At 31.9% G+C, this 72,089-nt stretch overlaps 5 protein-coding genes, 2 long non-coding RNA genes and 1 pseudogene across 9 annotated transcripts; 1 reads left to right on the forward strand and 7 right to left on the reverse strand.

Moving 5' to 3' along the window:
• Window positions 1–8,929: 8,929 nt before the first annotated feature.
• Window positions 8,930–10,040, reverse strand: LOC146949742 (uncharacterized; annotated as a pseudogene). The gene is made up of 2 exons (XR_015025435.1): window positions 9,738–10,040; window positions 8,930–9,569 (listed from the first exon to the last, which is right to left on the reverse strand). The product of XR_015025435.1 is annotated as an uncharacterized LOC146949742 (transcript).
• Window positions 10,041–11,908: 1,868 nt separating this feature from the next.
• LOC146949743 (uncharacterized) lies at window positions 11,909–12,992 on the reverse strand. The gene is made up of 2 exons (XR_015027372.1): window positions 12,677–12,992; window positions 11,909–12,513 (listed from the first exon to the last, which is right to left on the reverse strand). It is a non-coding gene; the product is annotated as an uncharacterized LOC146949743 (long non-coding RNA).
• Window positions 12,993–13,460: 468 nt separating this feature from the next.
• LOC146949744 (uncharacterized) lies at window positions 13,461–16,898 on the forward strand. The gene is made up of 6 exons (XR_015027373.1): window positions 13,461–13,904; window positions 14,044–14,085; window positions 14,426–14,500; window positions 14,749–14,845; window positions 15,650–15,749; window positions 16,414–16,898. It is a non-coding gene; the product is annotated as an uncharacterized LOC146949744 (long non-coding RNA).
• A 2,041-nt stretch (window positions 16,899–18,939) lies between these two features.
• Window positions 18,940–28,263, reverse strand: LOC146949745 (Nucleotidyltransferase family protein). The gene is made up of 13 exons (XM_085745674.1): window positions 27,873–28,263; window positions 27,669–27,781; window positions 27,333–27,389; window positions 26,939–27,034; window positions 26,774–26,844; window positions 25,630–25,672; window positions 24,920–25,000; window positions 24,774–24,833; window positions 24,578–24,628; window positions 24,246–24,343; window positions 24,111–24,159; window positions 20,125–20,169; window positions 18,940–19,706 (listed from the first exon to the last, which is right to left on the reverse strand). The coding sequence occupies exons 1-13, from the start codon at window positions 28,222–28,224 to the stop codon at window positions 19,284–19,286; spliced, it is 1,539 nt and encodes a 512-aa protein (XP_085601800.1). The 5' UTR covers window positions 28,225–28,263; the 3' UTR covers window positions 18,940–19,283.
• Window positions 28,264–37,499: 9,236 nt separating this feature from the next.
• LOC146949746 (uncharacterized) lies at window positions 37,500–40,618 on the reverse strand. The gene has a single exon (XM_085745675.1). The coding sequence runs from the start codon at window positions 40,421–40,423 to the stop codon at window positions 37,658–37,660; it is 2,766 nt and encodes a 921-aa protein (XP_085601801.1). The 5' UTR covers window positions 40,424–40,618; the 3' UTR covers window positions 37,500–37,657.
• A 1,765-nt stretch (window positions 40,619–42,383) lies between these two features.
• On the reverse strand, window positions 42,384–45,382 carry LOC146949747 (uncharacterized). The gene has a single exon (XM_085745676.1). The coding sequence runs from the start codon at window positions 45,338–45,340 to the stop codon at window positions 42,584–42,586; it is 2,757 nt and encodes a 918-aa protein (XP_085601802.1). The 5' UTR covers window positions 45,341–45,382; the 3' UTR covers window positions 42,384–42,583.
• Window positions 45,383–49,376: 3,994 nt separating this feature from the next.
• Window positions 49,377–53,084, reverse strand: LOC146949748 (putative ubiquitin-conjugating enzyme E2 38). The gene is made up of 6 exons (XM_085745679.1): window positions 52,901–53,084; window positions 51,157–51,462; window positions 50,992–51,055; window positions 50,553–50,692; window positions 50,149–50,457; window positions 49,377–49,897 (listed from the first exon to the last, which is right to left on the reverse strand). Exons 1-6 carry the CDS (start codon window positions 52,973–52,975, stop codon window positions 49,622–49,624), a joined length of 1,170 nt encoding a protein of 389 aa, XP_085601805.1. The 5' UTR covers window positions 52,976–53,084; the 3' UTR covers window positions 49,377–49,621.
• A 1,567-nt stretch (window positions 53,085–54,651) lies between these two features.
• On the reverse strand, window positions 54,652–59,140 carry LOC146949749 (putative ubiquitin-conjugating enzyme E2 26). 2 transcript variants are annotated; one of them, XM_085745678.1, is made up of 7 exons: window positions 58,740–59,140; window positions 57,562–57,705; window positions 56,801–57,472; window positions 56,639–56,702; window positions 56,172–56,311; window positions 55,764–56,075; window positions 54,652–55,529 (listed from the first exon to the last, which is right to left on the reverse strand). In XM_085745678.1, the coding sequence occupies exons 1-7, from the start codon at window positions 58,812–58,814 to the stop codon at window positions 54,906–54,908; spliced, it is 2,031 nt and encodes a 676-aa protein (XP_085601804.1). In that variant the 5' UTR covers window positions 58,815–59,140; the 3' UTR covers window positions 54,652–54,905. The 2 variants fall into 2 exon arrangements, with proteins under 2 accessions (XP_085601804.1, XP_085601803.1); XM_085745677.1 differs by having other exon boundaries at window positions 58,737–59,046.
• Window positions 59,141–72,089: the final 12,949 nt, after the last annotated feature.

Consider the following 72,089-nt stretch of genomic DNA (forward strand, 5'->3'; position numbering starts at 1 on the left):
TTCAGATTCTCGAAGAGATTACTTAATCAAATAAAAAATTTGAAACATGTTGTTAATATTCTTAGTGAATATTTTATAAAAGAGTGGTATAAAAATGATAGTATTTGTCAATTTGAAAATAAATCTAAGAACTCATGAAGAGTTTTTGAACAACTAATACAAAATATTGATCTTAATCGTCTCAGAGATGATTGTTTGATTGAGGGGGAGATATAAATATATTTTCCACTCTTTTACCCTTCACCATGGTTTTGTCCCACTGGGTTTTTCTGGTATAAGGTTTTTAACGAGTTCGGGTATGCTCCATTTAGGCTAAGCTCCATTTACTCCATTTAGGGTTTAGGGTTTAGAAATTAGACTAGATTTATGATCAAAACTTTTGTTATTCTCATTCCTTGCTATGAAAATGAAAATAAAAATATAGACATTATTGGGTAAGTGGGTTTATTGGGTATGGTTTTACCCAAAACCCATTATTTTTTATGGGTTTTTCATTTTCTAAAACCATATCCACCCAATCACCCAACCCAACCCACCTTTTTGGGTTTTTTTTGGGTGGGTTTGACGGGTTTTTTGGATTTACCCAACCCATGTACACCCCTACTTGGGGAATTGGAAGAGTTTTAGAGGGAAAATTTGAATTTGAATTTATGTCATTAATATGCTTAGCAATCGTGTAACCCTCAAATGACTTGTGATTATGTGGCGCCAAATTGGTTTAGGGTTAGGTATGCAAATTAGGTTTTGTATTGTACTCAAGGAATAGAAATAACGGATTAGGGAAAAAATCAAGACATTTACTAGAATAAGAGTTTTAATATTTGCCGTTGATTTTGATCAAGTGGTTGATAAAAGATCCTCTCATAATAAAAAGTCCTCTTATTTGATATGTCATATATATATATATATATATATATATATATATATATATATATATATATATGGCTCACTAGATATTTTTATAAATCCCTCTAAGGACTTAATTTTATTGAGGCATAGAATTCAGATTCTCGAAGAGATTACTTAATCAAATAACATGTTGTTAATATTCTTGGTGAATATTTTATAAAAGAGTGGTATAAAAATGATAGTATTTGTCAATTTGAAAATAAATCTGAGAACTCATGAAGAGTTTTTGAACAACTGATACAAAATATTGATCTTAATCATCTCAGAGATGATTGTTTGATTGAGGGGGAGATATAAATATATTTTGCACTCTTTTTCCCTTCACCATGGTTTTGTCCCACTGGGTTTTTCTGGTAAGGTTTTTAACGAGTTCGGGTATGCTCCATTTAGGCTAAGCTCCATTTACTCCATTTAGGGTTTGGGTGCAAGACTGCGTGTGGCAAAAAAATATCTAACGGTTGAGAGTTTAAATTAAAAAACAAATATTTGTTTAATAAAAATACATAATAATAACAAACAAAATCATGTTCCCCTCTTCTCTCATATCACAACAACCTTTTATTGTTTTTTAATTTAAAATCTCAACCTTTTAATGTAATTTAATATTTCTGGTAATGGATTTGGAATGATAATATGAAATGAAGATGAAGATTAAGATTTGAATTTTATTTTTAATTTTTTTCTGATTTTTTTATTTTTTTAAATTTAATTTTTAATTTATTTAATTTAAAAATGATTTTATGGTTTTTTTAAATTTTTTTAATTTAATAATTACACACGTGGCGTGCCACGTAGACATTGACCAGTCAAAATTGGCAAAAAGGATCAAAGTTGCAAAGGGGCTAAATCTTAGCGGGCCAAAGTTGTAGTTAGGGGCTAAATCTTAGGGGGCCAAAGTTGTAGTTTTTGTACTTAGGGGGTCAAAATTGCAAGTTTTTGAAAGTTAAGGGGGGAAAAGTGTACTTTAGCCTTTAGTTTAGTCAAAATAATAAGATTACTTGTAATACAAGTAATGTAGTGGTAGAGTTTAATAGAACGTATTGTTGGAATATTTTATTATTTATTATATTCCAATAATATTATGTGGGCAAATATCGTAACAATAATTATATTAGCTATTTATCATTTGTGGGCCTTAGTTGATTAGTGATCAAATTAAGTAATAAGGCTATTAGATTTCTAATTGGATAATTAAATAAATATTTAATTAGTTGATATGGACTCAATGAGTGGATGTCCGGATGACCCATTAACGGAATAATGGGAAACCCTAATGGCCATCCAATATAAAAGAGGCTATGGTCCCCAATATACCGGACATGGCGAACTCTCTCTTCTCCCCATCTGAAGAGAACTTGAGGCATAAAGGTACCGGTTGAGGAAGAACCAAATCAGCCGCCGCTAACCTTGCTGTTTGTTTTAGATCACCTCCTTTCTTTATCATTGCTGTTGAGAAGGTTATCATGAAAGCTTTATCCAGGTATTCCTAATACCCTAATTCTTAATATCATTGATAAATCAAACATGTCGTAGATCCGATCATATTCATGTTCAATGATTAATTTGCTTCCGCTATACTTTTATTTTGTATTGAACATGTTTTATGAATTAAGACCTAAATTTCCAACAAGTGGTATCAGAGCGGTCTTCATGTTTGATTTGTTAAGATCGGTTGGGTTTATGTTTATTTTTGCAAGTACGTGAACCCTAAAATATAAATTTGGCCGTGGTTTCGTTTCTGTTTGATTCCGTGCCCATAATGGTTGAGTTTCGATTAATTTTCCTTTTAAATTGAAATTGAAAATCAAATCCTTTACATAGTTGGGAAATATATGCTCTAGTTTTCAATTTCAATTTTGCTGACGGGTACATATGTTGTATTATTTGTCACGAAAGGTTGCGAATTTAATTAGATTATTGTTTTATTTTTGGTTTCAAAATATTTTATAATAATCTTATAAACAGAAGTGAAACGATTGTTGCGGTTATTTTGTTTTCCGTTTGGTACAAACGATTTTTTGTTTTATCCGGCAACAAAGATCAGTTTTGTTAAGGCACTGGTCACTTGTATCAGACTATGCTATCGAGTCTAAGAATTAAGTTTAGCATGATTAATATATTATCTATGTGATTTTCTTCATCGGAAGTTTCATGTACATTGACAGTGGACTTTTGTCATCCTTTTAGAATTTCTAAACTATTCTTACTTCTCTTCTGTTTTTTGAAGGGTAAACAATTCTTACCTGTTTCTTACTTAATTTGTTCTTATTTGCTGGCCATAGGTTTTTTTTTATTGGTAAAGTTGGTCATAAGTTCTAGAACCGATTTAGAAATAAGGACAGTCAATTGACTGGATTGTTTTTTAAATCAAACAAATTTGGATATATATGGTTTCATATTCTTTTCAATCAAATATGTGAATTTGAAACATACTTCATATAATCATATTCCCTTTATTCGGTTTGGAAAAACATACAAAGTCTATTGGATTCATGTCAAATTTATATTTTGGAATTCTTTAAACAAATCTTTCTGTTTGACTTATTTATAAAGTTTTTGTGTTGTTATATCTATTCGGTCTTTGATATATCAAATACAAATATATTGTTAATAAATAAGTGTTTGAATTTGATTTGTTTTAAAAATTTGTTTTGAGATAATTTTTTTTTTTAAATACCATTATCATATCTTCCAGCTTAATTTCTCTTTGAAATTAGTTTTGATTCACATAAATTCAGTACTTAAAAGTTTATTTTGAGATATTAGGCAATTTTTTGATATATATTTGGTTCTCATATATTATTTATAAAATTTATTGTCTCTTTTGAATAGTGTTTAACAACACATCTCAAAATATTATGAAGAAATTGTATTACATGATTTAAAGATCTGATTCTTCTAACTTTGGAAAATATGGAGTCTAGAGCTGTTTGTTTATTTTTTAAGCATATAAAGATTTGTTTTCTTTATGTTGGAAATAATTGGTTCTAGAATTATTTGTTCCTTTATTTAAAGAATCATTAAGTGTATATGTGAATCAATTATGACATGAATATTTTTGGCATATAAGATTCAATTTTCTTTTGACTTAAAATTGAATATTTGGTTTATAGCATGATTGTGATGTTTGAGTTTATTGTTATTAAGTTTTCTACAATAATATTTTTGATCATGCAAAGTTTCGATTTTTATTTGGATTGAAATTGAATATTTGGTTATAGCATGATTATCATATTTGAGTTTATTGTTATTAAGTTTTCTACAATAATACTTTGTCTTTATCATGCATTTTAAATATATTTCATGCTATGTTTGTCGTTGCTTTTATGCGATATATGTAAATGTATTGTCATACACACGTTGGTGTGATTTGTGACTTGCATCTTCTTTCAAATTCGTGAGTTTGTCTTCACACTTAAGTATTGTCATACACACATTGGTGTGATTTGTGACTTTCATCTTCTTTCAAATTCGTGAATTTGTCTTCACACTTAAGGGTTGTCGAGTGACTTTATGGTTACTTGGCAACATAATGGACTAATTCAGCCTACATTATGTCTGTAGTGCCTTGTAAATTTAAGACCAATCCCATTTAATTTACTGTGAAATGTCTAGTAATTGCGGTTGTTTTGGTTGAAACAACATGTTGCCAAAGTAACCTCTGTTGCGTAGATTTGATTCAACTGAACTTACAAAAGGCGTAGTATGAAATTATCCATGTGAGTTGTCGTCGGCCCCAAGGAAGGCACAACTTGACCGGATAGTTACATACATATGATAGTAAAAGTGTGGTGATTATAAAGTAATTTTCCATGTGAATAACAGGATACCTGAAGGTGACTATTATTTGACAGGATTTATCACCCCGTTTAATATATATTAAAATTGTCTAGTAAAATTAGTTGAGTCAATTGAAACAATAATGTTGCCCAAGTAACCTCTGTTGTGTAAATTGATTTCAATTAAGCTTACAAAAGATGTAGTGTGTAATTATTCATGCGAGTTGTTGTCGGCCCCAAGGAAGGCACAACTTGGCCGGATAATTACATACCTGTGATGGTAAATATGTGGTGATTATAACGTAATTATCCATGTGGATAATAGGATGCCCAAAGGTGACTATTATTTGACAGGACTTATCACCAATGTTTGATCATTACATTGAGAGTACCGCTTGCAGTTAATTCTTAGCAATCCAAAGATTGTGTTTTAATGGTGCGCTTGGTATCTTGTTAAGGTCCTTTATTTACAAATAAAGAAGCACGTTTCTTTAATATTTTGCTGACATGTGTGATGATGTTGTGTTAGTGTAAACTTATTTAAATATTTAAGAGTTTACATTCACATAAATTATGATAAACATATGACAATTATAAGAATTTATTCTTTGTCAAAGTAAATTGTCATTGTTTGATCAATATTGTAAAATACCGCTAGCAATTGATATTATCGTTTAAAGACTTGATATTGATGGTGCACTAGGTATTTTGGTGAGTACTTTAACTACTCTTGTTCTCTTTAAACTAATATAGTTTATGTATCTGCTAATTTGAGTTAAATTCTAATATAGGATTTAAAGAATAACATTGATATTATTCTTGGATCTAGACCTTAGATAAGGATGGTAAAACTCACATTCTCTCACAAATTCAGTACTCAATGTGAGAATCAAGTTTGACAAGTGAGTATACACCAAATTCTATAGGTCACATGTGATCATAAAGCTAAAATATCATATGTATTAGAGAAATTTTCTTTGCTTAAAGTGCTTTTAAAGCAATATAAAGAAAGACAAGCTCTCATTGGAGAGTGAGTATTTCATTAAGATTATTAGGCAAAGAAAATGTTAGGAGCACATTATGTAAACATTTAATCTTGCTAAGACGCTAAAAATTAGACTATCATATGACTTGTTCGAAAATTCAGTAATTTCAACTATCATATGACTTGTTCGAGAATTCAGTATTTAGTATTCTCATTGCACAATTAAGTTTATAACTGTTACAGTTAGAAATGATCAATTCATAAAGTGTGCAAATAAGGAAAGGCTGAAGCAAGAGAAAATAAAATAGTGCTCATTCGAAAAATACCTCAAAAAAAAGATAAGGGCAAATAAAGAAAAGTAGTCTTGACTGACTTATGTCTGATGATGTTGAAAAATATATCAATTTAGAATGGACAAAGTCGATAAAGATTGCTTTATTTATTTTTTGAACTATTTTTAGATTGTCATTAATGGATTATTTTTTGTATTTAAAAGACTATTTGGTGAATCATTGCTTGGATTTATTTTTTTTTGTTTTAATTTCTCTCTTTGAATGAATCAAGATATTTTAAGTTTTTTATTTTATGATGATTCAATGTGTCTTTTAAGTTCAATTATTAGAGTCAATTCAGTTATGACTTGTTTAAGATTTTAAATACTATAAGTTTTCGTCCCGCAAATTAAGAAAATTTTGAGACATAAATTGTTAAGGTTTCTTGAGGATATTGAGTTTGGGGGAGAGATATGGTTTTAGAACAAAATTGAATGAGGAAGAATTAGTTCTAAACTAATTCATATAGTTACTATTATAGTATTTTTGGATCCCCATGAGGACATTATTGTTCTTCCTCTCAATCAAGTTAAGAAATTAATTCATACAGTTCAAACTCAACACCCTCAAGAACTAGGGCTTCTAGTGTCATAAAGAATTGACTTGAAAGAGAAATTATATTTAGTGTAATTGAAAGACTCTATTAGGACAGTCATGACACTAGTTTGCTTGTTATAGTTTTGATGCTACATAAGATGGATGTCAATACATTGTTTCTCAATGGTGACATTAATGATACAATATGGTTCAACTTAAGAAAACTTTTGTGTCAATAGATACAAAATGTTTTGCAAAGTCATGAAATCCACTTATGAAATCCACTTATGAGTTAAGAAATTTGTCTCTTTATAGTTACTACATATTCTCATAAAGCAATTATCTCATTTGGTTTTGAGATAATATTATGGAGAATTGTGGATTTAGCAAATTCAGTGGGAGTAAGTCTATATTCATAGTTTAATATGTCAATTTTATTTTATTTAGTTAACAATGATATATGTTTGTTATGTGAAACCAAGGAAATCTCTAACAAAAGTTAGTGATGAAAGATCCTGGGGACACCTCTTTTGTATTAGGCATTTCAATACTTAGAGATTCTTCTCAAGGTATTATTCGGATATCACAAAAGAGTTATATCAATAAAGTTGAAAATAAAATGACATAATTTTTGGACGACTTTTCAGTCTCAAATATTGCCCATTAGGAAATTTATGAATTCAGAAATTTAAGTATTTTCCTACACTTTGCCTATAGGATTTTTATGTATGATTTTATTATACACATTTGGAAATAACGTATATAATAAGATTGTTTGGCAGATACTTGAGCAATTCAAAGTTTGAATTGTTGAAAAGGCAACCATAAGGATTATTAAAGAGAACAGGAGAGTTATTACTCACATTAGAAATCTGACAATTTGGAGATCATTAACGTGTCAGACTCTTGCTTTTGGATGTTTGTATATAATACACATCCAACTAAGGAAATTACTGTAAGTATTTATGTCACTTGGTTGTATATTGTTAAAGGTATTGAAAGACCACTCAAGTTATATAGTGACATAATTCAGTTGTATTTGATAACAAAGTTTATAAGGTTCATTACCTTTGTTGTTGAATGATAGAACATGCATGTAGAGACAAACTTTATGCTAGCTATACCACTAATCAAAGACATGACACCTAAGGTATTTTCATATGGTTGTTGTCATTAAGGATGTCTTCGATTAGTGGGAGTCTCCTTTATTTTATGTTCTATACTTTTGTTTTGGTATTGATACAGACTTTATGCTATGATTTTCTGCAGAAGTAAAGTTCATGAGGTTATGTTTATTATAACCATTACTGTATCATTTTGTGCAAATATTAAATTTGCAAACTTCAGTTTGATCTCACTAAAGTTTTCAGTTGGATCAGTTGGAAATAGGCATGATTTAGAGATCACGTTACATGAAATTTCCATGCCACTCATCCATATCAATCTATGTCATCAAGTGCATTGATATGGTGGTCGTCGGGGTTCCGTTACGTTATATGTCAGTGACGACAGCCGCGGTGGTCCCATTATTAATGTATGAGGTGGACCAGATTGTAAGGTTGAAATCTAAAGATAAATAGCATTCGGATGCGCGCCTAAAGAATTCTGATATAATTATTAAGATATGTAGCCCAAGTGGGAGATTGTTGGAATATTTTATTATTTATTATATTCCAATAATATTATGTGGGCAAATATCGTAACAATAATTATATTAGCTATTTATCATTTGTGGGCCTTAGTTGATTAGTGATCAAATTAAGTAATAAGGCTATTAGATTTCTAATTGGATAATTAAATAAATATTTAATTAGTTGATATGGACTCAATGAGTGGATGTCCGGATGGCCCATTAACGGAATAATGGGAAACCCTAATGGCCATCCAATATAAAAGAGGCTATGGTCCCCAATATACCGGACATGGCGAACTCTCTCTTCTCCCCATCTGAAGAGAACTTGAGGCATAAAGGTACCGGTTGAGGAAGAACCAAATCAGCCGCCGCTAACCTTGCTGTTTGTTTTAGATCACCTCCTTTCTTTATCGTTGCTGTTGAGAAGGTTATCATGAAAGCTTTATCCAGGTATTCCTAATACCCTAATTCTTAATATCCTTGATAAATCAAACATGTCGTAGATCCGATCATGATCATGTTCAATATTTTATTTGCTTCCGCTATTGATTCATAATTGATGAACATGTTTTATGTTTTATGAGATCTGTTTTTTATTAAGACCTAAATTTCCAACACGTATAACTCAAAAGCATATCAATTATATATGGTCTTCAATGAACTAGATACTTCAAAAAATTGTGGATCATGTAACCAAACTTATAGTACCAAAGTGAATTGTATATCAAATAAGAGGAATGCTACATGAAATCGCTTTAACAATCGTTCGCAAACACTCACTCAAATAACATTACATTATTATGTTACAATTACAAGTTACAACAACAAATAAACTCAAATACACAAATAACATTACACTGTTATGTTTATATATCATAAAGTCATAATTTCACTTGCAATGAAAAATAAAGAAAAACAAAGTTTCAACAAGTACCAAGTACATACATATATGATACAAATACTAAATCTTTTTGTAAGTACTCATGCTTAATAGGTCACTATAATGATCTAAAAACCACAATATTATAGTTTGATGAGATGTATAAATAGCATTTATAAGCCTTGTTTGTTTGCCATCTCATATTAATGGTTGAATATGTTCGATAAATGTTGTCTTCGGTACATCACCAACAAGTCTATCTCTCTGCATACTATACTTGAAGAAAATGACAGTTGGAAGCTCTTGAATCACATATCTAGTAGTAATATATGGATTCTCATCAATATTGAGTTTGTAAAAATCGACCTTACCCGCATATTCATTTGCCAGCTCAACCATTATGGAATGTATGTTTTTGCAGTTTTGGCCACACCATGAGGCATAGAATTCCACCAACACAAGATTCTTAGACTAACGACAAGGGAAGGAAAAGTGTCATCAGTAACAGGAGCCACTGCAATATCCAATAATAACATCAAAGTTTTATTAACTTAATAATTAGCACAAACTCATTTTTTAACATATCTAAAACAAAATATCGTGGTACTTGTCACTTCGTCTTGCAAACAAAAAAAAAAACACAAAATCTCAACAAATATTGGGTTTATAATTAAAACCAAACCTCCATCGGAAGCATCTCGAGTGGTGGCACTGAGGAGGTAACTTGGTATGGATTCGAGTTGTGCGGTGGCCATGGATGACGAAAGAGTGTGAAAAAGTATTAAAACGATGAAGGAAGACATTGCTATTGTGATGGTGGCCATGGAATGAACAATTATGACCGTGTGAGAGAGAGATAATTGAAGAAGATTTATCTTTCAATCTTTCAAAATTGTTATTTTATAGACCCAAAGGTGGTACATTTAAAAAAGAAGGGAAGTGCTACATTTCTTGGTGGTGACTAATTTTTAAATCTTTTCAATGTTCATACACCTACTGCTATTGCTGAGTATTATACTATACTACATCTGTTCCACGAGTTACCTATTTTATTTGTCAACAAATTATTTGTTTTATAAAATTAATGCTACTTACTTATCACTTCCAGTTTAATATATTTCCTTTTTATTAATTTATGATAATTTTTTTTTGAAAGATATTTAATTTATGATAATGACAACGTACATTTTTTTATAACAAAATGAAGAATATTTCTCTAAGAAAATAAAGAGTATCCATACTTATATACATACTTATGTGGCAAAGATCTGAGTTGTCTAACAAAGTTTACCAACATGACTTGTATCAAAACCGGAATCAACATTCTCCAAAAATCTGTCAAGTTATCTTTCGCATTTTTCGTTGATGAAAACAATCTCTATTTATTTATACACTTTTCAAAAATAAATGGATTAATTATGTGACACAGAGGGTGTATTATTTTTTATGAATAAATCCAACTATACAAAATGTGGGATTCAATTCTCCTCAACAAAAACAATGTGGCAGTCAGATTGTCAACGCAAACACGTTTACAAGTATGCTTGCATCAAAGTATTCAACGGTTGATTGGTTGATTAATTAAACGGGTAAGATTTTAGCAAAAAATAATGCACATGGTTCATCTAATACTAAAATAATGCACATGGTTCTCATCAAATATAGTTTTTAGAGTCATTTAAGTCAATTGTTTAGTTTATTTCTTTTAATTTGGTGTTGATTTTGGATTTATTTTTAATAAATTGTTCTTGAATTCAATAAGGTTTTTATTCTCTCGCTTTCTTCATTAACTAAGCATTTTGCATAATTCATTTTTCTTTCTTTGGTTTAGTGCGGTGCTGAAATCTCATGAAATCGCAACATGAAACATGTGCATTATTTGATCATCTCTCAAGTTGTAGATATGCAAATAGAGTCAAAGCAAAGCCAAATGAAAGCTAACATCCATGTCTAAAAATTTCATGAAGACAATTAAACCTAATTTGAAACATAAATGGGTGCAAAAGACATATTTTGGAGCTCTAGGCGCAGGGATGCCATTTAGAAACACAAGGTCGCCAGAAGTGGGCACTTTGCGCCCCAGTAGCAGCGCAACACTGCAATGTTTTTTGAATCTAACATTTTACAGCAGCACTAAGCATCCCATATGGGTCGGAGCACCCTGTGTTGGGCTGATGCATTATAAATATGTTTTATCATATTGGAAGCATCTTTTGATCATATTTGAGTTTAGAAACTCGTGCCCTATCAAATAAACATATATAGAGAAGGTTGTTCCTAACATCATTGAAGGAGATTTCTTAAGAATCGTTTATGATTGTTCTTGTAATTCTTCTTTAATCTCTTTCTCTTGTTTATTTGTTATGAGTAACTAAACCCTCGTTGTTGGGGATGAATAGAACTATATGAATACTCTCCTTATTTGATTTGATCTTCCATTATTGATGAAGTTTATTGAATTATTTTTCTTATCTCCATGCTTAATGTTTTTATTGATTGATTACCTTTAAACTTACTTATTTACAGTTCATATTCTGAAACGGAAGTTGAATTTATGAATGCTTTGAGATAAGAAATTATTGTCTTTGTAGTCGAGGAATAGATGCAAACTCTTGAAACCGATTGGGATTTTTTGTTCATTCATGCTTAATTCTGATCTTAAACTCATTAAAGAATTAGGGGTTAGTTTAGAATTAAAGTTTCTATCTTTAAGAAATTAGGATAAGAACATTATAAAAAAAATTCAGAAATAGTTCAATAAAGGTATTCAATAGTCGTGTTCAAATTATAACTCAAGATAGTCATCTAGTGAAACTCATTAGTGACTCAAATATATTACATTAAATATATAGATTAAGAAAAACACATACCCAGTGAATTTATATCTCTATCACCAATAATTACAAGTTACAAATAAAAATAAAGAAAAACATAGTTTCGACAAGTACCGATTACACATACTTAATCTTTTTCCATGTACTCATGCTTAGTAGGTGACTATAATTATCTAAAAACCACAATATGCAAATCATCTCACAAATGATTATAATTTTTTTTTATTGAAAAGCCACAAACCATTATTCAAGAAAGCAAAACATCCAAACTTGACATAATTGGTTTGATGAAGTCTTGTTTGTTTGCCATCTCATAGGTATCGTTCAATACGGTTGGCAAACTTTGCCTTGGATGCAAGACCAACAATTATATCTACTTGTTCTCCATTCTTGAAGAAAATGACAGTTGGAATACTTCGAATCCCATATCTAGCAGGAATATTTTGATTGTCATCAATATTGAGTTTGTAAAACTCGACCTTACCCTCGTAATCATTTGCCAGCTCAACCATTGCGGAATGAACAATTTGCAGGGGACGCACCATTGAGCATCGAATTCCACCAACACAAGATTCTTAGAATTAAGGACAAAAGAACCAAAAGTTTCATCAGTAACAGGAGCCACTGCAATATTCAATAATAACATCAAAGTTTTATTAACTTCGCACTAACTCATTTTTTTAACAAATCTAAAACAAAATATAGTGGTACTTGTTACTTCGTCTACAAACAAAAAAAAAACACAAATTCTCAACGGAAAATATTGGGTTTATAATTAAAGGCAAACCTCCATTGGAAGCATGTAGAGTGGCGGCTTTGGGGGGTCGGATAAGCTTGAGGTAACTTGGTAAGGATTCGAGTTGCGTTGTGGCCATGGATGACGAAAGAGTGTGAAAAAGTATTAAAATGATGAAGGAAGACATTGCTATTGCGATGGTGGCCATGGAATGAGCAAGTATGACCGTGTGAGAGAGAGACAATTGAAGGAGAGTTCTTGTTTTCAATCTTTCATCATTGTTATTTTATAGACCCAAAAGTGATACACCATCATTTAAGAATAAAAAGATGGTCCATGTTTGATTGAGTATGTATCTCTCATTATATTAAATAAGTACGTTAACTATATTACCAACTTTTTTAATGAGTAAAAAAAAAATACAATATATATGTTCCGGGGGAACCTCAGAAAAACAATGCTGGAGAATGGATTACTAACATTTATCCTTTATATATTCCCTCCTAAAAAAAATTATTATATATATCTTAATCTTAATAATATACAAACATGAAGCAACAAATAGCAACTTTTTTTACACCAATCCAATGTGGCACATACTCAATCCAATGTGTCACAAGCTTAAGCCATCTACAAGTCTTTATCACATTTTATAAAGCTCATTTTATCATCAAAAATAGTAAGTAGGAGCTGAAAATGATGTAATCCACATTTTTTAACAATTAAAAAAGCATCAAAATTCATTTTAGACCATAAAATTTTGAAAGTGTTTATTTCCCTCCAACAAACATCATTTTCAGGTGTATTAATAAGAAAAAAACAAATGTTGAATTTGAAATCAGGCCCAATGCACCCAACCCAACAATAAAGTATACTTTATCAGATTTTTTTGCAGACATTAAATGCAAAAAACACAAAAGCATTGCTTTTCCCCTCTTCTGCGCGTGAACAACGTTCATTATCAGACAAACACCATTAACACAAATTCTGCACATCTCAATTCAAATTCAAATTCGAAATTTGAATTCTCCCCTTAAAATTTTCGCTCTCTCTCTCTTGGATTTCATTCTCTCATTTCCGTCTTCTCTCCTCTTTTCTTTCATTTTTTCTCAACTACAATTTCACCAAATACAATTCTCAATTCTAAATCAACCGATTCCAATTTCACCAAATAGAAATCATTTTTTCGATTCAGAGGTAAGAAATCCAAAGAGGGAATGAAATCGCAGTTATCGGTTGAAGATCGATTTTACGAAAAAGCACGCGAACGGCGCGAGAGGTAAGAATTTTAATTTTTTTTCCCTTTGAATTCATGATTTGTGTTCATGTTCAAGATATTAAAATCCTCTCTTACTCTATCTCTCTCTCTCTCTCTCTCTCTCTCTCTCTCTCTCTCTCTCTCTCTGTTGTTGTTACAGTATGGAAACTACGAAAGCTTCTTCAGTTTGGATATTTTCAAGGTACCGTTTATACTCGATAATAATTCAATTTTTTATTTCGGATTTATATTTTAGAATATTGGGTTTGTTGATTGAAGTTGGTCTAATTCTGAAAATGGTGTTGAATTTATTTTAGTTCTGTATTTGATTTGATTTATTTATGGTGAAATTTAGCACTCACCAAGTGTTTGAGAAAATGTCACAGTAAAAAGAATGTTAGTTTTGATATTGATTTTGTTTTGGATTTGTGTTGTTGATATTCTTTTGTTCATTTTTGTGATTTTTTTGCCATATATTTGAAGAATTCCTTTAAATCTTTGACTCACCGTTTTTTTATCTTTCTTTCCATCTAAATTTTCAGATTTCTATTTCATCCACATTTTGATGTAATCGGTTTGTAGACTGAGAAGAAGATGGTTTGGTTTAAGGACTAAAGGTAATGGATTTTCCGATTCAATTTTTTTTTTTTTATGAATTTGTGTTGTGAAAGGTTTTAACTTTTTGGTTTGTGTGTTTTCATTTGTGCTTTTTAATTTGAAGGTGTTGTGTCAGATTCAGCATCTCAACCTCACTATTGTTGAACAATTAAACTTATTGTTCTTTCCATGTTCATTATTTATAGTTTTGTATTCGGTTGCCATGAGATTGAGTTTTAATTGTTATCATACAATGATCTATTTGCAGATACTACATTGGATGATGTATATGGTCAACTCAGGAAGAAATAATGAAGGATCTCATCATTTATAATTGGGTTAACCAAAAATTAGTGCACAATAAGGTAAACTAAAAATTACTACAATAAAATTAGTTTACTGCTCTATTGAATAATGCAATGATATCTGTGCAGTAATGAAAATTTAGAGTCTTTGTATTTGGTGATAGACTATGTTTTTATTTGAGTGCAATGATATAATGTTTGGACTATTTTATTGTTTTCAATCATTGGAAGATACATATCAATGACATATTATCAATTAGAACCAATTATTGAAATTAGTATTTATTTTTAAATTGTTCACTCAAATGTAATTTTGAAGTTTTGGAGTTTAAATTGAATCAACTTGATAATTAATTCAATATAGTTGTTCATTATCTTTATTGGGGTTTTATTCTAAAGATATCACCATGAAATAAAGTTTACTAGCAACTCTATTTGTAGTGTATATCTGTCATAGGCATAGTAGTCTAATACGACCTTTTGTTTTGTTCATTACGAACTCGGAAGAATGAGAGCTGTAATTTATATTTGGGTAACTTTCATACTATTTGGGTAACTACATGAAGGTTTCATACTATTTGGGTAACTTTCATGAGTTTTCATTGTTATATTTGTGTTTTTTAGATGTATGTGCATGATTTGTTTTCTCTGTGTATGCCTCTTGCAAAAAGGTATCAATTTAGTTAAATGTTATATCATACAATTTGAATGATATTTATTATTTTGTTAAATGTTATATCCTGCCTCTTTCACATTTGCTTATTTGTTTTTTTATTTAGATTTTGATTGCAGGATAGTAACTGTCATGTAGATTTTTACTGCTTTCTTTTAATTTATTTGAATATTTTGTTTCTTTTGTACAAGGATTTTCTCAATGGGTAAATGGAAAGCAAATGGAGGGTGACTGAACTATTAAGAACAGTTAAATACTAGCCTTGGAATTCAGAAGGCCCCTCTTTGTATGGTAAATCTTTAGATCTTATGTATTTTGTTCTTCTTTATTGAAAAGAATAAGTTTTAAAAAGCTTGGAATTCACTGAACTTCACTATAATTATGAATGGGGTGACATATATGGCCGAAAATATAAATTAATGTCTCAATATTTGAGGAAATAAAGGAATTCCAAGTGGTCTCCTTTTTTCATTGTGGTCTCCTTTTTTCATAAGGCTTATGATGTTCTGAATTTTCTTTCATGAGTAAGGTGTAGTCCATGAAGCAATGTGAAGAAATCTAATATGAGATCCTTTTATGAAATTATTACTTCATTGCATCAGCACCACCTGTTAGGTCACATTTCATTTATTTTATAAAGTGAAATTTACTTTAATTTGAGCCAGTGCATAATAGAAAATTCTAAAAAAGTTTAATGTGTAAAATAGTCTAAATGTTTGCTAGCTTATTTTGGGTTCTACTTTACTTATCTCTCTTGATGAAATAAATTGCTGTCATATTTTGTGTATATGAATAAGTCTCACTCCCTTCCTTAGTCTTTTTGAAGAATAAATTTCCCTATCTGATTATAGATTGAATAATTGTCAACTTTTGTTTTTTTTTGAAAGAAACTTTTTGTTCTTTTTTGTTTATCCTACTTTGATTCATCAACCATATTATAAAAACATTCATCCAGGTCTGTGTTTTCAAATTATAGCTATAAAGTTGGACAACTTATGGGGTCTCCTAAGAGGAGGCATGTTCCTTCATATGATTCTTCAAGGTCTTCATCTTTTATGGAATAATTACTAGGATGGAAATCTATCACAATCACCACATCTTCAGCAGAGTCCATGTCAAACAACTTAAGTAGTTTTTGGACTTATATTTTGAGGCCTAATTTTTTTTTTTTATTAGTGATGTAATAGTTGTGATGTAACCGATGTTACTTAATTTTTGCTTTGTGTCTTTTAGTATAGTTTACCTTTATTAAAAAGGAAAGAGACAAGAGAATAGATAGGAATGAAATTATCAATTGATATGAAATATGAATCAATGCAAAAAAAAAAATCATGAACTACAAAAATACTAGGACGTAAATTATTGTCATTGTCTTCCATTTAAGAACTGTTGCAACAGGGAAATTAATAGATTTGGAGATACAGTCTTCTATGAGATTTATTTTGGTTTTTTATTTTCTACTTTGCTTTTTTATTTTCTACGTTGCTCTATAGCTTAATATTGTTTATCCATTCTTTATGATAATTTCTAAATCCGCCCCTAAATCACGGGAGGCTAACAATAATTGTGCTTTCGATTCTTATTTAAATTATTTAAATAGAAATCACGTTCTTGATATATACTGGATACACTATAGAGCAATTTAATATTATTTAAATTAAAAATAGACAATTGAGCCAATGTTATGCCATGCATTAGAAGGATGTTACTTACTAATTTTTTTCATTTACAATTTTTCTTTGGCAAATCTTATACATTAATATTACTTTATATATATATATATATATATATATATATATATATATATATATATATATATATTTTTGTAACATAAAAAAATATATTCCTTTCTGTAACTACAAAACTTTAAAAATGTTTCTAAGTTTGGTGCATTATCAAGGTTCCCCTCTTGACTATTTCCAATTAGACACAAGGCTTTAGTAGCATGAGAAAATCTATTTGTTTTTATCCATCATTATATTTTGCCACTTTTTACTTATCAATTTATGCATCACGGGAGGCTATAAAGTATTTGATTTAAATTTCTATTAAATGTCCAAAGTTTCATATTCCTTTAAAACATCGAGTTACATGTGTTTCAATTAAGTTTCTATTTAATTAAGTCTACAATTCCATATTCCTCAAAAAGCATGAGAGGCTATAAGTATTTGATTTAAGCCACACAAATCTTTTCTAGCCCGTGCGTTGCACGGGTGGAAATGCTAGTATATATACACACACACACACACTACGATTTCTTTGCTGAGTATTATACTATTTATGTTCCACGAGGTATCTATTTTATTTGTCAACAAATAATTTATTTGATAAAATTAATGCCGTGTACTTATCACTTCCAATTTAATAGATTTTCTTTTTGATTTATTATAATTTTTTTTGGTGGTGGCCGAGGTTTAAACCTCATACCTTGCATATATAATGCATTGTCCATACCAACTGAGATAAGCTCACGAAGACTTTGATTTACGATAATGGTAACATACTTTTTTTATAACAAAATGAAGAATATTTCTCTAAGAAAAATGAAAAATATACTCATACTTATTATAAGAGTAAGTAATAATCTTTAAAAAAAAATATGTAATAAAAATATTTAATTTTCTTTTATACAAGATGAATTTTGATGAAGTGTGTGGCAAGATCTAAGTTGTCTAACAAACTTCACCAGACACCAACATGGTTTGTATTTCGCCAAAGCCGAAATCAACATTCATGAGTCTGTCAAGGCATCTTGGGTTTATTCGTTGATGAAAACAATATTTATATATACATGTTTAAAAAATTAAATTTCTACATTTTTTAAAATGAGTAAACTGATTCCTTAAAAAAAAAAAAAAGAGTAAACTGATTAAATGGATCAATTATGTGACACCGAGGGAGTATTATTTTTTATGAATAAATCTCACTATACAAAATGTGGAATTTGGATGAAATGGTGCAAATTTCTTCTAGCTTAACTAAGATTCTGGATTCAAATTCAGCCTTGGACATGCAGCATCGTTAAAACTCTTAAAGAGAGTTTACCTCTCATTAAGATCCCACAAGACTCGAGGAATTAGTCTCCGCATTGTACTCAAAGGATACATGATTTATGCCAAAAAAATACTATGGGATTTCAATTGTCAACACAAGCACGTTTACGACTATCGCATCAAAGTATTCAACAGTTGATTAATTGGTTGATTAATTTCGAAGTATTCAATCACTAAAACAATGCACATGGAACCTTATGTATTTTTGGAACACATTAGAAGGAGCCTTAAAAACAGTTTTTTTATTTGAACACCCCAAATTTCTCAACAACTCATTTTCTTTGTACCTCTCTATTTCTATCACATCATCTATTTTTTTCTATCTCAAGGTGTAAACATGGTTATGGATCCCCTCAAGGTGCATAAAATCATTTTCCTTAAAAATAATGCACATGATTCATAAAATACTAAAATAATGATTACCATACTAAGAAGAAAAATGTTTTAAGTTAATATAGTCAATATTGTTCAGCAGCAAATGAAAGAATACATGCTTAGCAAATTTTTGAATTGACATACATTACAATTTGAGGGCATTCCCGTTCAACTTGTGGTATATGACACTAGCAAAATTGATTTCTGTATAAAGAAATTTTAATAAATCATGGAAATGATTCCGTATCCTTGATATGTTACACAGTGAAGGCACTTCTCTGTGGGGGTAGGCATAAATAGAGCTCACATTTGTAGGGTCATTTTGGCCTCAAATTTGCCTGTGATTGTGTTGCCTTGTTCCTGCACTTCTATAAACCACTGATCATATTACAATACCTCAGCAACTGGCCTCTGACCTCTGTTTAACCCGTTTTTTCTTATGATTCTTATGTACACCGTTTTCTGTCACAGATCCATTTTCCTTATTCTCCTTAGATGCAGATTTTCTCTTTTTCCTGGAAGAGCGTGTGCTGGGCTCTGCATGGGTGTTATCTCCGTCTCCACATGGTAGTGGTTCTTCTTCAAAATCTAACTGCCAATTGCATAACATATCATGCTCTCCGTACTGCTGTTGTATTGGCTCACCAGCACCCGGGAGTAAACTATTAAAAGTCATTTCTCCGTTCGACCCCCCTTTGCGCTCCATCAAGACAGGGTCTGGTCTAATTATAGTGCCAAGGATACTCCTGTTAGGTCCTAAGCTCAGGATGACCTTGGGATTTGTTAACGTTGAGTAAGCCATTAAAAACGCTGACCTAACCTGCAGGAATAATAAAAAGAATTGCATTTCATCCCCATTTGAACGAAGATGAACGCCTAAAACACATACATATCATTTTGTTTTAAAACAGAAGGATATAGACTTATCCTTCAAAACAATATGCAAAAAAAGACAGAATGGCAGTGAAAAAATAGAAGCAATCACAGGACAAATCTTAAGTCATTTAAATTTTCTTAGTAATTGTGCAGTGAATCATCCAAGTTTTGCAGAAGGAACTAGGAAAATATGCTTAAATAAGATGGAATGTGTTAAAAAAAAAAAAAAAACACCATTGCATTTTTTTTTTTGAGGGAAAAAAACACTATTGTATTGGCATCTATCTCCAAACATTAAGCCTTGGGACAGCATTTACTATGATAGTATCATAAATATTATTTACTAGGGGATAAAAACAAACCTGGAAGTAATTGAAGGAATTCTTCCCAATGTCATTGTCTGGAGTCTGAGTCAGCAAAAAGAAAATTTTAGTCATTAAAAAAAAGCTCTGAATAACAATTTATTTTGATGCACAAAATAATACAAATCTATTCACTTCAGATTTTATATATATTATAAAATTAAAATGCATTGATAAAAAATAATATTGCAAATCCTGCCAAGGCCGGTCCCAAGCCCGGGTAAAATGGAGAGGGTTGTGTTAGGCCTCGACAGCCAACGTAAAACTTTGTCGAATCTCTATGACATGGACCAAATACGAAATAGTGTGAATGCTAGGTCGTTGCCCGGAAGCAACGCGCTGTATGGCTCGAGTACAGTGTCAAATGAGCAAGGGCCGCTGCATCGCCGCCTGGATGTAGTGAAAAATAAGCAAGGGTTCCCACATCTTCGTGAACGGGTGCGGGTAAAGAAGCTAGTTCATGAGAGTAGGATTCGTTTTGGAACTTGGAATATAGGTACTCTTACGGGTAAATCTATGGAAGTAGTAGACACTATGACTAGGAGGAGGATTAACTTTATGTGCCTACAAGAAACTAAGTGGGTGGGGAAAAAGGCGAGAGAATTAGATAGTTCAGGATTTAAGCTTTGGTACACGGGTGAAGTTAGATCGAGAAATGGGGTAGGCATCATTGTGGATAAGGAGTGGAAGAAAGATATTGTGGATGTTAAAAGGATAGGAGATCGGATTATAGCCTTAAAGTGTGTAGTGGAACAAGACACCTTTAACGTAATTAGCGCTTATGCACCTCAGGTAGGACTAGAAGAACACCTTAAAGTAAAGTTTTGGGAGGAGCTAGAAGGATTAATTCAGGATATTCCATTAGGAGAAAAGATTTTTCTAGGAGGGGATTTGAATGGGCATGTAGGGAGGGTTTCGAGAGGTTTCGAGGGCGTGCATGGGGGGTATGGTCTCGGGGAGGTAAATGCGGAGGGAAATTCCATCTTAGATTTTTCATCGGCTTTTGATCTTACAATAGCAAATACGTGTTTTAGGAAAAGAGAGGAGCATCTCATCACCTACAAGAGTGGGGCCTCTTGTTCTCAGATCGATTTCTTTCTCATTAGGAAAACAGACGGGAAGATCTGTTTAGACTGTAAAGTCATACCGGGAGAGGGCTTAACTACCCAACATAGAGTAATGGTGATGGATGTAAGGGTTAAGAGGAGGGCAAAGAGAAGAGACCGTAGCGGGGCTCCGCGAATCAAGTGGTGGCATTTAAAGGGTGACAAACAAAGGATATTCCAACACAAGATATTAGAGGGAGGTTTCAGGCAACCACATGGAAGCGCTAATGATATGTGGGAGAGGATGGCTCATGAGATTAAGAAGGTGGCAAAAGAGACATTGGGAGAATCTAGAGGTTTTGGACCTAGGGGTAAAGAATCTTGGTGGTGGAATGACAGTGTTCAGAGTAAAGTTCGGATCAAGAGAGATTGTTTTAAAGATTGGTCTAAGTGTAAAAATGCCGAAACTTGGGATAAATATAAGATAGCTAGGAAAGAGGCTAAGAAGGCGGTGAGCGAAGCGAGAACTCAAGCATTTGAAGGATTATACCAATCTTTAGGTACCAAGGAGGGGGAGAAATCTATATACAAGCTTGCGAAGGGACGAGAACGAAAGACAAGAGACCTGGACCAAGTGAAGTGTATTAAGGATGAAGAGGGTATAGTTTTGGTGCAAGAGAGTGATATTAAGGATAGATGGAAGAAGTATTTCCACAACTTATTTAATGAAGGATATGAGATCTTACCAGACTCTAACAGGTTAGACATCAGAGAGGAGGACCGAAACTATAACTATTATCGTCGGATTCAGGAGCACGAGGTGAAAGAAGCGTTGAAAAGGATGAGTAATGGCAAGGCAGTTGGGCCGGACAACATACCTATCGAAGTGTGGAAAAGTCTTGGCGATAGAGGAATTGGGTGGCTCACAAAACTTTTCAACGAGATTATGAGGACGAAGAAAATGCCGGACGAGTGGAGAAGAAGCACCTTAATTCCAATCTATAAGAACAAGGGGGATATACAAGATTGCGCGAATTATAGGGGAATTAAGCTAATGAGTCATACCATGAAGTTATGGGAAAGGGTAATTGAACGAAGACTAAGAAAAGAGACTCACGTTACGGATAACCAATTTGGTTTTATGCCTGGGAGGTCGACTATGGAAGCGATCTACTTACTTCGACGCGTGATGGAGCGATATCGGACGGATAAAAAAGACTTGCACTTAGTTTTCATTGATTTGGAGAAGGCGTATGATAGAGTACCTAGAGAGATTTTGTGGAAAGCCCTGGAGAAGAAAGGGGTGAGGATTGCCTATATTAGAGCTATCCAGGATATGTATGAGGGGGCTTCGACTAGTGTGAGGACGCAGGATGGGGATACCGGAGATTTTCCCATAACAATAGGACTGCACCAAGGGTCAACCCTAAGTCCTTATCTTTTTACTTTAGTTTTGGATGTCCTGACGGAACACATCCAAGAGTTAGCACCGAGATGTATGCTTTTTGCAGATGATGTAGTCTTGCTTGGTGAGTCGAGGGAGGAGTTAAACGGGAGGCTAGAGACTTGGAGGCAAGCCTTAGAAGCGTACGGTTTCCGCCTGAGTAGAAACAAGACGGAATATATGGAATGTAACTTCAGTAAAAGGAGAAGTGGGTCTACCTTAGAGGTGAAAGTTGGAGATCATATCATACCCCAAGTTACACGGTTTAGATATCTTGGGTCCATAGTACAAAATGACGGAGAAATAGAAGCTGATGTACATCATCGTATTCAAGCTGGGTGGTTGAAATGGAGAAGAGCCTCAGGTGTTTTGTGCGATAAGAAAGTACCACTTAAGCTGAAAGGAAAGTTCTATCGGACAGCAGTCAGACCGGCAATGTTGTATGGTACGGAGTGTTGGGCGGTTAAGAGCCAACACGAGAGTAAAGTAAGCGTAGCGGAGATGAGGATGTTGCGTTGGATGAGTGGTAAGACTAGACATGATAGGATTAGGAATGACATCATTAGAGAGAGTGGGGGTAGCACCTATAGTAGAAAAGTTGGTAGAAAATAGGCTTAGATGGTTTGGACATGTAGAGAGAAGGCCCGTAGACGCCGTGGTAAGAAGAGTAGATCAAATGGAGGAGAGTCAGGTTAAAAGAGGTAGAGGAAGACCTAAGAAAACTATTAGAGAAACCATTAGAAAAGATTTAGAGGTCAATGAGTTGGATCCAAATATGGTCTTTGATAGAACATTATGGCGGCATTTGATCCATGTAGCCGACCCCACTTAGTGGGATAAGGCGTTGTTGTTGTTGTTGTTGTAAAAAATAATATTGCAAGGCATTTACTGCAGAAAATAGAGAAGACGAACTTATAGGACAATTTTCAACTGCTGATTAGATAATCTCCAATTCACTAATCATTCTGTTTCTTCCTCCCTCCATATAGTCTATTCTCATTTTTAATCTATTTTTTCATAAAATATAAAATGTATTTGCTCCCAAAAAAACATGCAGATCATGGCTTTGGAAATGGAAATAATGAATTGCTTCTGCTAAGTTGAGGGACCAACAAAGGGAAGCAAAGAACAGAAAAAAATGCAGCCTGAAGAGAGTTTGAATGAGGGAATATTTTCAAATTTCTCCTCCGACATTAACGAAAACAAAGGAGATATCCAAGGAAAACTCAAGGATACAACAAAGCAGTTCAGTTTGCATCAAGAAATATAACTCCAATAAAACAAACTAAACCAGCATATATTATCCACACCATCACCCGAAAAATACATTAATTAATAAAAAAGTTCCTAGTCCAGAATTCGAATAATCTAGTTAATGATAAATGCAAATCATGAAGACCATCTTCAAAAATATGACAATTATCTTGGTTTATTTGATATTCCCGACAATAAAAAATTTACTTTAAAAAGACAAAAGGCGGTTGATCAAAGAGAACCTGTGGATCCTGAATTCCAAGAAGCAATGGCCGTGCTTTGTTGTAAAACCTGAGAGATGAAAAGGGAAAAAAGTCAATTTTTTATTATACAATAATTAAAATCACATTTCTTTGTAAATATATCCAATTCCCTACCCTCGGCTGCTCTTTTGGAAAAAGGTGCCTTCTCCATTACAATCTACACCAACATCTGAGGTATTCAATTTACGTCCATAAATATCGAAAAAATGTACCTAATTTCCCCGAAGAAACATAATGTGTTATCGAAAGGAAAATTTTGATATATATCTAATTTTACAACCAAAATAGGAGACATCCAATGAAAGGCATGCAATGCAGGATTATTTCACATTTTCTTTTTTTTAAAACATCAAAAATATTAAAAATAATATAACATGTCGTTCATGGACTTTTAACTACATGGCACTTAGGAAACAATGTAAAACTGTTATTCATAAGATACGCACCAAAAGGACCCCTAAGTTGTGCTCTGCAGAAGCTTGGCTCTGTCGGACATTCTGAAACATAGTGGTCACATGCTTAGAGATGACATAGGTTGAAAAAAGTGTATTGAACTTTATGCAGTGCCAAAGCACAAGGAAGCCTTATGATGAAGGCCAAGTAAAAAAGTGAACTGCATAAGCACATTTAAGAATCACTCACCCGCAACATTGCCATCAGCATGGTAAGGAGAGCATAAGAACCAATCCCACCAGAATACACCTGCATACGTTACAAGAATCTTCAATTAGGCAGACAAGGGCACAGATAATTGCAACAGAGACAGCATATTTTAGAAAAACCCATACCTCATTAAGTTCTCTTTGTTGTAAAAATACTTTTAAAATCAAACACAATGGCCGTAATGGTGGCCACTTAGCCACTGCATCCTGCAATATATATGTAATTAAAATATAAGAACAAACTGGAAATAAGTCAAGCACCACATACAAACTAGTGATTAGATCCTACGCGAAAGGAGAATGATGCAATGGTGGTGTGTTATTATATGCTTCCAAGATGTTGTGTTTGTTTATGTAATTATCAACTTGCTTTCACCTCAATCAATATAACACGGTTAATAATAACTTAAACCACATATCTGTGTAAGAATTACATACAATCATTTTCTTCCATTATCTATTTACAGGAAAATTTAAACAAAACTTATATAAATCTATGTATTAGAAATAGAATTTTATACAATCATAATCTTTGGTTTCTAATAACGGGGCAATTTCAACAACGCCTAATTAATAATTATTTTGTAAGTTCATCAAATTATATATATTACATTCTGCACACCAACTACAACAAGTCAACAACAACAACCAAGCTTTATCCCACTAAGTGGGGTCGGCTACATGGATCAAACTACGACATAATGTTCTATACTTCTATCATAACCCATATTTGGATCCAACTCATTAACCTCTAAATCTTTCCAAATAGTTTCTATCAAAATTCAAAATTAGAAAATAAATCTTGAAACTAAGTAGTGGAAATAATAAATACAAACCTGAATATACTCGGCAGCCTTCGGTCCGTTCTCTAAGTCAAAACTGAAAAAGAAAAAAAAATTACACAATGGATCAGTCATATTGAGTTGTTGGAGAAGAAAAAAAAGCATAGAACAATGAAATAAATTAAAATGGTTTTTATGGAGACAATTTCGAGCAATAATACAACATTCCAATATAGAGAGATGTGACCATGCACTTAGCAATAATATACAAAGAATAATGTAATTGTAACTTGCAAGAATTGGTAGCAACTGCTGATATTAAAATTAATAGTGTGGTTGTTATATGTCCTATAAGTATTCAGCTACGCCTTGAAAAGAAACAAAAATGCATGATGGAAGAAAAACAAATGATGGCTCCTGATGGAAATACACAAAATCCAGGGAATTAAGCAGAATTTTGACGTACACCAATGATAAATTAATGAACAAGAAGAACAAAACTACTTCATATGGTACATATAAATCGTGTCACGGAAATTTTCCCATGAAAGATGTACCCAATGTAGTCAGGATCGAGATTCTACGTAGGATCGGTCGGCCGGTGAAGGAATGCAAACACGACGAATGTAAACACGGTTAGTAAGAACCCACTCAAGGGAAAAATTGTAACATCACATGCACACACAAACATAAAATTTAAAAACATAAAAATAAAAATTATATTACAAGAGCAATATAACGTATAAATCATAAGTTATATTGCTCTTGTAATATAATTATGTTTTTGAAATTTTATGTTTGTGTGTATGTGAATTTACAATTTTGCCCTTGAGTGGGTTTTTACGAACCGTGTTACGTTCCTCGTGTTTATATTCCTTCACCGTCCGACCGATCCTATGTAGGATCTAAATCCCGACTACATTGCTCCTTATTACAGAATCCACAGGTCTACTCTCCTTGCAAAAATGCCCCATTCCCCCAATATGCAGACAATAATTTGAAAGCCATCATATGTTTTTCAGTGGTGCTAATTGGCAGTTTATGCAAATATAGAAATCATATAAATTCAACATATGCAAAGAGGTTCAAGTTAAATAACCCAAGCAACATCTAATATTATCAAGTGGCATAGGCATATAACAATCAAGCAGAAGGAAAATCTAGCAATCCAAAATCAAAGAAGAGAATGTTGTTGAACCTTATATCAAAGGAAAGACCACTCTTCCTTTCAACAAATTTAATAATTGGCACGCGAGCCTTTCCAATGACCTGGTAAAGATTGACAAGCAAAACATCAGAATCTTAATCTTGCCTACAACTTTTTATTGGTAAAGAAAACACTGATATTTGAATAGCCACAGACCTGTATCTTTTTAGCCATGCTCCTTTGTGACAATGATCTAGAAATTGCATTCAAACCAATCTGTGGTTTTGGTAAGCCTGATTTCAAAATCACAACCTGCAGTCAAAAGATTTAATAATATCAACGATATATCTATCAATCAACCAGCCATACATGCTAGGATCTATTTGGATCAACTTATTTAAGCTTATCAACTAGAACAAGCCCTTATGAGACTGTTTGAAGAGCTTGTTTTCAGCTTATTTCCTTGACTCTACTTTATCTTTTATTATAGAAATAGCTTATACACAAGAATTTCTAAATGATGAGCACTTATGAGCTTAGTTAAGTTGTTTATCTATACATGACCTAGTTCTAAGAGAAGGTTCAGTTCAAAATCAACAGGATGACTTACATCAATATCACTAGTTGGAAGATACAGCCCTGTCCTGAAAGACCCAAAAACTTCAACCTGAAAGTAAAGAAATCACACTTTTCATTGAATCTAAAACTTAAAAATAAAATATAAAAAATAAATTAAAAGGGATATACACATTGTTATTAAATAGTGGCGCTACAACGCTATTGCATAGCAGAATTTGAACAAATTGCTATTGTTTTACGACACACTATTAACTACAACGCCCTACATCACTATTGCACAGCTGAATTTGAACAAACCTCCTATTTTCCACGGTCGGCGATAAACAACACTAGATATGTAATAGTTAAATGATGTTATTAACCATACCTGACAATGAGGCCAAATATGTTTAATAACTTCAAAAACAGATTCAATTGCCGCATCACGTTTAGCTTTCTCTTCTGGAGTAGGAGACAAAAACTCGCAAAAATCCACAATCTCTGCAAGCCAAAACCACCAAAATGCAATTTTTTTAGAATTTACAATGCACCAAAAAAAAAACCAATGTGTTAAAGGGTTTAAATTTCACACCTTTATGAAGCTGGAGCATAGGGCTTTTGAATTTACAATTCCCACGAAACCAACCATTCTCTAGCTTCACCTCGTGTTCGATAGCTGGCGTCTTCGGCTCAACCGGCGTGACAGGCTCCGGGAGGTTGTCTTCGGGTTCAATTTCATCAGCGACGTCGAGGGAGAAGAAATCTATGGCAGTAGAAGAAACCGAATTGACTTGGGGGGTGTCAAGAGAAATTTCGTTGCGGAAAACGGAGTATTGTTCGTGGTTATCGGAATCTGGGGAATCATCGGCGGTGAGAGTAAGGGGAGTGAGGGTGGTGTAGACTATGTTTTCGGGAATTTGGAGATTCTCTTGCTCAATCTCCATTGAAGAGTGAAGATTGAAGAAGAGTTTGAAATTGGGGATGAAATTAGGGTTTTTGTTTGATTAGGGTTTATGTTGTGGCCGAATCTAAGGTTAGGATAGCTTAGACCAGAAGAATATTCTAATTGGTCTTAAAAAAAAAAAAACCAAAGGTTTATTGCATCAAAAAAAAAAAACGACAATAAAATCTAACTTTTATTGTCTGTATAAAAATTAAATATAAAATAATAAATTTTTTTTTTTAAGAATCAAAAATGGATTATATTAACAATGACAACAATTCCCCTTTAGCATAAGGTGTGCTAAAGAGGTTGCCCCAGCAAAATACAAGATGTCTCTGTACAAAGTCAAAAACATGTGTCAGTTAATGCCCAAAAAAAGTAACGGGTCTGACCACCACCTTTGAGTACCTAAAACAAAAACAGCGTTATTGGCTTTAAGCCACCTCAACGACGTAAACTTGACCTTTTCCATCAAGACTAACATGGAATTTTGAACGTTATTGAATAGTCCGTTATTTCGTTCAGTCCATAAAATCCAAGCTGCTAATAACCAAAGAAGCTGCATAAAAGATCTGTGTCCTTGATGGCCCTAGAGCATATGTAAACCGCAAAAAGTGATCATAAATAGTATACGGATCAGCTCCATACACACCTAGCCAATGTCGAATGTGCTGCCATAAAGCACCAAAAGTATTACAGTGCAAGAACATATGAGAAGTTGTTTCATCGTTTTCACACCCCGTGACACAAAACTTGGTTGTGGGTTGTATAATGCCACGTCTGAGAAGATTGTTTTTGGTTGGTAACCTATTCAGCAGTAACCTCCAGGCTAGAATAGAAACCTTCAAGGGTACCTGTTTATGCCAAACAAGTTCTCCTATGCCTTCACCTATCAAATGGTTTGTTAGAATATTATAGGCCCCGCGCGCGGTATAACCGCCCGCAGTGTCGGGAAGCCACTGCCACCTGTCAGAAACATCAGTCTGCAAAACTAAATTATCAAGTAAACGACAACACTCGCCTATCAACTCCTCCTCCCAATCCCACAACCGTCTATAAAATAATAATATTAACTTAATAATAATTTTTTTACTTAATAATAATAATAATAATAATAATAATAATAATAATAATAATAATAATAATAATAATAATAACTTTTATGTCTGATTTTCTTTTTGTTTGCATTGTAACCAAAAAAAAATATATCATAATTTTATGGGTTAAGCATGTGTTTTGTCTTTTGAATTCATTTTATGGGTTAACCAAAAAAAAATATATCATAACTTTTCGTTTGAATTCATTTAAATTTTTCTTTTTTGACTTTTGATTCCCCAAAAATTTTACATTTTTGTTTATGGTCTTGTGTTTGAGTTAAACATGACTATAGAAAAGAAAAAAAAATTCAAAATTTCAAATGGTATACATTAGTTAACTTAAAGTAGAGACCAAAAGTGATGATGTAAAACTTTTAGAGGACAAAAAAGCGAAGAAAATTGTTATAGAGATTAAAACGAAAAAATTAGAATATTTATATGGATCAAAATAGTATTTAACCCTACATTTATATAAAAGTGATGACCTATTTTGGTCACTAACAAAATGTGCAAGGGTCAAATTAGTGTTTGAAAAAATATCACTATATTCAGTCCTTTACAAAATTAAACCAGACAATTTAGGCTCTTCGTCTATATTTTTCTCCAATCGATTTTTTTTATTTATAGGTTTATTTTTCTAGTTTGGAATTGTGATTAGACATATGTAGCAGTTCAGTTATCTTACTAACTATTCCTAAAAAAAAAAAAAAAAGTTATCTTACTAAAGGAACATATTAGATCTCTAAAAAAAATTGGGACAATTTGATCCTTAAAAAAAAAAAGCGAAATTAGTCATTATTTTTAGATTTTTTTCACGGCAAAAAAAAAAAATGTAGTTTGTTAAATTTTAAAGGACAAAATTGGTACTTTTATCTTCTTTTTTTCATTGTCGTCGTTGTTTGTACTCGTCGAATCGAAAGGGTGTTGGAGAAAATAAACAGAAGACGAGATGCACGAAATTGAAATAAAATGATGTGTTTTATTTTTTTTTTAATTTCTCAACTCAAAATCTTTGTATGAGCGTTAAATTGTTCATTCATTTTATTTCGGCGTTAAACACGTCTTTTTATTCTCTTATTGTGAAAACTAGCAACAAACCCGTGCTAAGCACGGGCCCGTGCTACGCACGTGTTAATTCGAAGTGGTGAACTATGCATCAAAGCGCATTGCAATACTATATGAATTGAGAAAATCAGGAAAAAAAAAAAAAACTAAAGATAAAGTTGACATTAATGATAAAAGAACAAATTACTTTGACTTCCCTTTAGATTTTCTTAAAGAACATAAGTACCCCTTATAATTTTCCAAACACATCAACCTCCCCTCATTTTATCCATTTCAATAACTTTGTTAATATACAATTTAATTTCAGCTATTTTGGTTTGTTTGTATCTATTTTCTCTTTTCACAATTAAGTTAAATGATGTTTTTTCTTGATTTGTTTGTATCTGTTTTCTCTTTTCAAAATTAAGTTAAATGAGGTTTTTGTTTTTGTTTTTTTTTTTGCAATAGAGAAACTATAACAACATTTGTTTTTACCACCAAATAGAATCAAACATCGGCAATTACAGAAGAGATCAAAGGAGAATACAAAAATGAGAAGAATTTTGGTGGATGGACATTGTGGTTGATCAATGAAAATAAGATCATCTTCGATATATCCATTTAAAAATTAAACCACATTGACTGAGGAACAATAAGTTGAGAAAAATCACCAAGTGAAAAATGGAAAGAAAAGTGGTCGAAAATTAAATGACTTCATACTCGTAATTAACAAATGGAATTAACAAAGTTTAAACCGTGTTATATTATAAGAGAAGTGCTTGTCAATTTGATAAAAAAAAAAGGGAGATTAGTGTTTAGTTAAAAAATAGAGCGGGTGTTTGTGTTATTTAAGAAGACCTTAAGGGATGTTAGTGTAGTTTGTCCATGAAAAAATTATTGAAATAGTTGTTATCAAATATTATGAAGTGGTAAACTAAAAAAATTGTAGAAATGTTTAAAATAGTGAAGATTTCATTATTGATAAAGATGTCGTTATGAGTCTCGTGTATGAATTGTACAACAATATTATTTAGTGACTCATTTATCATGTTTTCAGTGTTTTTTAGAGTCATCTTTCTAAAGGTATGATAATTAATATTTTACAACAATAAAAAAATAATATTTTATAATATGACATAGTGGCCTAATTTCTTTGATTCTCTGTTGTTTCCAAATATGTTGAGATCTACCGGTTTCAAAGTGTTTTGTTTGTCTACACTCTGGTTCTTCAAGCTCGAAAGAGCTTTTATGCTATTTAATTTGTTTATGGAGTTGTTGACACTTGGATTTTGATATTGTGCTGACGGTCGATCCATTAATTGTTTTTCTCAGAGGTTCACTTTTCATATTTTTTTTGTGACCCGGTTTCGTGCCCGTGTACGGGTTCGTTTGTTGATTAGTGAATTTTGTTACGATAGATTTGGATCGATCCACTTGATCTGATTTATTATGTGGTATCCCCGTTTTTCGTTTTACCTAAGTCAGGTCTAATGCCTTCAGTCTCTTTATCTATTTCTTTTTATTTAATATGATTTTTCATGACAAAAAAAGATAGGCTAAAGTGCAACTTTGACCCCCTATCTTTCAAAAAGTTGCGATTTTGGCCCCTTAAGTATGAAAACTACAATTTTGGTCCCCCATGTTTAGGGAAATATGCTCTTTTAACCCCCTAACTTAAGGGAAATATGTCTATTGACCCCTTATCTTTTCAAAATGTTGCGATTATGGCCCCTTATCTTTTCAAAATGGCCCCTTTTTTGGACACGTGTCGCCTTCTCAGCAGTTTTCAAAGTTAGGGGGCCAAAATTGTAGTTTTCAAAGTTAGGGGGCCAAAATCGCAACTTTTTGAAAGATAAGGGGCCAAAGTTGCACTTTAGCCAAAAAGATAAAGAAAAAACAAAGGCAAATATTTTGTAATTTTTTTTAACTCTTTAGATATTTAAAAGTTGGATTATAGGAAAATTTATTTTTGATTGGGATTAAGATTAAGTTTGCTTGTTCTAAAAAAAAGATTAAGTTAGTGTGTTTTACCGAGTGAGTTTGTTTTAATTTATTTTTAAGAGAAAAAATATAGGGAAGTTGATGCAAAAGACACAAAAGGATATACTTTTGATGATGTGTAAAAAAAATTAAGAAGGGGTAAGATTGTATTTTTGGTAGTCATTAATTTTAGAATTAGAGAATAGAAGATTGTAATTTGTTTTTTTATTTCCTTTGATATTTAGAAGTTGAATTATAGGAAAATTTGTTTTGATTGAGATTAAGAATAAGTTTGTTTGTTGTTTAAAAAAAGATTAAGTTAGTGTGTTTTATCGAGTGAGTTTGTTTTAATTTGTTTTTAGGAGAGAAAAAATAGGGGGAAGTTGATGCAAAAGACACAAAAGGATATAATTTTGATGACGTGTCAAAAAATTAAGAAGGGATAAGATTGTATTTTTGGTAGACATTAAGTTTTATAATTAGAGAATAGATTATTCAATTTTTTTTGGATTAATAAAGTTTTTCGTCCCTAAAAATATAACGAATTTTGAATTTAATCCCTAAAAAATAAAATAGAATATTTTTTGTCCTCCCAAAAAAATTCCATTTTGTTTGTTCATGCTTCCTAGCTTTATCATTTTCTTCCTAAAATTGCGTATTGAAAAATTTGATGTGAACCAAATTTGGGTTATTATAAACTTAGATCTTGCTAATAAGTGTCTTAAGGATATTGTTTAAGGAAACTATAAAAAAATTTGTCTTGAAAATACAAGTCTAACATATGTAAAAGTCATAACTACACAATTTTCAATTAGTAATTTTGGATTTTTAAACAATGACCTTAGGACACTTATCATCTACTCCCTCCGTCCCATAATACATGACACAATTGACCCTATCACGCATGCTAATACACAATTTTGAACTTAAATATCTTGAATAATATATTAGAAAAAATTATGAAAATTTGATATTTTGAAAGTATTCGTCGAGACAAATCCAACATCTTATATGCTATAATTTGTCCTTGTATTTTAGTAGAAAAATATAGTCAAAATATGTTATGTGAATAGTGCACATTTTTAAAGTAAGTCATTTAAAATGGGACATAAGGAGTAATATTTTGCATAAGAATCTTATACTCTCTCCGTCTCGTATATAATCACCAATTTGACTAAAAATATGTCTCTAAATATAAGCTTCTTTTCAAATTATTTGATGCATTTATTATTTTTTTCCTAAACATACCCCTAATCAATACTACTAACTTGTTTTGAAATATATGAAAAATCAATTTTAATACACATACAAACAAAGAACAACTTGATATAATATTAACACGTAAAATAGATATATTAATTGCACTAACAACTTTTTTTAAGAAATGTAAAAAAGACAGAGAACTTATTTATAAGAACGGAGGGAGTACTATAAAGTATACACCTAACAATCATCCGTATCAGTTGTTAACTTTTGTTTTAAGTAATATGACCATCCTTTTGACTGAAAACTACATAAAAAAAGTTCCAACTGACACAAACAATCAGAGTCGAGAATTTGAATACAACTATTCTTTTAAGTTGTTTAACTTTCAGACAAACCGATGAACCAAATTAAATATCATCGATTTGGTTCGATTTCACTTGTGAAAAATACTTAAAACCGAACAAAATCAAATCAATATGAATTTGGTTGGTTTGAATATTTTTTAATTAATAACCGAATCAAACCTTGGTGACATAACTAAACATTGTACCCTAGTAGTTTACACTTGCGTTACTTCATTTTGGTTACATAAAATTGTCGATATGAGTTGTGTTCTAAGGACTCACATTGGTCATGACATGACTTAAGGTTCAACAAATACTAACAAATGTATTTACAAATCACCCACAAAGAGGTCATCATATTAGTAGCCGGATTAAAATCCACAATCTTAAAAATAAATCGTCTTTTTATCAACTGAATCAATTTTCATTGACACACTTACATTACTTCAATAATTTAGTATTTGAATTCATAATCAAAATTTTAAAATAAAATTACAATAATTGTAAGGTTTTATAGTTGTGTGGATGGAATAAGACGCTTTTTTTACACGATGGAAAAGGACACTATTCAAGACAATTCATAGCCAAAAACTATATACAAATGAAAGATAATGAAAAAAATTTCACACTAAGAAAAGAAAATTATATACAAATGAAAGATAATGATAATTTTATCAAATTAACTTTATTGCAAACTGTGTTTTTTTTTTTTGTCAAATAGCCTAATAACTTGAAATTAACTCGATGAATAAGTGAGGCGTCTGAGTTCAAACTTTAACCTCTGCATATATTATGCAATGACCTTACCAACTAAGATAAACTTACGGAGACGGATGTGCTTTATTTGTACGCAGGTAAGCTTGTGTTCCTGGGTTCAAACCCCTGCATGACCTCTTTTTATTGATAATTTTATCTTTTGCAATAAAGTTTCTGGGTTCAAACCCCTGCATGACCTCTTTTTATTGATAATTTTATCTTTTGCAATAAATTCTTTTTATTAGTTATTGGTTGACTTTTGTTATCATAACACAAAGTAAAAAATAAAAATTTGGAAGCGATGTATATAATACTAAGTAGAGATAAAATTAAAAGATAATAATTGATACATTGAAAACTAAAAATACCAATTTTTTTAACATATTTTTTTCAAATGTGACAATTATGATAAAAGTGGCATTTTCTCAAAGCCCAACTCACCTAAATATTTTCTTATAGGTGGTGGTCAGGGATTTTAACATCGGACCTTGCATATATTATGCATTATCCATACCAACTGTGCTAAACTCACGAGTACAAATATTTTCTTATATAAAAAAAAGAGTTGTAAAAGAATTAAATTGACTTAAAATTTTTAATTTAAAAATCTAATTTTTCATTTCATAAATTTGAGAAATTAAATTTCACAATTATTACAATTTCGATGACCAAAATATTGATTTACTTGTTTGACAATCTAAAGATAAGGCTTCGGTTATAAGAATACAAATGCCAACACATATCCTCATAGAAAACGGTCAGATAAGATATACACATTCATTTTGCTATCTGAAAACGGTTTAAGATAAACTTCAAAAACTATCTAGATTCTTTAATTAGAATACACAGCCTATACATTATAATCTTGACAGATATTGGTCCAATGTACGTAACCTATTTAAAACAAGTAACATAAAATCCCATAACTATATATAAAAAAATTGTCACACTCAAATTTCATTGATTAATTCATCAATTAAACATACAAATCAATATGGCTGAGTTGACAGAAGTTTTTCCCACAGGCAAACAATTTGATGGTTTAATGCACATGTATGTTTATGTCATAACATTTGATCTTCCAACATTTGTCATGATATGTCTTATAATCACAATGTTTTTCTTCATATTCCATCAAATTTTCCATGGTTTATTCTATTGGTTTATGGAAATGAGGCCTATTATTATCAATGAACATGACATTGAACAAGGAACTCATATAGCTTACGACGACGATGACGACGACGATCATAATGATGTATCTCACCAAGGGGTTACAATTTTCCACGCTCTTGTGTTTAGCAATTTGCAAGATTGGACAATGGTGGCAACAAGTGAAGAAGAACAAGAAGAAAATTATGATAAGAATAGAGGACAAAAACTTAGAGATTCTATGAAATTGCCACCTTTGATGAACTATGATGGAATTGGAAAGCATGGTCATGAGTTAAGAAGAAGTTGCAATGAATGTGCCATATGTTTGGAAGATTTTCAAAGGGGACAATTGTGTCAAGTTTTTCCTGTTTGCAAACACATTTTTCATTCAGATTGTATAGATCATTGGTTGCAGAGGAAATTAACATGTCCTATATGTCGTAATTGTTTGTGACATATATAGATTAATTGATGTAATTATCAAAATTAATTGATGTAATTATCAAACCTGTAGTTTTGTATTTGTATATAAGGGTGAACAAATTAAAATCTTGTATTATGGTTGAACTCTCGTTCTTTAACTCATTAACTTCTTTAACTCATAATTGAGAACCAGTTGAGCTACTCAATCTCATAATACTAAGGTTATGTCAAAAATAAATAAATTAAGGTCTGGTACCAAGGTATTGGATTATTAAAGAGTAGGAGTATTAGTTAAGTCAATGCAAACTCTATTTGAATATTCTCAAAGAAGTGTAGCTTCAAATATAAGCAATTAATTTCAAAAAGAAAAAAAAAAAAAAACATTGATTTCTAGATTATCTATAGTTCTTGTTTTAACCTGAATAATAGTATTAAGATGAGTGACCTCCTGAAGTTTGAAAATAAATTAGATCTTCAACAGCTAGTTTTATGGTACAATTGGTTGTAGACCGTAAAGTAAGAAATAAAAAAAAATTATCTTTCTTACTCTAATGGTCTACGGTCAACAACATTGTAAAAGATCGTAGAAGATTCGGGTTTGAAAATTGATACTTATCAAATGATATGATACGAGTCTATTTGTAAACGTGCCAAGTTAGCCATGATAACATTTTTCTAATTAAAGATTTTCTACAACTGTACACCTACATTTGGAATTTACAAGCTTAACTGCAAAGTTAGAATCAAATGACTTAAATGTAGTTTTGGTCCCTTGTTTTGATTTACAATTAGTTAGAATTTACAATTAGTGACTAAAAAAGGAGTCGGAAGAAGATATGATTGCAAGTACACCAGTTTTGATTGGAACTAGATGTTAAAAAACTGAAACAAAATATTTTCAAATTGTAAGAGAAGTTTTAGAAAGTTAATTGGTTAGTATCTAATAGCAGACAACTTTTTTCAGTTGTTAACACTTTTAGCATTATTCCAGAGATTTATCATCAATAGTTTCTTTCATCTATAAAAGCACTCAAACTTAGCCTATGTCTGTTTGATATATAAGCTATCTTAATAACAATAGATAAAATAAAGTCAAACTTTTTTTCATATAAGCTATAAGTTGTTTTCATACTATCATGAAGTGATTATAGAAATAAACTGAAAACAACTTTTGAAATGTCATAGGCTGGTTCCATAAGCTCTCTCAAACGATCTCACAATTCTTATGCCACTAAATAAACTCAAATAAGTCGATTTAAACAAGTTCAGTGTTTCGGTTTCAAAACTCCTTAGTACTTGTCTTCAAATAATCAGAGTTGTTCTTCAGTGTAACATATATATTCTGTAAAGATCATATATATTGCAACAAAACAAATTAAAAGCTAAAATATTAGAAGAGAACTACATAGGTATCACCCACCATCATTCATTAGGCCATTTGCACTTCAGCTTCTGATTCAGTCACCACAGGCACCTTTTCATATACCTTTGATCCTTTGAATCTATGAGGCAGAACACATTGAGCACCAAAACGTTGCTGCAAGTAGATAATGATAGCAAATAAGATACCTCCCAAAGGAATGACAATATCCCAAGTAGTTGAGTAAAAATCTGCATTAGGATTGGCATAGAAGTATGATCCATCGCCGAGTTGAGCATAATTACGAGTCCTGTAAAGATCATAGGCATGCGGCAAGAGTCTCACAAAAGTAGTTCCAAAGTAAAATGAACATGAAAGAACATTCTCATTCATATTTGAAAACAAGTTTAGAAATACTTGTGGCACAAGAAAGCCATCCAATACCAAACCACCGTAAGATTTCATGTTCTCCCAAGATGAATTCTGTTGAAACTCATCTTTTTTCAACTTCAACAGCAATGAAATCAATAATCCAGCTGCATACAAAGGGAAAATCACATAGCTAGCCTTTCTCTCAGCAATCCAGAGGCCGTTCTGGCTTTCATTAGTCTTTCTTGACGACCAAGTTAGTTGAAGAAGACGGAATTGCAACAAGAAAGCTACCATTGTTATAATCCTTACAGCTATTTCATTAACTTCAAGCCATCCAACATATCCAAACACAAAGTTTTTGCTGTTATAATTTTGAGGAAGAAGTGCTTCGAAATTGAGAACAAGCGGTATCATGTGACCCATTGTGAGAATTGACATCATGAAAATTGAGATGAAGGGAAGCACATTAGGGTGTTTCTTGACATGGTATATTTGCAGTCCGACGAAAACACATGCTAGAGTTGTAGATATCAGAACCATGATAATCTCCATATCCATTCTCCAAACAGCTTCTATCGCTGTTTCCGAGTAAATTGCAAATGAAGAAAGCTCTAAACTTTTGAAGTAAAGAGGATCTGATTTTTTCCGCGTGCTTTTGATACTTCCTTTAATGTCGTAGCTTCCATTTTTTGCATCCAATGATGGAAACTGAAACTTCAATAGAATCTCACAATCCACAGAGCGTAACTGTGTTCCAGCCTTTGAGTTAAGATTGCGGCAACCAATCATACACAAGGTTCCTGTCCTTGAATCATAAGTACCTTCTGCTGAAATCTTCACTCTATAAGAAGACAAATTAAACACTGAATTCCGGTTATATAAGGTTGAATTAGAAAGTATGGTAATCTTGTAGCTAATGTTAAACAAACTGCCATTGTTGAACATCACCATAGGAGTGTCTGTTGTGGAATTTGAAATGGTAACAGGATCATCATAAACTTGATCACCAACAGATAAAGGAGCTGAAAAACCATAGGAGTTAATATTGGACTCTCTATCTCTAACCAACATATCAAATCTCATATCATAAGAATAAACATCTGGAAATCTTGTTCTCCCTTTGTTCTTGACAACCTTGTGTGCTGGACATGATTTCTTAACTCTTTCAAGCTGGCTATACTCGTACTTCAACGCTCGATATCCAACCCTGTCATCTTCGAAATTTCTAAATGTTATCATCTTGAAGTAGTTTGGATCATTAGCACTCTTGTTGCTCCAAATTTGTCCAATTATGCTATTAGTATTTTTTATTGACCAAACTGAAGGGAATTTCAATCTCAATCTTACCGAGCAATCGCCAAGACGGATGCCATTCAAGGACGATTTCATGATGCCAATGAAATGGCAAGCAACTACACACAATGAATTTTTCTTCTCATCCCACCAACCTTCCCCTACCAACGTAGTTTTCGGATTGAAACCTTTTTCAATCCAATAGTCACTTTTATTTGAAAACACCATCATAACCTTCAACCTATGCTTGTTTTCTTGAGAACATTCAGCACCTTTCAAAGACATCATATATGGCAATTGATCACTCATTATAGGAGTGCAATTCTTCGAAGAATTGCACTCATGAGTGTACTCTAATCGGAGTCTTCTAATAGCTCTTGAGAGTGGAAATGAACAAAAACTTGATGAATATGGATTTAGTGACAAACCCTTTTTCTCAGAAACATCACTTTCAAAAGAGAATTCATTTTCAACTTCTTTAGAATCCAAACGATAACTATAGTTTGCTTTTGGAAACATCATTACAGAAATTGGTTCAAAGTAATGATTTTTCTCATCACCCTTTTCAGAACTCAAACTCTCTAAGCTTCCACTAATCAAACTAGTGATGTTACTTGAATTGAAAACATTGTTAAGCTTAAAAACAGCATCAAGATTAAGAGAATCACCTGTTTGTGAATAACTAATTCCTGTTCCAACCATACAAACTTTTCCAGAAGATTTTGACCAAAACCCTTCAAGCTTGAAAGTTACAAAACTTGTATTGAAATGACGCTGACTTCGAGAACTTGGTTTATTACCATAGCTAAAGTTGCTTACATGATAGTAAACTGTGTTTGGAGCAGTTCTGAATGAAATAGTGGATTCAATTTTGAGCAAGTCAGAGTTTGTAGTTTCATGCATTTTTATGTGTCTAAGGTAAAATGAAGAGTATTTGTTGTTGAAGGAGTTTTCATTATTGATGATTGTATCACCTCCTGTGAAGTAACCTGAGTATTGATCACCAAGAGGGAAAGAGTTATGGATGATGAGGTTTTTGGGAGTTGACTCTTTGATGATGGAAGAACAATGATCTTTGTAAGAGGGTTGTGATGAAGAAAAGGAAGAGATAGTTAAGAGATTCAAAAGAAAGAAGAACATGGTGAGATGAGAATTCATGATGACTATCATCAATGGTTCTGTAATGAGAAGAAGAAAGGCAGAAAAAGATAGAAAGAGTTGATTTATATATACATATATAGTATCTCTATAGTCTATGCTGAGCTATAGAGAGAATGACAATTGAGACAATGCCTCCTCTCAATATGCTAAAGCCAAACATTTCCATTTGAAAAAAACAAAACAAAATTCTCGGGTGGTTTTCAACTTTCCGCAACTTCAAACATTGGTTAAGATAAAATTTTATAGCTATTGATTCACTATTGGTAAGTTGGCACATAGTTTTCTACTTTTCTATCTATTCAAGAGGTAAGAACACTTTGTATATGGCCATAATAGAGTTCAATAATGTATGTCTCACACCATTGCATTTGATAAGGCACAAATAAAATTATTCAAAACTTTTTGTGGATAAAACACTTAATTTTTTATAGAAAAAATATTAATTAAATCAATAATTAATGATAAAATGAGAAACATAGTGGGGTTTGCATCTCTAAGTTAACTTAGGTGCATCCGTCATGGTTGAACTATATGGTCCAGTTGAATATTTAAAATGAGAGATAAAGACTTCAAACTTCAAAGTATATTATTAATAAAACTGGGAGAAACATTTTTGTTTTTTAACGTATTATTGTTAAATTGGTTGTTAAGATAATAGGTAAAATGATAAGTTACAAACTTATAAAACACGCTAACTATAAGCTAGTTAAAAAAAAAACTAGAAACTTGTAAGAAGAAATTGTTATCAAACTTATCATTTTAGTAGAATGAATAAGTATAAGCTATCCGCCGTAAGCTCAATTTTTTTTAAAGCAAAGCTCAAATTTTACGACAATAACATTTCATTTCCATGTTCTTTCTATTAATTATAGAGAAACGATATGTTGACAATCATTTTGGAACGTGAACAACCATTATGTAAAGTTATTTTAATATTTTAACAATTTTTTGTTGGCTTTGTGCCAATATCTACGTTGCCTTAATCAAGTGATTGAACTCAAATGATTAATGAGCTTCACCAAAAGATGAATTGTTTCGAGATTCGAAGTTTGATTCCTAACAAGAGATTCCAAGTTCGATTTCTAGGTGTATGAATTCCTAACAAGACATTACTTACCTCGCGTTCAAACTCAAGATTACTAGGGTTCTCTTCCCCTAGAAACCAAAAGATTAACACACAAAAATAAGGCACTCTTTAAGGACTTTAAATAGTAATATTTTATGAAAAATTGTTGTTCAAGTTATCGAAAAATGATTGTTTAAATATCATTTCTCTTGTTCCAATAACATACTTTTTGAATATTTGTCGTGGATGCAGAGGACAGGCTGGCAGCTAGGTCTGGCCGGCCAAATTTCTATAGGTGTCATAACAAAATGCCATTATTTTATTTTTTGACAGATGCTGACTTGTGCCCTCAAAGACACATGTTAAGAAACTCCTTATAAAAATATACGTATCAAAAGTCGTGCATTCGACTTCTTAAAAGTTGACATATTATATTTTCCAATGCAAAGTTTCTCTTTTTAGGTTGCTTAACATGTGTCCTTAAGAGACAAGTTAACATAACCCTTATTTTTTTTTATCAGCAAGAAAAAAACATAGACAATACTAAAGACCAATCCACGTCACTTTATGGAGTATTTATGGATTGATATTTGTCAAAAAGAAAATTATACTAGACTGATAGGAACGTGGACTTGTTCAACTCCCACAATGAATGGATAGGTAGTGGAAGATTTGGAATTCCAAGTCTATGTGGGGTATACTCCTCAAGTCAATACTTCAAAAATCACGACCAGGCAACAAATACTTCTTCCAAGGGTGATTTATGATAGAGTGAAGTAGCAAATTATATTATGGTCCAGTCATAAATCTGAAAAATTATCAACAAAATAACACTACAACACAGTTCTTGAATTATTCTAAATTTTTAACCACTGCTCCCAAAAGTTTTTTAAATTACATGTGTTTTGTTAATATGTTGGTATATTTTATAACTTTTGCTCACATATGTAAGTCTTTTACACTTAACAATTTTACACTATAAAGACAGTATTACGACAACAAAACTTCATAACTAAAATACATAAACAGAACTAATTAAGAAAATGACCACTTTTATTCACCATGATTAGGCTATTAGCACTTGACCAAAGAAAAGGGCTTGTTTACATATTGGTGGTCTCTACTTCTCCTTCTGATTCAGGCACCTTTGCATATCCCTTTGATCCTTTGAATCTATGAGGCAGAACACATTGAGCACCAAAAAATTGCTGCAAGTAGATAATGATAGCAAGTACAATACCTACCAAAGGAATGATAATATCCCAATAAGTTGAGTAAAAATCTTGGCTTGGATCGGCATAGAAGTATAGGTCATTATCTTGGTCAGCATAATTATGAGCCCTGTAAAGATCGTAAGCATGTGGCAAGAGTCTCACAAAAGTAGTTCCAAAGTAAAATGAGCATGAAAGAACATTCTCATTCATATTTGAAAACAAGTTCAGAATTACTTGTGGCACAAGAAAGCCATCCAATACCAAACCACCATAAGATTTTATGTTCTCCCATGACGGATCATGTTGTTGGTAGACTTGGTACATTGAGGTAACCGAATCTCTATCCTTCTTTAACTTCAACAGCAATGCAATCAATAATCCGACAGCATACAAAGGGAAGGTCACATATGAAGCTTTTCTCTCGGCAATCCAGAGATTGTTCTTGCTTTCGTCAGTTTTTCTGGACGACCAAGTTAGATACAGGAGACGGAATTGCAATAAGAAAGCTACCATGCTGATTAGCCTAACACTTATTTCATTAACTTCAAGCCATTTTTCAACATTTCCTAAAACATAGGTTGTGTTGTTAGGATTTTTAGCAAGAAGTGCTTCGAAATTGAGAACAAGTGGTATCATGTGACCAAATGTGAGAATCGACATCATGAAAATTGAGATGAAGGGAAGCACATTAGGGTTTCTCTTCACATGGTTGAGTTGCAATCCGACGAAAACACATGCTAGAGTTGTAGATATCAGAGCCATGATAACTTCCATGTCCATTCTCCAAACATTTCTTCTCTCTTCTTTGATGTAATACGCTACCGCAGATACCTCTAAACGTTTGAAGTAAAGAGGATCGGATTCTGGGCGTGTGCTTTCAATGCTTCCCTTAATATAGCTCCTATCTTTTGTATCTAAAGAAGGGAACTGAAATTTCATCAGAATCTCACAGTCCAAAGAATTTGCTGTTGGTGTTCCCTTGTTTGACACAAGGTCACGGCAACCAATCATACACAAGGTTCCATCTCTTGAATCATAAACTCCTTCTGCCGAAATCTTCACCAAATAATAAGACATGTTAAACAAGGAATTCTTGTCAAAAGGCGAAGAAGACATGGCTGAGAGGCTAATCTTGTAGCTAATGTTAAACAAGCTACCATTATCATTGTTCACGATTCCAGCATCAAATTCACTTCTTGAGAAGGAAACGGAAGATGTAGATTGGTACTCATCATCAACAAATGAAGGAGAGGAATAACCCCAAGCTACTCTTTTTTTGGACTCTCTAACCGACATATCAAATTTCATGTCATATGAATATGCATCTGGATACCTTTTCCCTTGGTTCTCAACAACTTTGTGTCGTGGACATGATTGATTAACTCTACCAAGTTGGCTATATTCATACCTTAAGTCTTTACCCCCCACACCATAATTCGCATCATCATTCCTAACTGTTATCGTTTTGAAGTAGTTTTGATCATTATCCCTCTTGTTGCTCCAAATTTGGCCAACTATGCTACTACTATTTTTGATCGACCAAATTGAGGGGAATCTCAATCTTAATCTTAATGAGCAATCACCAACATGAGTCCCATCCAAGGATGTAGATTTGCTACCATTGAAATGGCAAAGAACTACACACAACATGTTTTTCTTGTCATCCCACCATCCTTCCCCTATCAACATAGTTTTGGTATTGAAGCCTTGGCTATTATTCCTATTCCAATAGTAATCAAAACTATTCGAAAATTCCCCCAAAACCCTAATCCTATTCTTCTTTTTTGAAGAACATTCAATCCCTTTCAAAGACATATGTGATGGTAATTGATTGGAACTTCCACTAATTATAGGAGTGCAATTCTTTGAAGAATTGCACTCATGAGTGTACTCTAGTTGGAGTCTTCTAATAGCACTTGAGAGAGGATATTTACAAAAACTGAATGAATCAAAGTTTAATGGTAAACCCTCATCCTCATCATCATCACTACCAAAAGAGAACTCGTTTTCAACTTCTTTAGAATCCAAACTATAACTATAATTTGCTTTTGGAAACATCATTAAAGAAATTGGTTCAAAGTAATGATCATCATGATCCTTTTCAGAACTCAAACTCTCTAAGCTTCCACTAACCAAACTAGTTATATTACTTGAATTGAAGACATTGTTAAGCTTAAAAACAACATCAAGATTGATAGAATCACCTTTTTTCGAAACACCTTTGCTTTTTCCAACCATGCAAACATTTCCTGAAGATTGAGACCAAAAACCATCAAGCTTGAAGGTTAAGTAACCAAAACTATGATGATGATTATAATATGAAGCATCATTGTTGGTTCTAAAGGATATAGTGCCTTCAATTTTGAAAAGGTGAGGATGTGAAGTTGCATATGTGTTTCTTGATGGAAAGTATAAGGAGAATTGGTTCCAAGAAGCATCAATGTTGATGATACTATCACCTCCTATGTAGTAACCAGTGTTGTGATCACTTATAGGGAAAGAGTTGAATTTCTTTGTTGTTGGAGTTGTTTCTGGGATGATGGAAGCACAATGTTCTTTGTAAGATGATTTTGAGGCTAATGAGAATAAAAGGTTGAAGGAGAAGAAAGTGAAAACTAAGAAAAACTTTGAAAGAAGAGAATTCATGACTATTCTGAACTTGTTTATTAAAAAAGGGTAGATGAATAAAGGAAGAATCAATATTGCCTGTTATATAGAAGCTACTTGATGTTAAGTGTGACAGTTTCTTGGAGAATTCCTATTTAATAATATCAAATCAAATATTATCTATAAATTTTTATATTTTATTTTTACACCATTTTTTATGTGAGTGAATCAGTCTTAATCATTTTTTTAATATAGTTTGGGCCAAATCAACATAAATAATAATCGACCAAACATATTTTTCATAGTGATAAGAGACTTATAATCCTTAATTAAATAGTCAAACGTTTGATAATGATTATTGTGCATAGAGGAAACTACTTCAAGAGTAAATAATCCAATTTGTGTGCCTAACAGATTCCCAAACATGAGTTACCACGATGCAACAGTGGATGATATGTCATGAAAACTATATTATCCTCATGGTTAATACTTAGTGCTTGGTAGCAACAAAAACTAGAATCATTTAAGAATATATGTTTTTAATTATTTTTTATTTAAATACTCAAAAATGAAGAAGAAAAAAATGCATTAATTCATTGGATAAGTTTGTTATGCATATCACCTATGACCAATCCTATATGGACTAGATGTGTTTTGACTTGGCACATATATATATATATATTTTTTTTTATATAAAATGGAAACAAAGTGAATTCCCCCACATACATAATTGTGCATAAATCAAAATTATTGTGCCTAAATCAAAATTATCGTGCACACTATCATTCAATGGACCTAAGAGAAAACCTATAGAATAGACCCCATGCTAGTGACTCCGTTGAATTATATGTGTGTTTTAGAATCGAGAAATGCTAAAATCATATTCTCCAATTTATATTTTTAACACATTTTTTTATTGGTTAAAATTCACGTGAAAATCATCAAATTATGTAAACAGACCTCCAAATTTTGGTGGGTTATATGAATTTTGACCAATAAAAAAGATGTGTTAGAAAGTGTGTGTTAAATAATGTCTTGCAAGTATTATTCTTTAGAATTATGTTAGCAACAAACTTTTGAAACATTTTTATAACTTGAGTTGAATTTCAATTAGGAGGAGAGAGTATTATAAAAAAGTATATTAAAGAGTGTTTTGTTAACTTGAGTTGAATTTTCCCAATTTGATAAAGCATAGACATCCGATAATATAATACATGATGTGAGCACTAACTATCTTTTAAATTTTAAGATATATACATATATAATGAGTTACCCTAATGGTTTAATGAGTTTTCAAACGTATATCAAGAAGCATACTCGGCAAACTCATTATGTAATTTTACCAAAAGATATGACATCTTCACCAAGAAATTTAAGGTATTGAGTATATGAATCAACTCATGTGTATATTTTTTATGGGTCTTGCTAACCAGTGCCCTCAGGGCAATGGTTAAGGAACCTACAATTAGAAATTTTGTCTTGGAAATATAAGATGTTATTTTTGATAAAGTAATGATTACACATATTTTTCATTAAAACTTACTTGATTTAGATGCTTAACCATTGCCCTGAGGGCACTGGTTAGCATTCTCCATTTTTTATTTAATCCAATATCTACTATAATCTATTTATATAGAAGTAATCACCTACTTACATTTGAATTCAAATAATTATCAACCTTTTCTTTTATTCATCACTCTACTCATCTATATTTGATCATTTCCTCTTTTCTTTTCATGAACCAGGAGTCAATGGCCACAAAGACTTGGAAACAAGTCATGATCATCGTTAATGAAATATTTGGCGGGATCCCTAGAGTCGGTCAATAAAGATCTTAGATGTTAATTAGTGCACCTTCTAAGGTATTTCTTCTTGGACTATTGTAAGATGAATTATTGGTTAGTGGAAATTCAGGCCACGGCTATCCCAAGAGGTGATAGTGATAGGGAAGAACTTTTCTCACACCCTAAATCACTTCGAATATGCACTCGGATAAAACACAATTTTTATGCTGTTTGAAAATAAACTTTCGAATAAAATATATCATCTGAAAGTAAACTTTTAACAACATGTGATTTTTTTTAAAATGTGAGGTGAATAAATTTGTTTCCTATTGGAATGAACAAGATAAAAACATGAGATTCAATGAAAATGGATGGTTTTATTTTTATACTGAATTATCGCAGAAACAAATAAGTTTTTTTTAAGGACGCAGAAACAAAGAAGTTAAAATGAATAATCGAAATTTTGACCACAATTTGTCAAAAATAATAATTATGATAGGTGTTACATGTATCACCATCAATTAAACTTCACACTAGATAAGTCTTGAAAAATATTAAATTACCTCTATTATTTTTAAACTCTAAATAATAATAGAATATTTATACATCTTTTATATTAATTAATTCTTGTCTATAGAGAAAATTTCCGTTAAAGGGTTAAGAGTGGAGGACACACTTTTGTGTGTCCAACAAATTTTTCAACAAAGATGAGTTTGACATCTCCTAACAAATGTTTTTATCATACGTATTAATTAAGGATCGAATCCAAATCAAATGATAAGCATTTGAATATCTACCACTCATGTTATAGTATGTTTTTCGATAAAGATTAGTTACTATTAAGGAACAAATATTATTATTTAATTTAAATACTCGAAACAAAAAAAAAATAGTACCTTCGAAAGAAATAATTGAAAAGTTTTTTCTAAGAGGAGGAATAATTGAAAAGTTGGACCACGATTTGTCAAAAATAACAAAAATGATAGGTGTTACATACATGATCACACTCAATTAAACCTCACACTAGATAAGTATTGAAAAATATTAAGTTACTCCAACAATTTTCAACCCCTTAAATATATCTTAATTATTTTGAAGGATTAATTTTCGTAGTAGCATTGAGAGGATACCTTCTTTTCCCAAAAACAAAACTCTAAAGAATAATCAATTAACTATAGGTTTGTCCAATAGAACCCCCAAGAGAAATTAATTACTACTAAATAGTTATTACATGTTTATTAATCATAAATCTATATTCATTGTAAAAGGCTTGGCTATCAACGGTAAAAACATACAAGAAAGTCAATAATGACTAACCAAAAAAGAAAAATAATAATAAAAAAAATAATAAAAAATACCCTTCAAACAAACTCAACGACCATAATATCTTGGAGAAGAAGAACTGCACTAGCAGCAAAAAGAATAACCGGCCTCTTGCATTTTGTTCTTGTCCTCTATCCTAGTTTCATGTTTAAACAACATATGCTCATTTTCTCGAAATGAACAAGGAGCAACCAATGATATTGTGTAACTTCATATTTGTTTGGTAACCTCTGCTATAGCATCAGTGTGATCTTAAGTTAATGATAGGATGGTGATGAGTTCATTCCAGATTTGGATCACTACGGTGAAGCTCTTATTTTGGTTTTTGTATAACGATGATGTAGATGATAAAATGGGTAGAAGTGAAGATCAAATCAGAAAGATAATAATGTTAGTATGAGATTATCTAATGATTATTCAATTATATCTAACATTATGAAACCAAAGGTTCCTATTTTTCAAAGGATGTTGCATCCCTAAGTGAAACAATATTTTTTTTTAAGAAAGCAAAATTTTTATATTACCAACCATGAGGGGTACAAGTTGTACCCTCCCAGAAAATCAAGTTATAATACATTGCAAATACCCAAAAACAATAAGACGTCTAGCCTTGCTACATGTATGCAAAGATTCAAATCTAAATACACCAAGGCGAGAAGTTTTCTGAATATAGATATTGGTTTTGCAAAGTTTTTCATTTTCATTTTTCAAGAATAATGAGAATTTATGAACGAAGGAGAAGTATAGAGCAGTAGTGTGGATGGTGGAATAAGAAGTTCTGCAAAGACAACCTTCTCCCACATGCCTTTCTTTCTCGCCTTCCCCCACGACCATCAATACGCGCAACATCTTCCACTCATTGTTCCTTCCCCAAGGACCAGCAACAATGGTTAACAATGATGAAAATGACAATGTTATTGGCGAGACATCATTACCATGCCATACGGCTAATGCACTTCCTACCATGGTTCCGCTAACTCAATTTTATTGGCCAAACACATTACGTGAGCTGTTCGTGAAAAAAAACGGCTGCATTAAACAGCACTGCTCTGGTGATTGTAGTAGTATGTACAATTATGTTAAGTTTTTAACTACTTGATGTTAAAAACAAAAACCTGCATGCAGTTGATGCAATAAGGCTTTAGTAATCTTCGGTCTCAATATTGGGATTTAAAAATAGTGTTCCTTGACAAAACTCATGTAGTTAAGCGAGTCACTTTCTGGCAGTGGTGCTACGTGGTACCGGCGGAGACGTGAATTTCTCACAGACCTTAACTCCAACTCTTTTAAACTCTTTGACAAGATTATTCACATGTCCAACTAAACCAGCCTTAAATTTATCTGAGCATTTTCCTTCACCCTCATCAACATCTTGAACCCCGCCTTTGGCCAAACAACCAACTTGAACACCTTCCCTGTATGCTTTACATGACGCCAGAATATCATGAGCTCGGCTGTAGAAATGGCCCACAACAAGGTCTTCAAAATTCTGAAACAAAAATGACGTAAATCAGTTGCTTGAACCCCAAGAAAGGAAAAAGATTTTAAATATGACGGCGTAAATGAAATTATAGACATTCGATAATATTATAACATAACGCTATTGTTGAATATAATCAAATGTCTGTGTAAAACTTCTTATATTAAATGAAGGGGGGAAAAAAAAAACTAAGTGCTACATGTGTAACGTCGCAAAGCCAGGAGAGATATAAAAGAAATGAACCAAGAGTGGAAACAAACCTTTGGAGGCTTTCTAATCATATACATCATTGTCTTCAGCGATAGAATGAACGTATCCTCATTATACTGCAGGGAACTCAATTCAGCGCCCGGTGTGCCCTTTGGTGCCCATCCAGGTTCATTGAAGTAAGGCTCTGCATTCAAGATTAGACCTTGTATGGAGACTAGAACCTGTAGCATTGTCGAAACACCTGGAGTCCACATCTGATTTCTGTCGCCAGACCAGGTGTTAAGTAGACTGAGGCATACTTTGCCACAGCCATACAAATTAGGGTTGAGCCGAAGACCACCAGAGTAGTAGTGGACTTGCTGCCATGAAAAAAATGGACCCGCTGTCGGAATTGAATTTAAAAGAGTGAACTAGAAAATAGCGACAGACAGATAAAGTATCCTCAACCACGTACCGGTGGTCCATTGGGATATCCAGGGGGAAAGTAAACATCAAAAAAGAAAAGACCGTCATGATAAGGAGTCCCTTCTGCTCCAATAATTACAGCCCTCATGAGATCCATCCTTGATTCGTAGACTCTCACAAATATTGTATCTGATGAGCATTAAAAATGAAAGTGAAAGAAATGGTCAAGTTGAAAAATATGCAGAAGCAGGTTTCACACTAGTGTCTATAAGTTCTTGATTCCAACCTCAAAACAGGTAGGTATCTATAGAGAATACAACCTAGGAAAAATTTGACATTCTTCAATAAGGATGTATTATAAAGAAAACAGGTCAAGATCCTTCCGATAAGACATGAACTAGACCTACCATTTCAATAGCAATGAACGAAGCTCGATAGAAAAAATTAACAATGAATATGGTTAAGTCCGTCAAGAATACTAAACTCACCCGGCAAATGCTCCTCCAAAATCTTCCACTCTTCCTGGATTTTTTTAGCCCAACTCTTTGGATTCTGATCAGGAAATAGGTGATATGTAAATCCGTATAATTAAGATTAGAACTGAAACAAAGTATGCCTTTAAAATATATTTAAAAAAAAAAAAAAAAACTAACCTGCTTCATGGAGGAATTACTTTTAATAAAGTGATGGTCTGAGGTGTCAGTGACAGTGTCAAATTTCTTAAAACTTCGAAGTTTCCTAAGAGTTTCATTTTCGGGTTCATCAGTGATTGTCAAACCTGGGGCAGCTGCTCTCTTACGCCTGGAAGATTTGAGAACACCGGTTTTACCAAGCACGTCCTCATGAATGGCTTCAAGTGCCTTCCCTTTGTTACATTTACGAGATATTTGACCAATTACCATTAAATCATCATCATCATCCTCACCGTCGTCAATGTCAATCACATCAAGGACAATGGACTGCAAAAGTAACAAACAATGATTATTTGTTGGCAAAGAAAAAGTATACTTTTAGAAACATTTATAACACAGATAAAAACAACATGAAACTTATGGTTAAATATTGACCCCTTCTTTCTAAAGGTACCAGTAGCTTCATAACAACAAAGGGCAGCAGAGGAACTTCCTTAAACAATCCCTTCTATTTCGAAAAAAAAAAAAAAAAAATCCTCAAACTGTAAAACTATACCTTAATAAACGAACAAAAACTTCTGTTTATTTACTTTATCTTTCACAAACCTACCCAGCTGTAAGAGCATAAATAGTTTTTCTAGGTTTCTAAAATAACTTACTTATGTAGAATAATAGAAAAATTTCAAATGCAAAACTTCACATACAGCAAAATCTCAAATTCACTATCCAACACACAAGCAGTTTGATTCTAAATTTTCCCAAGTTCAATGACTAAATACGTTTCACCTGCAGCTTACATACTAATAACACAAAAGTAGGTCTATCAATGATGACAAATAACCAATGGCCTATCACAATCATAAGATGAAAAACACCTTATGTATGAAAGTGTGATATTTTTTACATTGACACAGCATCAATGTCAAACTCTATGGGAAATGGACAAATGCATTACACAACATCATATAAATTATACTTGAGGATACAAAAAAACCATCCCACTCCCAAGTTGCCTCCACAACTCACACATTAACAAAACAACATCACTATCACTGATTTCAAATGTGGGGCCCAACATTGTCATGGTTTCAAATTTCGGTCGCAGCCATGATCCTTAATTAGGGTTGATGCTACTATAACTGCGGCCGCGGCTGCATCAAAAACCTTAATGCTGCAGCCGTAGTCACAGCCCATCAGTTTTTAAAACCATCCAGATTCCCATAATACAACAACCTAAGAAGAAACAACTACATAATTTGAGATCTGCCTAAACCCTAGTCCAAAGGGTTATACTCTCTATGATTATAAGCAAAAGAAAATAGCAAAACCACTATTTCACTATATAACCAAAACCAGCAATGTTGCAATCAGGACATTCTATTGGTATACAAATTCTAGTAATAACAAAGCTCACATGAAGCAACAACAAAAAACAAAGGAGCAGTAACAATATGCATCAGCAAAGTTGATAACTTTAAAGCAGAAACTGGAAAATCAGGGGACATAAATAATGATCATGGATTAAAAGTGAAAACCCAGGTTAAGATTTTAATAAAAATCAAAACTTTAAAGCAGAAAGTGGAAAATCAGGGGACATAAATAATGATCATGATTGAAAAGTGAAAACCCATGATTAAGATTTTAATAAAAATCAAAACTTTAAATAGATTGAAGACACCCCACAAGAGAAAAGGAACAAAAAACTAAACTAAACAAAACCCTCATAAGAATTTGAGAGAAAAATTCAAAAATGATAAGAAAGTACCTGTTTTTTCTGTTTTTTGAGTCTGGGAGGGTGTTGGTGAATTGGAGGAGGAATTTCAACAACATCAAGGTCCATGAAGAAGCAAAAACTGTAATGAGAGAGAGTGAAGGTTTTGCTACCCACTGAAAGAATGAAGGTACTGTGTCTATAAGAACAAAAATGGAAGATAGAGAGATTTTGAACTATGCTTAATAACGAAATTTACGACATTTATTGATATATTACGAAGTTACTGTTTGACCCAAGTCTCTTTCTCACACTCTTTCTTCTCGGTCAATAATATTTACCACCTCTGAGGATATAATAGGAAATTTCATTTGTTTGTGTTATTCATTGCATCAAACATCTTCCAAGACAAAAAAATTGTTTGATATCTTCAAAGTTCAAATGCATGTCTTGTGTTTTTTTGTTTTTGAAGGAGTATGTCTCGAGTTTGTGTTCTTATGTTTTTTATTTTCTTCTTATGGGTTATGTTGTTACGTCTAATATTTATATTTTATGAATCAAATGGACTTAAAATCAGTGGCGATTCCACCCCCCAGCTAGCCTGGGCTAGTGCCCAGGCTCAGCTCCAACTTTCCTTTGTAGCCAGCCCAGCCATTACTACAACTTTGAGCTTTTCCTGCGGATTTTTGGGCTAATTTCCTGCAGATTTTGCCAGCCCAGCCATTTCCTGCAGATTTTGCCAAAGATTTAGGTTCCCAGGTGAGGTAATACTAGGATTTTAGGATCCGCAGGAAAGATATATCCGCAGGAAATGTGAAATTATCAGCAGGAAATGTGAAATTATCTGCAGAATATGTGAAATTATTCGCATGAAGAAAGTAACGTATTTTTAGCCCAGGCTCTGTAAATTTTTTGGCTTCGCCACTGCTTAAAATAGTAAACACCTAGTGTATTTTGATAAGAAACAAAATTTGTACTTCATAAAAATAAATAAATCAGTTCATAAATCTTAGTTCAACCGATAAAAATGTTGAAATTGTTAAGTGGAATGTCGTGACCAAGGTTTAAATTCCGACTCTTTTATATATATGTGTGAGTTTCTAATAAATATTGTTATTTCGTCTAACTAAAAGTAATAATTCATTGAAACAACATAGTCCAATCTGAATCATCATTAAAAGGTGATAATTAGGTCTATAACGAATAAAATTACTAAATTGGTTTTCTTCAACCAATCGTCCATTTTCTTTTCATTACCATTACAAATATTGTTGAGGAAGGTGACGGTCTACTTGAGTGAGGAAAATAAATTCAAGGATCTCAACGATAATTGAGAGAGAATATTCTTCAAAAGAAAAAAAAAGTTGGAGCATGAAGATTGTTAGGCTTTTAATCATTTTTAAGAATTTTAAAAGGTTATGAATAATGAAAATCATTTGTCAATGCACCCATGAACTCTCGTGTGCTCCTCAAATCCAAACCCTTATTCTCCGATTATAAATGACATGTGGACAAAGTTAACATGTTTTTTACAAAAACAAATGGAAGAGACTAATTTGACCGACGAAAGTGGATACTAGGAACCAAAATAAACAAGTTAATAGTAATGGGACCAAAACAAAACAAACAAATTCGTTAAGAGATGAAATATCATAGTTAACAAAAAAAATATACAAAGTGGTGATTGTGGTGGTTACCGTATAACTTTGGAATCCAAAGAAAGCAAACAAAATGAATAAATTTCTATACTTATTAAACAAGATGAAAAATGTAAACTACACAATGTATTAAATACACAATTTTCAAGATAAAGTTTCAATTTTAAACTTCATAACAAGCGTCCTTGCACTTGTTAGCATTTCCCTTTTTTTTTAGAGGTAGTATATACAATCATCTTAAGTTTTTTGTGTGTGCTGAAATTAAGTTAAGTTTTAAATACTTAGTTTTTTTTAAACCGAAAATCCTTAATAGTTAATTAATGTAAAAAACAAAAAAAAAACACAAAAACCAGCATGCACTTGATGCAATAAGCCTAAGATATCAGTCTCAAAATTGAGTTTTAAAAAAAATATGTTCCTTGACCACTCATGTAGTTATGCGAGTTGTACACAGTACTGGAGGGAGGAAGGTTGTACACGGCACCCGAGAGAGGAAGGTTGTACATGGCACCGGAGGGTTGAAGCACCGGAGTCTGAAAATTGGAGGGATGAAGCACCTGAGTCTGAATCTGAGGAGTCTGAATCTGAAGATTGGAGGGATGAAGCACCGGAGTCTGAATCTGAGGAGTCTGAATCTGAAGATTGGAGGAATGAAACTGAATCTGAGGAGTCTGAATCTGAAGATTGGAGGGATGAAGGACCGGAGTCTGAAAATTGGGTTTTGAGAAAAATGTTCCTTGACCACTGATGTAGTTATGCGGGTGGTACGCGGTACTGGAGGGAGGAAGCACAAATTTCTCACAGTCCTTAACTCCAATTCTTTCAAACTCTTTGATTAGAATATTAACATATCCAACTAAACCAGACTTAAATCCATCTGAGCATTTTCCTTTACTCTCATTAACAATGTTATCCCCTTTTTTTACCAAACAACCAACTTGAACACCTTCCGTGTATGATTTACATGACCTCATGATATCATGTGCTCTGCTGTAGAAATGCCCCACAACAAGGTCTTCAAAATTCTGAAAACCAAAAATTACCTAAATCAGTTGCTTGAACCCCAAGAGAGGAAAAAGATTTTAAATACTTGGCAATGGCAGTGTAAAAAGTAATTACACTCATCCAATCATATATCACCTCGTAGATATTTGTGTAGATATTTTGAAAATAATATTATAACATAATCATACGTCTGTACAACTTTTTTATTAAACAAATTTTTATAAAAGAAATGAACACCAAGAGTAGAACCAAACCTTAGGAGGATTTCTTATCACAGACGTCATTGTCCTCACTGAAAGAATGAATGTATTCTCATTATACTGCAGTGACATCCCTTCACCCCTTGATGAGCCACTCAAAGATGCATATCCAGGTTCATTGAAGCAAGGCTTCGCATTCAAGATTAGCCCTTGTATGGAGACTAGAACCTGTAGCATTGTCGAAACACCTGGAGTCCACATCTGATTCTTGTCGCCAGACCAGGTGTTAAGTAGACTGAGGCATACTTTGCCACAATTATACAAATTTGGATTAAGCCGATGACCTACAGAGTGGTAGTGGACTTTCTGCCCCACAAAAAATTGTCCCATTTGTCAGAATTGAATTAAAAAGAGTGCGCAAGAAAATAATGTCAGCTAAATAAAGTATTCTCAACCACGTACCGGGGGTACATTGGGATATTCAGGGGGAAAGTAAACATCAAAAAAGAAAAGACCATCATGGTAAGGAGTCCCTTCTGCTCCAATAATCACAGCTCTCATGAGATCCATCCTTGATTCGAAGATTCTCACAAATATTGTATCTGACAAGCATTAAAGAAAAAAATCAAAGAAATGGTCAGATTGAATAATATGCGGGAAGCAGGTTTGACATTATGGCATTTATAAGTTCTTGATTCCAATTTCAGAACAAATATATGGTGTGGACACCATCGAGGAAAAATTTGGCTATCTTTCAACAAGGATATATCATGAAGAAAACAAGCGAAGCCCCTTGCGATAAGACGGGAACTAGACCTACCATGTGGTAAAGTCCATCAGCTCCAAAATTAAATTGAATACTAAATGTGATTGACGATATGACATGGAAAATATTACAAGCTATTTAGTATCAGGAATACTAAACTCACCCGGCAAATGCTCCTCCAAAATCTTCCACTCTTCCTGGATTTTTTTAGCCCAGCTCTTTGGATTCTGCTTAGGAAATAGGTAATATATAAATCCATATAATTAAGATTAGAACTGAAACAAAATACGTCTTCAATTTTTTTTATAGAAGACAAAAAACTAACCTGCTTCACGGAGCAATTATTTTTAATAAAGTAATGGTCTGAAGTGTCAGTAACAGTGTCAAATTGCTTAAAACTTCGAAGTTTCCTCAGGGTTTCATTTTCGGGTTCATGAGTGATTGTAAAACCTGAGGGAACCACAGCTGCTCCATCACGTCCAGCTCTGGCAGATTTGAGACCACTGGATTCACCAAACAAGGGCTCAGGAGTGGCATTGATATTATGAGAACTCTTAAACCATGGGTTTCCTAATTCTATGCCCAGAGGATGCGATGATCCATTGAAATTTGAATGGAATGAACTGCTACTGCCAGCTCCCTTCTTAGCACTTTCAAATTGCCCCAAATATGGCAGCTTCATCGCATCTGGATTGTCAGCAAAATCCTGTTTTTTTGAGCCAAAAAAAGAAGACTTTGCTTTACCTTGGAAAGGTTTTGGCAACAATGTAAAAGGCGCCTCAATTCCAGTCGGTAGATCCACATTATCAAATTGTGCCTGTAATAAAGCGTACTCGTCTACATCCATATAATTATCTGAAAACATATGAAGGTAGTCATTATTGGCCAACGATGGACCAGAACCTTGGCCCTCAACATTGATTGAGTTATGTGATACTGAAGGTTGACTATTAAAAGATTGAATCCCACTAACTGTTCCAACTTTTTCCAAGTCAGGCTGCAAAAAAGCAAAAACAGACGATCTCTTAAAAGGATTGCGAACAAAATGATATAGTCATTTAAAGTTGGAAAAGATCTTATACAAACCACAATTTGTTGATCACCGTAACCCTCATGAATGGTTTCAAGTGCCTTCCCCTTATGACGTTTACGATTTATTTCACCAATTATCATTAAATCATCATCATCATTGTCGTCGTCGTCAATGTCAATTACATCATGGACAATGGGCTACAAAAGTAACAAACGATTATTATTTGTTGGTAAAGAAAAAGATAAGACTCTTGGAAACATTTATAAAATAAATGAAGCTTATGGTTGAATATTAGCCCCTAATTTCCCCTAATTTCTAAAGGTACCATTTGCTTCATTACAACAAAGGGAACCGAAGGAACCTCTTTAAACAATCCCCTCTATTTCGAAAACCAAAACAAAAACAATCAATGGCCTATCACAATCAGAAGATGAGAAACACCATATGTCTGAAAGTGTAACTATTTTTTTTACATCGACATTGTACCAAAATTAAACTCTATGGGAAATGGACAAATGCAATACACAACAGCATATAAATTATACTTGAAAATCCTTAAAAACTATCACCAGCCATAAACACCATTCCACTCCCAAGTTGCTACCACAACAAAACTCACATAGCCTCAATCCCTCTAAATCATACATATCAACAAAACAGCATCACTAATTTCACATGTGGGTCCCAACATTGCCAAGGTTTTAAATTACGGTTGCAGCCATGATCCTTGATTAGGTTGATGCTGCCGCAATTGCGATCGCAACTGCAAACATCAAATCCCTAAATTTTGCAGCCACAATCACAGCCTCTAAATCATATTTAAAACCATTCATATTCTCACAATATAACAACCTAAGAAGAAACAACTACATAATTCGAGATTAAGGACATTCTCACTAAACAGATTCTAGTACTAACAAAGCTCATATGCAGCAACAACAAAAATAATGATCATGGTAGACAACAAGTTTTGAAATTTAATAAAAATCAAAACTTCAAAGCAGAAATTGGAAAACCAGAGTCATAAATAACGATCATGGTTGAAAAGTGAAAACCCATGATTAAGAATTTAATAAAAATCAAAACTTTGAATACATTGAAGACACCCAACAAGAAAAAAGGAACAAAAAAACAAAACTAATCAAAACCCACACAAGAACTTAATAAAAAAAAATAAAAAAATTCAAAAAATTGAAAAGTTTGATTGAATAGGAGAATAGATAGGAACTACCCGTTTCTTCTTCCTTTTGAATGGGGGTGTGTCTTGGTGAATTGGAGGAGGAATTTCAACAACGTCAGGATCCATGAAGAAGCGAAAACTGTAATCAAATCAAAACCTTTTGAGCGAAAGAGTGAGTGAAGGTTTTGCGCGGGGTGTTACGCACAAAACATTACAGTGAGAGAAGAGATAGAGAGAGAAAGTGAAACAAAGAGACAAAAAATTGGAATACTAAAGAACAAAAATGAGAGAGAGAAAGAGAGAGTTTGAACTTGGGGAATAACGAAATTTATGCAAATTGATTAGTAATGTATTTGCACGCAAATTACAAAATTACACCTCACATTTATGTCAAAAATCCAATAATAGTTGTCGGGATGAAAATTGAATTTGAGCCTAACTCTTTTATTTTGGGCTCAAATTTTTAGCTATCAAACCAACTCTCATGTAATCAAGCAATTGAGCTTAATTGATGAATGAATTTCATCATAGACGAATTGTTTGGGAGAACTTAAGTTTAATTTTTAAGTGAAATAATTTTTTGTTAGAATTTACTTATCTCTCGTTTAAAGCCCCTTTCCTTAATAACAGGAGGATTAACAAAAAAACTCATGTGACAGTTCAAATGATCGACTCATCTTAGGAATCATTAACTTTTTTTAACATCATGTGTTTTAGAGAGAAAAATTGTGTAGTTTAATATATATATATATATATATATATATATATATATATATATATAAAAAGTGGTAAATATCATCTGAAACTCAAATAATTGTGAGATTCTAAATTCGAACTCATATGAAAATGTAAAAACTAACAATGTCAAAATTATAGGTTGAGCTAGAGCTTACTTGTGAAAATGTAAAAACAAACAATGTCAAAATTATAGGTTGAGCTAGAGCTTACTTGGGATGTTAATTACCGTGTAAGAATCAAACCAATGTTTCTGAATTTGGATGTTCAAATATAAATCAAACCAATCAAAGTCATCCTTTGTTACCACAAATAATGGTTTAACATAATTCAATTTTGGTCGAACAAACTCAAATAAAGCCTATTATTTTTTTTTTATTTCACACTAATTCACATAATTCATGTCTTTTTCAACTAGGGCTGGAAAAGAGTCGAGTCGAGTCGAATTCGTCTGAGCTTAATTCGACTCGATAAGAACTAACTCAGCTCGAAACTCGACTCGAATTCGATACGAACTATTTTTTTATTCGAGTTCGACTCGTTTAAAGTTCACGAACAACTCGATTCGGCTCGATAGGTTCGACTCGTTTGCTCGAGTAACATAATTTAAAAGTTTTTTTTTCCTAATTTTGTCAAGAAATTACATCTTGACCTTTTAATTTAATTTTTTTAGAAAAACAAAAATTGAACTATTATAAAAATGGAGTTAAGATCCTCTCCATTTATCATCCTCACCATTTCTACCATTTGGACATATAAAGACACAAAAATTTTGAAAAAAGTAAAAAGTAATTAATGATGGTAGGACCTACTATCTATTTTTTGTGTCTATCTCTCTCTAGAATTGCATACTTCATTTATTTTGTTAAATGGAGAGGATTCTTTCCCATAAAAATGTGGACCATGTTGGTCTTAAGTAAAAAAGTAGCACAACTTTATAATTATAATACTTCCTCCGGTCCTATTTATAAAAAACATTTGACTTTTTTCCTTCAAAAAAACATTTGACTTTTTTGATTCATTGCATAAATGATGTATTTACTCTAGCGCTATCATTATATATGAGCTCTCTTTTATAATGATTCCTCTAATGTGTTTAAAGTAACTGATGTGGGCCTAATTTTTTTACACTTGGTTAAAAGAGGACATGTATATAACCTCATTCTAACCTACACAACTTAAAATGTCTATAACTTGAGTTAGAAAACTCATTCTTGAGTGGAACTAGTTTCATTTGAAAGAGGACATGTAATAGTTTCTCCATAATATATTTCATAGTTTTACTATATTATCTACATGTATCGTTAAATCCGTGAACACAGCTAATATGTCACAAAGTTTAACGTAACATTGTTGGCTTTAAAGAATCACAAACTTCCTTACTTATAAATTATTGGTTTGGAGTGAAACTAAAACTTGATTTGAAGATGATTGATGTGTGTTTATAAATTATTGTAATTTTGAAGTGATGTGAAGAAAAAGATGAGTGTTAAGTTAATTACACTTAGAAAGTAGTAATGTTTTAATTCTATATGGAATGGATGTGATTTGAAATAGAATGAATGAGGAAATGTGAAATTGAACTTCCTTGCTTATGAATTAATGTTAATGTTTACTCCCTCCGTTTCAAAATACATGTCCAATTTTTACAATGTGCACTATTCACTTGACTTACTTTGACCATATTTTTTAACTAATGTATAAATATAAATATTAGCATGTAAGATGTTGTTTGATTTGTCTCGACAAATATTTTCAAAATATTAAATTTTTATAATTTTTTACTTTAGATAATTAAAGATATTAACGGTCAAAATTGTGCATTGGCATATGTGAAGTGGTTCACTTGGACATGTATTTTGAAACAGAGGGAGTAATAATTATTGATATGAGACATATGTTTTGGTATGAATGTTCTTATATGTATATAGTATGATAAGTATAAATAGAGCCTTGCTATATGGTGCGAAGGGTACAAGGCATGACAGGATACGATACATGGTGGGCAGTGTTTTATGTTTCTAAAATAAACAAGAAGCAACATATGGTTAAAATAAAGATTGAATCCAATGATTTATATGTATTCGTTTCTTTTCGTTGGCCCTTTTTCTCGTAACAATAAGCTTTTCCCGTATAAATATTGTAGATGAGAATATTGGGTTCTTCCTAACTAGTCGGAATTTTGCTATGTTCATCAGTGGGACGTGGAAGAGGGGTAAGTGGGGACATCCACTTATGGGAGTTTATAGTAATCATATATCTTGTGAAAACAAATAAACCATAACATATTATGTATATAAGATCGATTCTACCATAACGAAGAATATAAAATAAATTTATAAGAACATGTTGACTGATGATAAGTGCTCAAAAGTGATATATTTCATGTGCTAATCTAGGCATTTTCAGTGACTTGTTTTGCAAGTTATCTAAGGAAAAGCTATTAATTATTGTATTTATTCCATTTATGCTTTACATGTCTGATTCTACCCAATTTATGCAGGAAATGACAAGCAAGGAACAAGAAAGAAGCTTTTGTACCAAAGTCAGCACGCTTAAGCGTCTGCAACACGCTTAAGCGTACAAAATGCCGAGAGAAACTCTTTGGACGCTGTTGGTACGCTTCCCAGATTTAGAGAGCACGCTTAAGCGACCTCAGCTCGCTTAAGCGTGAAAGTTCCAGAGAGCAACCATTCTGCACGCTATCAGGACACTTTTGGTACGCTCCTCAAAGTTCAAGCAGTACGCTTAAGCGACCTCGGCTCGCTTAAGCGTGCAAGTTCCAGAGGCCAACCCTAATTGCACGCTTCCTGCCCGCTTCTCGTACGCTTAAGCGTAGTCCTCTGTTTCAGAATGAAGATATTTTAACTGCATACGTGGAAGCTCCCAATTGGCCAAAGGAAGTTATTTTGTGTAGCACGCTTAAGCGTCCGTTGCACGCTTAAGCGTGGAAGCACGAATTCAGCCCCTTTAAATAGGATTTTCACCTCTCTCTTCTCATTCATTCCCTGTTTTATAGAATTTTCTGCATTCTAGAGAGAGGTTAGAGCTATTTCTTAAGAGAGAAACACAAAGCAAGTGTGTTAGGAGTAGACTCAAGCCAAGATTTGTTGAGACATCATGGATCTTGTCAATGAATCTTCATCTCTTTTTCATCCTTTGCATAACTATCATAGACATATGTAGCTATCATCTACTCTTGTAGTTTTGAGGTAATCAAACAAGCTATTATGTAATTTCTTGATCTTTTAATATATGGTTCTAGCTTATTGATTCAATATTGTTGTTATTCTTGCTTTAAATGTTTATTGAGATTCAAAATGATTTGGACACGAACTTTTGAATCTAGACATAGAATAACAATCTATCTTAAGTTATCACTCTAGACATGGATGTTAATATTTGATAATCACTTATAATCTAGAACTTAATGCTTTTGGATAATTTAATCGGTTGGGAAATCATTGATTAGATTATCCGAACGACTTTGTGATCGTTTAAATGTTTGGGAAATCGATGTTTAAACGATCCTTTAGAACTAACGATATTATTTGGACATGAATGATATTGTCGAGTGATTGTGATAATATTGGTTATAAAGCTAGAATCTGTTAATCGATCGAGAGATTGCTGTTGTTATGCTTGGTTGATATCTCTAACCGCAAGCGAAATAGTTCTATCTCCTCTCGTTTACTTTATTGTCGAATAGGAAAATAGTTTTACACAAACAAACAATTTATACTCAAACCCTTAATGCGATAAATATTACGACAATGCTTATGAAATATGCAACTCCCTGTGGAAACGATCCTATATTATACTCACGTGTAAATAGTTTTATGACATGTAAAAACCTTACATCAACTGAGAATAATTAACTAAGGATTGTGGAATTGTCACACACACACACACACACACACACACACACATATAATGTATTATCTCTGAATTTTAAACTTGACTCATTCTAATGCTAGGATTGTGCATGTGGCATATGTGCTAGAATTTTTTTTAAAAGTATCACACTATTAATAATTTGAATTCCTCTCTTATTATATGTCTTTAAAGAATTGATTAATTGTCAAGTTTGTAACTATATAATTTCTTCCTAATTTTTTTAGGAAAACTTCTTGCTAATTGATTAGCTACTATTTCAATACTCAAGTTTGTAAAAGTGATTTCACTACTCAAGAGAAAATGAAGAATTCCAATACACACAAGTCCAATCTGATTAACAAAATTGAAGAGGAAAACGTATGCTTGTAACTTGTGAGTGAGGAAGAAAACCAGGAAAAATAATGAAGAGGAACTCAAGAACAAAATTGAAGAGGAAAACGTATGCTTGTGACTTGTGAGAGAGGAAGAAAACCAGGAAAAATAATGAAGAGGAACTCAAGAGAAGAGGGAACGTTCTTTCAGAAAGAAAAAACAAAAAAGAGAAAAGGAAACGTATGCTTGTGTGTGCCGACCCTATTTTAGTGGAATTTGATCTTGACTGTGCATTTTGATCCAACGGATGATATTATATCTTCTCATCTCTCATTTTAGTTACTCCTCTCACTTGATGTGTCCTATATATATATATATATATATATATATATATATTATTTTTGAATTCTAAACTAGACTTATTCTAATGCTACAATTGTGCCTATATGGCAGCTCTAAAAAAAACTTTTAACAATTTGACATCCTCTCTTATTCTATGTCTTTAAATAATTGATTGGTTGTCAATTTTGTAACTATATAACTTCTTCCTAATTTTTTAGGGGAACTTCTTGTTAATTGATTAGCCACTGTTTACTCATTCATATTAAGTTGCATTGTGTTAATTCCTCAATTTAATCGTGTATTAAGATTCTTATTATATTGCTAAAAAAATAGATTCTTATTATAAAAATTTAATAGTTACATTGTTTATTATTTAATTATAGTTGAAGTGATCACAATGTATTTTGTTTTTATTATTAATCTATATAAAAAATATATGTGATTTAATTTTTATTAAAAAAACGATTGCTAAAACAAATTAGTATATCTTCTATGTATCTATATATGTATACTATATTATAAGGTAATTGAGTTATCTATGAGCTAGAATTTTGATGATGAGCCATCTCTAAAAAAGTTTTACATCATCTCTTAATTCTATGAGCTAAAATTATGATAATGTGGTGCTTGTAAATTAAGCTTCATACACTCTTATGATTTCTATCTAATAATCTAATTGATATCTAATCTAAGAACAACAACAATATAATATAACAATAATAGTCTATGTTTGAGTTACACAAAACTTCTTACCCTTTCTATTATTGATGTTTTAACAATCACGTGTTTACTCTTATATCCAATTGTTTCACATTTCAACTTTCATAATGCAAAGAATTTTTATGAAACATGAGTTATGTTTTGAATTCTAAATGCCAACAAAATAAAATTGATTATGTGTTGTATGACCTATTTACACCACAACATTAAGGGTTCCAAATAGTAACCATCCAATTGAGAGAAATTAAAGAGATATTCGATCCTTGTTTAGCCTAATTTGCTTTCTTTAGACTTCAGTGTATATATTGTTCATCTCTCTGGCATAAAAAATCATATGTTGGGACTTTGTTTTAGGTTTTATTTTGGTGTGTATGGCAATTGGTATATGTTATTTTGCTTTATTTCTCCATGCTAGAACCAAAATAAGAAGAAAAATAGGTATGTAATCTTGAGTTTGTCTATTATATGTATATGTATATTTTTAGAATGTTTTACTGGTGGATTTATCATTTTTAATTAAATGATAAATTATATATATATATATATATATATATATATATATATATATATATATATATATATATATATATATATAGGAGGGATATTTTGACTCCAAGAGTAACTCTTTAGAGTTACTCCAAATCTCCACCCTTAATTTGGTTTTAATCAAATGGTCATAATTAATCATCAATACACCCACGCATCAGGGTGTTTTCTTCTCTCATTCATTATGGTAAAAAACAAAATGGTGTTGTTCTTCTTAAACAATCCTTGCAATGTTTCAATTCTTAAAACGGTGTTTGAAATTATAAGCTGCATTGATTCCAAAGCGCCGATCTTCCACTCTGTTCAACCAAAGTTTTTGGGCTTAATTATAGATCAGCGAATTCAGACTTATAATTAGATTATTGAAATCAAAATGAAAGTGAAAGAAAAATCCAAAATTGATGGAAAAAATTGAGAGTCGTGAATGTACAACCCCATCACTCTAAAGCTTCCTATGATTTATATCCAAATAAAAGAAATGAAACGTGAAAAAGGCATGGCGGCAGCAAATTTCATTCCAGGTTTTCTGGAAATTATGGAAGATAACTTTGAGAATGTGTTTCAGTGGAAGCCAAGACAATAGGGATCACGTGAGTAACTTCAAACTAATTATTAATGGTTAGATTAAAACCAAATAAAGGGTGAGGATTTGGAGTAACTCTTTAGAGTTACTCTTGGAGTCAAAATATCCCCCCTCATATATATATATTGTATTCTAAGTTTGAGTTATTATTAGGAAAACATTGTGACAATGATACACTTCTAAGATAGCTTATTCTCACCCCCTCTTATTCTATCTTACATGTAATAATAACACTCTATTGAAACTTGTCACCTTCTCTGAACTTATATATTTTAATAATTACATCTAAAATTCACATGACTCTATAGTTTTTTTTTTCTTCCTTCAAACCTTTATGGTTTCTTTGTCTTAATTATATCTAGAGGATCTTTTTAAAACAAAAAAATAAGATAGTTTCACATGCAGTCATTATTATACTAAAGTGATCAGACCAAATGAATCTAGAAGCACTTTATATACACTCATTCAATCTTAAATTTTAAATACCAATTTTTTTTAGGGAAATGCAATTTTTTTAAGTTGATTTATATCGATGAATATAAATGTCATAACTCTGAGAATTTAAACTCATATATGTTATAGAATCCAAAAATCTTTTTAGTCCGACTTAAATTGTTGCTTGATAAATTTATTATAAATACTGTGCTTTATGCAACATGAATTGCATGTTGAGTCTTGTTCTAGGTTTTGTTTATTGTGTTTGGCAATTGGTAATATATTGTTTGAGTTAACTATCTTTTAGCTAAAATTAAAAGAATAAAAAGGTTTCTAAACTTGAGAGTTTTTTTTTCGGAGTCTTTCTTTCCATTCCTCATTTTAATTATATCACGTATATAATTTAAAAACTTATAGTTTACTTATTTTTGAACTTTTCAAGTTTGAATCACATATTTTGTTGAAAAAACAAAGGGTTTAATCACAATCGACCTTGTCATTTTCATCAATTGATCCCAACCTTGACGACTCTCACTCCATACATCATCCAATACGATCAAACATCTAAGTCCATATGTTTTATGTTTAAGTTTCTTGAGCATGAGTTCCATGTCATCATTATTATTGCACCTAACAATCTTTGCAGCAATACTGATTGCATTAAAACTGGAAAAATTATCCACAATGCACACCCACTTTTTGAACTGAAAATGCTTTTGGACAATAGGATCAAAGAGTGCAAGTTTCGCAAGTGCAGTCTTGCCAGACTCACTAATTCCAACTATTGTAATAGCTGCAATTGTTGTTTCTAACTCAGCTTTAAAGTTCAACAACCACGTTAGCATCATGTTCTTCTTGACCTCTCTTCCAATAACATGTTACTCATAAATTAAGGAGTTAGTGTTTCTTCGGTTAATAACCAATTGGTTATAAGTGTGTCTTAAAAATTTAAACACTCTCTTATCAATATTAAGGTCATGAAATATCTTCATCATATCCCTAAGTTTAAAAATCCATTATTAGATAGAACCCAATCTGGTTTGATGAAAAGAAGAAAATGTGAAACAGAACTTTTTGAAGTTCTTGTGTTTGGTCATTACTCTACGAGACAAATCTTCAGTGAAAACTTCATCAATCAAGTCCTCAGCTTCACGAAGAGAATCATTCAGAGTCTTCAACCAATGGTTAAGTTCATGGCTGTTTGATATCTTTTGGGTCTCTTCTGCATCCAAAATCATAGCTTGGATTTCAGACATCAAATTCTTCAATTTCGTAAGATCTTCTCTCAAATACCAGATTTTAACAGCTAGGGCCCTAGCTTGTTGATCAACGTCGAGATAACGTTGAACGCAGTACTTATAAAGTAGGAGGTAGGGTGGGTTGGCACACTTAAAACATATTCAAGCAACCCAACATGTTATAAAATTAAAGTATAAAGTAATTTACTTGATATATCATAAAGTTGTAAAAACTCTGAAGAAAACAAAGATTCATTTCTTTAGTATGAAAAACAAAGAGTGATAATAATCATACCAAACTTAAAACATGTTTAAGCAATCCAACATAACAAAACACAACAACATAATCTATCTACAAGGAATGCTGCTAGGTTACAAACTATAAAGTATATTCATCAAATAATAAGTTGATTAAAAAACATAAAGTTGAATGTTTTCTTACTTTCTCTCTCCTTGCAATTAATGAGTCATCATCTTTGTTCAGAATTAAAACTTAAAAGCAACAACAATCAATGGCGTTGTCAGGAACCTAGAGCAGGGGGTTCAAAGTTAAAACTTTTGAACTTTAATTAATAATTATAATATGTATATAAAAATAATATATATCAAAATAATTATAAGTATTAATATACATTTATTAATAAGCAATATTGTTTTACAAAGAGATAATTATTTAATTTTTAATCTTAATATTTATTATTTAGTATAGATTGTTGAAAAATATAACATAATTAAGGGTATGATAGTAAAAAAAAACTAATCAACGTAGTAGAAAATTCGTATTAATGTATCATAATAACTATTAATTTTAATATGAATTTAAATTTATTTGATAAACACTACATACCTTACAATTTTTCTCTATTATAAAATCTTTTATCAATTATAATTTGTAAATACCATATAGAAAATCATACTCCATCTGTAAGGACTGCCTATTAAACTACTCATAGGTGGTTTGGCTTTTGTAACTAGTGTACACAACTAACTACCTGTCATTTGGGCGTGTGTGTTGCAAATTTAATTGGATAAAAGTGAGATAAATTTGGGCGTGTCTAGTAAGGTGAAAAACAAGGCAAAGCTTTTATGAAGAGAGTAGGTGCAAGATCAAAATCTGAGGGGATTCAATATTTAAATGATGTCGAAAATTGGTGGGAATCAGACCGCCACTGACAACAATGTATGTGATCACTATGATTGTCCATTTGTTTTGTATACATAAAAAAAAATAGTAAAAACCATCGCCTTTTTACCTTCAAGTGTAGTACCTTTTTGAATGTTTTGTTGTAGTTGAATTTTGAAAACTAAGGAGATGAATCATAACCATTTGATGTTCACATGAATAGGTGGTAAAACTTAATAGAATTCTTAACTTGGCAATGCAAAACTCTCATGAGCAATAATTCTTAATCAAATAGGGAACAAATTGAGGTTGTAAAATAATGCTTCCAAATTAAAGACTAAACAAGAGTGAAGATGCCCAGTAAAGAAAAGAGTAAAGAGCTTGTGAACAATGACGGTACAAGGATTATTTGCAGTCATGGAAGACAAGAAGGTTTGACCAACATAATGAATCATTTATTGATTGAGAGAGAGAGAGAGAATAACAAAATTACCTTAACACCCTTAAATTACTGGCATTTCAAAAGAATAGTTTGAGTTTTTAGTCAAAATATAAAAGGTGTTCATTGCTGCTAAAACACACCTTCTAATTTTTTAGTGGGTGTGCATTAGCATTACCTGTATGTATGTATGTATGTATGTATGTATGTATGTATGTATGTATGTATGCATGTGCAACAATTAAATACATAGAACTTCCTGCTTTAATGTTAGCAATTTAAAGTGTATATACTGTAGATTAAATTTCAGTTATTCTTGAGCAAGTACAATGATGATGTGGAGTCTTTAAAAATGTTTTAACATTGTAAACAAAGTTTAAGGCAATGTATGCTTGTGTGAACCTCTAAAAATGATTCTCATGTTATTCTATAACTTTCAACATTTTCTTATTATATCTAATAATAAAAATCTAGATAAATTGAAGTTACAAGAAAATTAACATTCTTTCTTAATTTTGTTAATTATTATCATTAACATTAACATTAATATTGATGTGTGATCTATAACAAACTCTTGATTTATTCTGTGAAATAGTAACATGTATGTTAGTTATGGTTATTTATTTAATTCAGTATGAGAGTAGGCCATCTTAGTAAACAAACGAAGTGAAACTTATTGAAAGAAAGAAATATGTAAGGAATGTTGTGATCCGGCTTAAATACTATGTTGTTATAAAGTGTATGAATGGAACATACGAAAAAGGAGCCATTTGTAATTTTTAAACGAGGTTATACCATATATATTTTTTATAAAATGATTTCATACACCCAATTTTTTTTATAAAATTCACTATTTTTTTCTTAAGGTTATAGATTGTAATAAAAGGAAAACAACAAAAGTATGAGGAGGATATAACAAACCCAAAGGAAAAAAAGGAAACTAAAAGAAGTTCTTATCTTAATCCGCTCTTTTTTATTGAATAAAAACATATATTGTATAAGAAATTATGATCTAAACTGCCCCAACTATTCGACTACACTTCTATTGATTTTTATATACACATGAATACACAATATCAAGGTCCAAAGTAGTTTTTATCTATCTCTTTATATTCTATATTCATTTTTGGGGGAAAGAAAATTTAAAATATTTTTAAAGTAATTTTTTTAAATAAAATAATAATTCGACACGTCTACCAAAAAAGTTATTTTGATTAAAAGTACTACTCCGGTCTCATATATATATATATATATATATATATATATATATATATATATATATATATATATATATATATATATATATATATGCAAAAACATGTCAAACACAATTGTTTTATCTGATTAAAAATTTGAACTAGATACATATACTTTGTTTTACTTTTTTTGTTGCTTATATTCGAGTTCGGAGGGTGCATTAAAAATTATCTAATTTATATCTAGTTTATATATTACATTCTATTTACAGTATCTATGTTTTAACCTAAAATATTTCTCTATGGTATGATTAATATTTTATCCCACTTGAGAAGCTCACTGAGATAATTAACATCTCACCCTACGTTGACTTTATCTTTTTTAGGTACAATCCATTTCAAAGTATCATCAAACACTAGATTACAATCAGAGTCTAGTTTAGAGTTTATCCTGAATGTTGGATTTTCAAAAGGGTCATTTATGTGTTTGTAAACATTTTGTAATTGTTTTCTTGTAATGCAATTCATTTATAGGTCATTTAGTTGAAGTTTCAAATTACATTAATTTTCATTTGAGATGAAAATGTTTTAAATTCTTAATACTTAAATTAAAAAGTTACATTTTAAAATTAATACATTTCACTAATTCTTTAGCGTCTCTCAATTCCCTGGGAATCTTAAGGGTGCGTTTGGTTCAAAAGAGAAGAGGGGAGGGGGTGAGACTTTAATGGAGGGGAGGAGAGGGAAGGTGTTTTGATTGAATATGTGTTTGGTTCAAAATAAGAAAGATATTACAACAATATGATTTTAAAATTATTCAGTACATAAAAAAAACATGAAAACTAAATAAAAAGAATAGATTGAAAAACATTTATAAAAAAAATTCTTACCAAATTGAATTCAATATAATATTTACCAAATTAAATTCTATGTAAAAGAAATAACAATAAAAGCATACCAGTTTAGTCAAAACAAAAAAAGAAAAAATACGTACAAAAACAATAAGAAAATCAACGAGGATAGCAAAGAAACTGGAAAAGAATACGTAACAAAAAACTCGAAACGAGGATATAAACGAAAAATTATTAATAAGGATAATTTTTAATAAGGATAATTTTGACATTTTAAAATAAATATGAGGATAATTATGTCAATGGAATTAAAATTACATTAACTAATTTCTCCTTCCCTTTGCTCCCCCGAAAAACTCTAATTTCGGAGGAAACAATAAATGAGTCTAGGAGAGATTTTGCTCCACTCCTCTTCTAAATATTGAACTAAATATGTCAAATTAAAAATACTAGCATGGACACCCGTGCCAAGCACGGGCTAGAATGTCGTTATATTTGATGGAGGGAATATTGTGATGTATCAGGTGTTACTTAAAATTTTAGATGGAGTTTTGGTTGTATCATTATCACTTGTGTGGTTTCTCTTTATCCAAATTGTCGATCTACATCAACGTAGGCTCCCACAGAAAGCCCAACGGTGGTATCACATCCGGGTTCGACGTTGTGGGGGATCGAGAGTTGTTCTTGGTGGTGGACTACAGACACAAAGATCCTAACACTTAATGGAGAGATGTTAATGTCTCAAGTGTGAGTTAAAATTCCGTATTGTATGCAAGAGTAGATGTGAGAAACATATAAGTGAAATGACTCATATACATAATGCCTTAAGACTTTGAAAGAAGATAGGATGTGAATCTCTATTCTGTGATTGATCTTAGCTTAATGTGATAATACAATCCATTGTAGGATCCTAGCCTAATGTGATGATTTGTTTCGTTATTTTTTGAGTGTCATTTGTTTAATTTTTCATCTTAAATTTTAGTT

The sequence above is a fragment of the Medicago sativa genome, chromosome 2 (assembly GCF_051527215.1).
Source record: "Medicago sativa cultivar Bolivia chromosome 2, Bolivia_mono, whole genome shotgun sequence".
NCBI lineage: Eukaryota > Viridiplantae > Streptophyta > Magnoliopsida > Fabales > Fabaceae > Medicago > Medicago sativa.

Excerpts from the sequence above, each read along its gene's own strand:
- LOC146949745 (XM_085745674.1), bottom strand. The coding sequence starts at position 28,224 with ATGGAGATTGAGCAAGAGAATCTCCAAATTCCCGAAAACATAGTCTAC. Across the intron at positions 25,001-25,629 it reads AGGCTGCCGAGTATATTCAG|GATGCAGTGGCTAAGTGGCC; the intron begins GTTTGTATTTAT and ends TATATATTGCAG. Across the intron at positions 24,629-24,773 it reads TGCTGATGGCAATGTTGCGG|AATGTCCGACAGAGCCAAGC; the intron begins GTGAGTGATTCT and ends ACTATGTTTCAG.
- LOC146949746 (XM_085745675.1), bottom strand. The coding sequence starts at position 40,423 with ATGATAGTCATCATGAATTCTCATCTCACCATGTTCTTCTTTCTTTTG.
- LOC146949747 (XM_085745676.1), bottom strand. The coding sequence starts at position 45,340 with ATGAATTCTCTTCTTTCAAAGTTTTTCTTAGTTTTCACTTTCTTCTCC.
- LOC146949748 (XM_085745679.1), bottom strand. The coding sequence starts at position 52,975 with ATGGACCTTGATGTTGTTGAAATTCCTCCTCCAATTCACCAACACCCT. Across the intron at positions 50,693-50,991 it reads TTTGGAGGAGCATTTGCCGG|ATACAATATTTGTGAGAGTC; the intron begins GTGAGTTTAGTA and ends AATGCTCATCAG. Across the intron at positions 50,458-50,552 it reads GATATCCCAATGGACCACCG|CAAGTCCACTACTACTCTGG; the intron begins GTACGTGGTTGA and ends TTTTCATGGCAG.
- LOC146949749 (XM_085745677.1), bottom strand. The coding sequence starts at position 58,814 with ATGGATCCTGACGTTGTTGAAATTCCTCCTCCAATTCACCAAGACACA. Across the intron at positions 57,473-57,561 it reads ACGGTGATCAACAAATTGTG|CCTGACTTGGAAAAAGTTGG; the intron begins GTTTGTATAAGA and ends GCTTTTTTGCAG. Across the intron at positions 56,703-56,800 it reads ATAATTGCTCCGTGAAGCAG|AATCCAAAGAGCTGGGCTAA; the intron begins GTTAGTTTTTTG and ends TTTCCTAAGCAG.